The sequence below is a fragment of the Homo sapiens genome, chromosome X (genome assembly GCF_000001405.40).
Source record: "Homo sapiens chromosome X, GRCh38.p14 Primary Assembly".
Lineage (NCBI taxonomy): Eukaryota > Metazoa > Chordata > Mammalia > Primates > Hominidae > Homo > Homo sapiens.
The window spans coordinates 55,468,728-55,540,816 of record NC_000023.11 but is presented as its reverse complement, the minus strand read 5'-3'; the positions used below and the strand labels follow the sequence as shown (position 1 = coordinate 55,540,816).

The 72,089-nt window shown below is 41.9% G+C and overlaps 1 protein-coding gene, 1 long non-coding RNA gene and 1 pseudogene across 5 annotated transcripts, besides 5 other annotated features; 2 read left to right on the top strand and 1 right to left on the bottom strand.

Moving 5' to 3' along the window:
- Positions 16,932-32,132, top strand: LOC644893 (MAGE family member E1 pseudogene; annotated as a pseudogene).
- Positions 49,304-51,876, bottom strand: LOC101928692 (uncharacterized). The gene is made up of 2 exons (XR_244468.5): positions 51,771-51,876; positions 49,304-50,952 (listed from the first exon to the last, which is right to left on the bottom strand). It is a non-coding gene; the product is annotated as an uncharacterized LOC101928692 (long non-coding RNA).
- Positions 50,777-50,886: a silencer, noted in NCBI's record as "silent region_20867". NCBI's record gives its function as "represses an Ori minimal core promoter by ATAC-STARR-seq in GM12878 lymphoblastoid cells {active_cell/tissue: GM12878}" and the evidence as "EXISTENCE:reporter gene assay evidence [ECO:0000049][PMID:35858748]".
- Positions 50,969-56,201, top strand: USP51 (ubiquitin specific peptidase 51). 4 transcript variants are annotated; one of them, XM_017029300.2, is made up of 3 exons: positions 50,969-51,041; positions 51,569-51,648; positions 51,829-56,201. In XM_017029300.2, the coding sequence occupies exon 3, from the start codon at positions 51,878-51,880 to the stop codon at positions 54,011-54,013; it is 2,136 nt and encodes a 711-aa protein (XP_016884789.1). In that variant the 5' UTR covers positions 50,969-51,041; positions 51,569-51,648; positions 51,829-51,877; the 3' UTR covers positions 54,014-56,201. The 4 variants fall into 4 exon arrangements, with proteins under 4 accessions (XP_016884789.1, NP_958443.1, XP_016884790.1 ...); NM_201286.4 differs by having other exon boundaries at positions 51,452-51,648; XM_017029301.2 differs by lacking the exon at positions 51,569-51,648.
- Positions 51,277-51,376: an enhancer, noted in NCBI's record as "active region_29680". NCBI's record gives its function as "activates an Ori minimal core promoter by ATAC-STARR-seq in GM12878 lymphoblastoid cells {active_cell/tissue: GM12878}" and the evidence as "EXISTENCE:reporter gene assay evidence [ECO:0000049][PMID:35858748]".
- Positions 51,554-52,413: an enhancer, noted in NCBI's record as "H3K27ac hESC enhancer chrX:55514837-55515696 (GRCh37/hg19 assembly coordinates)". NCBI's record gives its function as "activates a minimal SCP1, AML or CMV promoter by ChIP-STARR-seq in primed H9 embryonic stem cells {active_cell/tissue: H9 hESC(primed)}" and the evidence as "EXISTENCE:reporter gene assay evidence [ECO:0000049][PMID:30033119]".
- Positions 51,597-52,036: an enhancer, noted in NCBI's record as "active region_29679". NCBI's record gives its function as "activates an Ori minimal core promoter by ATAC-STARR-seq in GM12878 lymphoblastoid cells {active_cell/tissue: GM12878}" and the evidence as "EXISTENCE:reporter gene assay evidence [ECO:0000049][PMID:35858748]".
- Positions 52,207-52,286: a silencer, noted in NCBI's record as "silent region_20866". NCBI's record gives its function as "represses an Ori minimal core promoter by ATAC-STARR-seq in GM12878 lymphoblastoid cells {active_cell/tissue: GM12878}" and the evidence as "EXISTENCE:reporter gene assay evidence [ECO:0000049][PMID:35858748]".

The following is a 72,089-nucleotide window of genomic DNA, read 5'->3' as shown; positions in this document are numbered from 1 at the left end:
GCCACCTGCCCCCCACTACCGCTTTCTGGGCAGTAGTGGCATCTGTTGAAATATATAATCATGCACATCCCATTCTTCCCTTAGGAAAAGGACTGCAGATAAGACATGCAGCTGAGAGAATTTAAGAGCCCTGAAACAGCAGGTTACAAAGCAAGGTTTTACTCAGGAAAACAGAGTGAAAAATACATGTGCATGTACAGGGGAGAATGCATACTTAGAAAGTACCTGAGTGATACCTAGGATTCCAACTTCCAGTGGATCTGTGGACTCCACACTAGTAGAAGTTGAAAGGTAAAACAAAATCCCAAGCAGCTTGGTTTAGCATAGAAGGAATACCCCAGTACAGAGCTAAGCTTCAAAGATTGGGAGAGTACTATTTTTTTTTAACCATGTGGCTCCAAATGTTTAAAAGTTTCTGTTGGATCATTGATTGACCATTGAGATAATGGAACAGAGACGTTAGTGACCACACATGACAAAAAATACAATCTTTGCAAAAGTAGTTTTAAAAATTCACTAAACAAGTGGATGACTGAAGCCATCAAAAATCAACAAAAGCAAAGCCAGAGAGTAAGGAGGAGAATCTAATTTCTAAAATTACCACACAATAATATTCAAAATGTCCACAATTCGACAAAAAATACAGGGTACACAAAGAATTAGGAAAGTATAGTTCATTCACAGGAAAAATACGAATTAACAGAAATAATTCCTGAGGAATTCTAGATATTGAATTTAGTAAAGGTGTTAAATCAACTGTCTTTAAAATTCTCAAAGAGCTAAGAGAAAATATGAACAAATAACTAAGGGAAATTAGGAAAATAATGTGTCAACAAATAGATAATATCAAAAAGAGACAGAAATTATAAAAGGAATCAAATAGAAATACTGTTGCTGAAAAGCACGTTAACTGAAATTTTAAAAAAATTTACTAGAGCAACTCAACAGCAGATTTGAACAGGCAGAAGAAAGAATCAGCAAACTTGAAAATAAGAAAATAGAAATTACCCAGTCTGTGATGCAGAAAGAAAAAGAATAAAAGGAAATAAACATTGCCTAAAATACCTATGGGACAATGTCAAGCATAACATACACATTACAGGTGTTTCAGAAGGAAAGAGAGAAAGAAATAGGCAGAAAAAATATTTTAAAAATAATACTCAAAAACAAAATTTGATGAAAAACATAAATGTACATATACAAGAATCTCAATTAACTCAAAATAGGGAAAATTCAAAAAGATTCATACTGAGACACAATATAATCATATTGTTAAAAGCAAAACAATGGAAAAATACTGAAAGCAACAAGATGGAAGCAACTCATCACATACAAGGGATTGTTGAGAGTATTTTAAGAGCTGACTTTCTATCAGAAACCATGGAAAACATAATGGAAGGGGGTGGGTGCTTTTTTGACAAGTTAGGAAAAAAGCTTCTCAATCAAAAATTTTATGTGTGGAAAAATTTTTCTTTAAAAATGAAAGATAAGTTCAAACATTCCTCAGATAAATAAAAACTAAAGGAGTTTGATGTTAGTATATTTGTCTTACAAGAAATGCTAAAAAGAGTACTTCATGCTGAAAAGGAACAACATTAGAGAGTAACTTGAAGAAATAGAGGACATCAGTAAAATTAACTATATAGGTGAATACAAAGACAGTATTACTGTATTTTTGGTTCGTAACTCCACTTTCCATTTCCTACAATATTTAAAAGACAAATGCATAAAAATTATGTCTACAACAATATGCACACAAAGTATAAAGATGTAAGTTGTCACAACAGTAGCGAAAAGGATAGTAATGTATGATAAGAGAGATTTTTTACATTATTTTAACAAAGTTGGTATCAATTCAAATGAAGTTATTATACATTTAAGATGTTAATTGAAATCCTCATGGTAACTACTAAGAAAATATCTAAATAATATCCACATAGGAAATGAAAAGGTAACCAAAGTGGTACCCTGCAAAAACACAGTTAAACACAAAAAAAGACAATTTATGGAGAAAATAAGGAATAAAAAAACTATAAAACACTCAGGAAACAAACAATAACATGGCAGAAGTAAGTAATTCCTTATAAGTAATTACTTTAAATGTAAATGATGTAACTTCCCAATCGAAAGGCAGAGGTTGGCAGAATGGAATTTTTAAAAATTTAATTACGCATTATCTACAAGAAACTCAGGTTAGATCCAAAAAACAAATGAGGTGAAATTTAAAGGATGGAAAAATATATTTAATGTAAAAATAGTATATAAAGAGTTCTGGGTCACTATGCTAACATCAGACAAAACAGAATATTAGTAAAATAAATTTTACAAGAGACAAAGAAGGATGTGTCTGTGTGTGTGTACATCATATCATACTTCATAAATATATATCATTATTATTTTTCAACTAAAAACAAATATGGAGAAGATGCTTCAAAGAGAAGCCAATACACTTCAGCCAAAGACAAAGTTGTTGAAGTTTTATAAATAAATGCTTTCTGTTAAAATTGTCCTTAAATGCAAAATGAGAAAGAATACTTATAGAATTGAAAAACTGAAGGGTTTTTTACATAAAACTTTTTATTGTTTTGTACCTTTAATTGCAAAAGGCAACTGTTCCTGTACAATGATGCCCAAATATAAGAATGTAAAAGACTGCACAAACAAAACACAAATTGTGTTCACATTAGCTCAAACAAGAAAATAAAATAGTGTTTGCTTGACCACTCTGCTGATGAAGATATGAGAACTTTGAAAAGCAATATAATTTTTTCCAAAGGCATCACTTTCATGTCCTGTAATCTTTTAACATTCAGAAGGATTTCATATATTAATAAAATGATTAATTAACGGAGAATATATAACAATCACAAGCATTTGTACACTGAACCAAAGAGTCCCCAAAATTTGAAGTGATAACTATCGGAATTTAAGGGAGAAGTGGACAGTAATACAATAAGAGTTTAGAACGTCAATATCCCATACCCAGTAATGGATATAACATCTAGACAGAAGATCAATAAAGAAATAGAAGACTTGAACAAAACTATAAACCAATTACATCTAACAGATATGTAGAGAACCCTCCTGACAGACACATAAAGAACACTCAATCCAACAACAGCTGAATACATATTCTTCTCCAGGGCACATGGAACATTATCCAAAACAGGTCATATGTTAGGCCACAAGATAAGATTCAATAAATTAAAAAAATATTAAAATTACACATCATATAATCTTCAACCACAATAGAATGAAGCTAGAGTTTAATAACAGTAGGAAAACTGAAAAAAATCACAAATATGTAGAAATTAAACAACACACTCTTATATTACCAGTGGATGAAAGAAAAAAATCACAAAAGAAATTAGAAAACACAGATAAATAAAAATGAAAACACAACATACAAAAATTTATGGAATGTAACAAAAGCAGTGCTGAGGGAAATTTATAGCAGTTTGCACCAATATTAGAAAAGAAGAAAGTTCCTCAAATCAGTAGCCTAACATGACACTTCAAGAAACTATAAGGAGAAGAGCAAATTAAAGCCAGCAGAAGAAAGGAAATAATAAACATTAGATGGGAGACAAATAAAATAAAGAATAGACAAACAAGAGAATTAATAAAATGAAAACATGGTTCTTTGAAAATAATCAAGAAAATAGACAAACTTAGCTAGACTGACAAAGAAAAAAGAAGATTCAAAATACTAAAATCAGAAATGAAAGAGTGGACATTACTACCAACCTTACAGAAATAAAAATGGTCAAAAGAAAATGCTGGCGAGTCAAGATGGCAAACTAATTGAAGCCAGAAAGAGCTTCTCCCACTGAGATCAAGTAGACTAGCTCACTCCAAACAGACCCCCAGAAACAAGACATTGAGAGTGGACAGGCCAGACACGGTGGCTCACATCTGTACTCCCAGCACTTTGGGAGGCTGAGGCAGGCGGATCATTTAAGGTCAAAAGTTCCAAGAGTTCAAGACCATCTTGGCTAATGTGATGAAACTCCCTCTCTACCAAAAATACAAAATTTAGCCAGGCATGGTGGCGAGTGCCTGTAATCCCAGCTACTTGGGAAGCTGAGGCAGGAGAATCACTTGAACCCAGGAGAGGGAGGTTGCAGTGAGCCGAGATGATGCTGCTGAACTCCAGCCTGGCGGACAGAGTGCGACTCCCTCTCAAAAAAGAAAAAAAAAAAAGAGTGGACAGAGTGAGGATGCAGACACCAGACTGAAAGGAGAGGAAGCTGAGAACCCTGCACAGGTTTGCCAAGCACCAGGACTCATTCCTGGCCCCAAGTGGTCCCCAGGGAAGAGGTGAGTGAAGAAGGCATGGAGTGGCCCATTCTCACCATGGACCTCTGGGATCCTAGCTGTGGGAGATCCCGCAGCCCTCAGAGAAATCTGAGCTGGCAGGGAGAACTGCCCAGAGAGTTTGAAGAAACAGAACTCCAGCCTGCACAGAGCCCCAAGCATTTGGCATGGGAATGGCTTTCAGTGGAGCATAGCCATGTGTGCCTAGCCCCCAAGGCTCACCATCCTCCTCTAGGTGGCTGTAGCCCTTGTGAGCTTGGCTGCCAGATCTAAAGAGAGCAGGGCTGCCTTGCCCATGGGACAAGACCAGTGTGATGTGAGTGCCCCCCCAATCTGTTGGCCTCTCCCAGGGACCTTACCTGATGGCACCTGCTTGCAGCACAGCCTCAGCTTGCCAGCATACATTGCAATAGCTGTTTCACCTGCAGAACCCACCTAACCATTGGAGTACTTTTGCAGACAGACTGCCACCAGTGCACACCTGTCAGCAGCATTCCCTCACTGATGCACACCTGCCCACAGCCTTCCCCCAGTAGCATGAACCCACCCACCCTCAGCATTTACCCACCAGTGCACACTTGCCCATAGCCTCCCTCCGCTGCCTTCCCAGCACACACACATGCAGGGACCCACTGCCACCACCCACCACCAGCACGCAAGAGCATGGAGACCCCTACAGACTCACCAGTGCATGTGTGGGCACAGACCTGCCGTTACCTTGCTGGAGCGCTTTTGCCAGAGGCCTCCATTGGAGTGTTATTGCTAGTAGACTGGGAACATCTTGGCTCCTTCAGTCCAGCAGATGCTTACTTCCAAATGACTGCATGAGTTCCACAGTACTTGTTCTTAACTTGACTGAAATGGCTGAAATGACAGACATAAAATTAAGAATCTGGATGGCAAGGAAGCTCATTGAGATAAAGGAGAAGGTTGAAATACAATCCAAGAAACACAAGAAAATGGTCCAAGAGTTGAAAGACAACACAGCCAGATTAAGAAAGAAAAAAAAAACCAACTCAAGATGGATTAAACACTTAAATGTAAAACCTAAAACTATAAAACCCTGGAAGATAAATGGTGGGGAGGTGGTATGACCATGCAATGATAGCATAAGAAAATATTTGGTAGTGATACATCTGTCCCATACTCTAATTGTGGTAGTAGTAACATAAATCTATATACGCATTAAAATTTATAGAATTTTACTGTAAAATAAATCAGTTTTACTCTATGAAAATTTAAAAAGGAAAAAGTCTGTGCAATGCCACTAAAACAATACTTAGGGGAAATTTTATAGCATTACATATACATCAATATCAGAAGTAAAGAGTGGTCTCAACATTATGATTTCAGCATCCACCTTAAGAAAATGGAAAAAGAAGAGCAAATTAAACCTAAAGTAGGTAGAAAAAAAAATCACAACAAAAATCAGTGAAATAGAAAGCAGAAAATAGAGAAAAATCAATGAATCGAAAAGTTGGTTTCTTTGAGAAGTCAACAAAATTGATGAATCTCTACGCAGGTGATCAGGAAAGTAAGACAGAAGACAAATTATCAATGTTAAGAAAGAGAGAGATGGCATTATTATAGACTCTAGAGATTTTAATAAGAGAAGGGAATGTTATGAAGACCTTCATGCCAATAAATTACACAACTTACATTAAATGGAAAAAATCCTTGATAGGTACAAACTAACAAAGCTAACTCAAGATGAAATAGATAGCTTAAATAATTCCACATCTAATGAAGAAATTAAATTTATAGTTTAAAACTGTCTCACAAAGGAAACTACAGGCCCAGATGGCTTCACTGTTGAATTCTACCAAATATTTAAGCAAGAAATAATGTCATTCCTAAAAATTCTCCCAAAAGCTTGAAGGAAAATAACTGCTTCCCAACTCATGCTAATCCTAGGTTCAAAAATATTCTAGAACAGGACGAGGATGCCCACTTTCACCACTCTTATTCAATAGCAATCAGGCAAGAGAGAGAAAAAAAGGGCAACCAAATTGAAAAAGAAAAAGCCAGTTATCCCTGTTTGCTGATTATATCTAGAAAACCCTAAAGTCTCCACCAAAACACTCTTAGACTTGATAAATGAATTCAGTAAAGCTTCAGGATATAAAATCCACATACAAAAATCAGTAGCATTTCTATACACAAATAACAGTCAAGCCAAGAACCAAATCAAGAAGACAATTCCATTTACAATAGCCACAAAAAAATACCTAGTGATATATTTAACCATGGAGATGAAAGATCTCTACAAGGAAAACTACAAAACACTAATGAAAGAAATTGTAGATGACACAAACAAAAGGCAAAACATCCTATCCTCATGAATCTGAAGAATTAATATCATTAAAATGGCAAAACTGCCTCAAGCAATTGCTTTAGATTGCTACAGATTAAATGCAATCCCTTTCAAAATATCAATGTCATTTTTCGTAGAACTAAAAAAAAATCCTAAAATTTGCACGGAACCAAAAAAGAGCCCCAATAGCCAGAGTGAGCTTAAGAAAAAAGAACAAAGCTGGAGGCATCACATTACCTGACTCCAAATTATACTACAAGGCTACAGTAAATGAAAAAGCATGATAGTGGTATAAAAATAAACATGTAAATCAATGGAACAGAATAAAGAACCCAGAAATAAAGGCACATATTTAAAGCTAACAGATTTTTTACAAAGCCACAAGAACATATACTGGAGAAAGCACACTGGGTTCAATAAATGGTGCCGGGATAACTGGATTGCCATATGCAGAAGAATGAAACTGGACCCCTATCTGTCACCATATTAAAAAAAATCAACTCAATAATGATTAAAGACTTAAATGTAAAACCCAAAACTATAAAAATACTAGAAGAAGGCCTAGGGAAAACTCTCCTGGACTTTGATATAGGCAAAGAATTTATGCCTAATATCTCAAAAGCATAGGCAACAAAACCAAAAACAGACAAATGGGATTTAGTTACACTGAAAAGCTTCTGCACAGTAAAAGAAGTAATCAACAGGGTGAACAGAGACAACCTGTAGAATGAGAGAAAATATTAGCAAACTATGCATCTGACAGGAGTCTAATATTCAGAATTTACAAGGAACTACAATAACTAAAAATAAATAAATAAATAAATAATAATTCTATTAAAAAAGTGGGCTGGCCGGGCACATACGCCAGTAATCCCAGCACTTTGGGAGGCCGAGGCAGGAGGATTCCCTGAGGTCAGGAGTTCAAGACCAGCCTGGCTAACATGGCAAAACTCCATCTCTACTAAAAGTACAAAAATTAGCCAGGCGCGGTGGCAGGTGCCTGTAATTTCAGCTACTCAGGAGGCTGAGGCAGGAGAATCACTTGAACTCGGGAGGCAGAGGTTGTAGTGAGCGGAGATCATACCACTGCACTCCAGCCTGGGTGACAAGAGCAAGACTCTGTCAAAAAATAAAAAATAAAAAAAAAGGCTAAGGACATGATGAATAGTTATTTTTTAGTAGAAGACAGAAATGGCCAACAAGCATAGGAAAAATGGTCAACATCACTAATAATCAGAGAAATTAGAATTAAAACTGCTGTGAGATATCATCTTACACCAATCAGAATCGCTATTGTTAGAAAGACAAAAAATAACAGATGTTGGAGAGGATGTGGAGAAAAGGAAATGCTTATACGTTGTTGGTGAGAATGTAGAACCTCTATGGAAAACAATATGGATATTTCTCAAAGAAGCAAAAGTAAAACAACCAATCTCAGTACTGGGTATCTACCCAAAGAAAAAGGAACCATTCACAATAACAAAGATATGGAACCCAACCTAAGTGTTTATCAACAGATTACTGGATAAAGAAAATGTGGCACACACACATACACACAAAATAGAATACTATTCAGCCATAAAAAGAATGAAATCATGTCTTTTGCAGCAACATGGATGGAACTGAGGCCATTTTCTTAACTGAAACAACTCAGACACAGAAAGACTAATACTGCATGTTCTCACTTACAAGTGGAAGCTAAATAATGTATACACATGGACATAGAGAGTGGAATGATAGACAATGGATACTTGGAAGAGTTGGTGGATGGGAGAGGGTTGTATGATCAGAAATTACTCAACGGGTACAAGGGATTTTTTTCCGGTAATGGATACACTAAAAGCCCTGACTTCACCACTATGTAATATATCCATGAAACAAAATTACACTTGTACCCCACACATTTACACAAGTAAGAAATAATGTCTTGTTTATGTCATCAAAGGCATAATTCATAAAAGAAAAAAGGATGGTAAATTGGATTTCATCAAAATTAAGAACTTCTTCTTTTTAAAAGACATTGTTAAAAGAATGAAAAGGCAAACCATAGTCTGGAAGATAATATTAGCAAATCTGATAAAGCTCTTTTATCCAGAATTTGTATTCCACAAAACACTAAAAACTTAATAATAAGCAAAGAAGTTACCCAATGAACAAATGGGCCAAAGATTTGAACACATATTTCACCAAAGAAGGTATTTGGATGGCAGATAAGCACATGAAAAGGTGCTTAACATCATTCATCATTAGGAAATACAAATAAAAACTACAATGAGATAACACTTCACACACTAAGATGGCTATAATAAGATAGAAAATAATAAATGTTGGCAAGGATTTGAAGGAACTGGTATTTTTGTACATTTCTGGTAGGAATGTGAAATTTGACAATAGCTTTGGGAAATATTTTGGAAATTTATTTAAAAGTTAAACGTACACCTGCTATACTATCCAGCCATTCCACACTTATTTACCCAAGATAAATGAAAGCATATGTTCATACGACTTGCACACAAATGTTTATAGTAGCTTTATTTGTAATAGTCAAAAGCTGTAAGCAACCCAAATGTCCATCAACAGGTAAATGGATAAGCAAATTGTGATACATCCATACAATGAGATAACAGAAAAAAAGAATGTTTGATACACACAGCAGCATGAATGAATCTCACAATAATTAAGCTGGGTGAAAGGTGCTAGATTGAAAAACAAGAGTACCTATAGTATGATTCTATTTGTATGAACTACAGGAAATACAATATAATCTATTTTGATAGAAAGCAAATTGGTGTTTCTCTGGGATGAGGGAAGGGAAGTGATATAAAGAGGAAGATTACAAAGGGGCATGAAGAAACTTGATGATGAAGGATATGATAATATCTTGATTATGGTGACAGTTTCACAGGTATATATATATATATATATATAGGCATATGATAAGCTACATATATTTAAGGTGTACAGTTTCATAAGTTTTGATGTCAAAACTTATATATGTAGTTTAAAGATATGTGGTTTATTGTATGCCAATTACACATCAAAAAACTGTTAAAAGCAACATTAGGGAGATATGGTGTTTCATTTATCTGATTACCAATTTGTAACATGCTTGACAATGCTTAAGGCAAGTACAGATGTGGTCATATAGTCACTATCAGTTCACTACTGGTGATACCATGAAATGACACAAACATTCAAGAGAGTCAAGCTGGATACATGCATCACAGTTTAAATGTGCACAGCCATCTGAATCAGAAATTCCATGACTGGAAATATATTATAACTAAATAATGGACAAGTGTAAAAATGTGTACAGGATGAGGGCAATAGCATTGCTTCTAAAAGCAAGTAAATACATATTCAGCAGTAGGGTTATGGTGGAATAAATTATGCACAGCCACACAATGTATATAGTATTATGGACTAAAAATTATGCGTGCCTCCAGATACTCGGGTCACACAGGAAATAAAACTTGACTCTTAGAGAGAAAAGTTTACAATCACCAAAACTCTTATAAGTGCCTGAGTTCATTTTGGCTTCCAGGTCCTCAAACATACTGTTCCATTTGTATGCAACACTTTCCCTCACTCTTCTCCTAGCTAACTCCTACCAAACTTTGCGTCTCAATCTAGACCACTTACTTACTCATACATACCTTCCCTGACCACTAAAAATTAGGCTGATTCCCCTGATTCATGCTTGTATGCATCATTCAAGATTTTCCTAATCAAAGGCAGCACCTGTTATACCCACCTTTCTAAATTCCCTGTTTGCTCTAATAGACTGAGACCTCATCCTTAAAATCCCAATGAGTGGACCAGTGCCTAGCATATAATAAATGTTCAGTAAATTTGATTCTTAAATGAGTAAAGTATCTGGCACATAGTAGATGTTCAATTAGTGGTAGCTAGCCATTGTTATTGCTACAACTAGAGCTGGCAACCCGAGTGAAGAAGAATATTTGGAAAGGAGTCTGAGCTTGGAGCCAAAAGTTAGGTCCTAGAAACTGTCCCTGGAGGAACAAAGAGCTGAGAGTTTTCCCTTTCCTTCCCCCACAGGTTTTGTAATAATTTGGGAGTTTTGTTGTTTTCTTTTTTCCCTTCTGCTATACAATATGAACTATGTGATCACAGTTGACAATGCTGACAAATAAAAAAGAAAATCAAAGGCATTCAAAATTTCAATGCCAGCTTCCATTTCTTTAATAGCTCATATTTTGGCTGTAGAACCCTCATTCACTTAGAAGCACTTCTCTCAGTCTCCAGTACTGTGAGAAAATAAATTCCTGTTGCTTAAGCCTCCTAGTCTGTGATATTTTGTTGTGGCATCTCAAGCGGACTAAGACAATGTAGGAAAAGTGCCTGAAATGGGAAATCATGATTTAGAAGCATCTGATATCCATGGGACTGAATTAGGAAATTTTTCACTACTAGAAACAAAACTAAAGAGCTTTACTCACTTGAGTACAGTGTAACCTAAAATATTGCCTTACTAAAATAGAAAAGTCACCTGTTTTTCAGAGTTTTAAAAGTCAACTTCTAAATGATTTTCTGCATAGCATCTTACCAGGAGATTGCTACTTGAATACTGAAAGAAAATTGACTCTCTTTTAAATATGAAATGACTTTTAAATATATTTTACTATTTAACTATTTTAATCTTAAAATGCTTTCTAAACACTGTGCATTCTCATTTTCTTCTTAAGCCTTAAATGTTAGACTTGCTTATGTCTATGCATTCTCTCTAGGTAAGCTCATCCTCCTTCTTTCATTTGCCATCTGTGTGTTGGTGATTCCTTAATCTCTAAATGTACCCTGGATGTCTTGAGAAATCCCACACTCCTTTATTTAGCAGCCTGCCTAATGGGCTTCTCCAGTCAGATGTCCCAGGGTACCTCAAATGAAACCCAAACTGAACTCATAGTCATTTCCTCTCTAAAACCTGCTCCTCCTGTTTTATGTCTCAGGAAATGGTACTATCATCAAATTATCAATGGTCCAGAGGAAAAACAAATGCCCTTTGAACTCATCATGAACTACTCTCTTCCTTTTCTTTGTCATAGCAAGTTGATCACCAAGTCTAGTCTATTCCACCACATGAATATCTCTACCATCTGTCCACTTCTCTGCATCTCTGCTGCCATTAGTATACTCAGCTATAAAAGGATATTAAAAGGGGATATTAAAAGGGGATATTAACAAATTCACCATGAATTTGTTACCTGAGGTCCAGACATCTGTGTGCTAAAGAGAGCCATCAACAATCATAGACTAACATTACATTGCAGGGCACACTAAGCGCTGATGCTAACCAATGGTAAAAGTTTCTCAAGCCACAGTGTCCCTTCTAGGAAGGATAGTGGCTCATTTAGTCGTTGATTGCTGACAAGAAAAGGAATGTTGTAATAATGAAGTTGATTCCCTTTTGTAGCTTCCAGGTTATAAAGATTTTTATTAATCTTGAAGTGTTGACTTCTGACAGTTATGGAGGAGGTGGAGATGGCCTGTAGATGAGCTCCGGCCTCAGAGCCATTCAAGACTCTCAGTCCTCTGGAGGGGGAAGGGAGGTTTATGTCAGCTGGGATATCCGCCATTGCCTTGTCACACATCCCCACCCTTCACATACACCAGTCCCTACTCCTTCAGTCTACTCCCATACCCGACACTCGGCTTTGTCATAAGGGTATGGGATATGATATCAAACAAACCTGGGCTTGAACCCAGGTACAAAACTTAACACTGATGTTGAACAAGTATTTGTTTCTGTTATGTCCCAGATGCCTCATCTTTAGAATTACAGGAATAATAGTAACTATATTATAAATGGAATATGCAAAATGCCTGGCACAGACAAGCTGCTCAAGAAATGGTCGACATTTTTATTGATGTTCTGCCCCCATTCCTCTCCTGTGTCCATACTTCTTTTTTTTTTTTTTTTTTTTTTTTTTTTGAGACGGAGTCTCGCTCTGTCGCCCAGGCTGGAGTGCAGTGGCGGGATCTCGGCTCGCTGCAAGCTCCGCCTCCCGGGTTCACGCCATTCTCCTGCCTCAGCCTCCCGAGTAGCTGGGACTACAGGCGCCCGCCACTACGCCCGGCTAATTTTTTGTATTTTTAGTAGAGACGGGGTTTCACCGTTTTAGCCGGGATGGTCTCGATCTCCTGACCTCGTGATCCGCCCGCCTCGGCCTCCCAAAGTGCTGGGATTACAGGCGTGAGCCACCGCGCCCGGCCCATACTTCTAAGTAAGTAAGAAATCTCCATGCCAGGCTTCCACCTGCAAAAGAGAATGAGAATGCCCACTCTTCAGTAATGTTGTGAAGGTTCGATAAGATAAAGTATGCCAAATTTTGAACAGACAAGTGCTGAGTAGATGGTCTATCTCAGAGGGACTAGCGTCAGAACCTTCACACGGAACCAGAAGCAAGGATACAGGTGAGCAAGCAAATTCTGGTGCCCTAGGGGGCTCTCCTGCCTCAGCTTATGTGCACACAGCCATGCAAATGCACAGAGGGCTGAGTCTAAGGGTCTCCCCCGCTTGATCAGTATGGGCTCAAGAACTGGGAAAACCTCAGGCTGAAGGCCAAACACACTAATGGCTCCAACTGAGAGATGTTAAGGAAGGAAGATACAGTGCCTCATTTATTCATTTGTTCGTTCATTCATTTGATCCATCATGTCTTAATTTTGAGGATTTTCTATGGGCCAAACCCCATTGAGCTAGCAAGGCACACAACCCAGCACCTAAGGAATATAGACTAGTGATGGGAAACAAGTAAGAGCCTCCTCAGGAGGATCATCTTGTGACCAAGAGGCCCTTGGATGAGGAGAGGCTGGAGGTGAGGTAAAGAAGAAGAAGGTGCCTGCTGCATAAATCTACACAGACAACCCTGTAAGACAGGGAGGGTGGTGGTACTGGGAATAGCATTATTAATGACCCACAGAGAGAATGAACAATGTCTGCACCATCAGGGGAAGTGTATCAAAACTCCTGACTCCATCACCTGTCAGGGATTTGATACCAGGTCTGTTATTGTGCCAGTCACAGCCTCAGATGCCTCATATCTACATTGGGCATCCAAATGACAGTGACCACCTAGAGATAATGCACATGAAGAATGGCAGAACAAGTTATCTATTCTTGATATTATGAATATTAATAATATGGATTTCAGATATATGTTGAAGTAGGAAATGCAACCACTGTTCATTGCCTAAGAGTAAGTGATGCAGCGGGTAACACCTGGGGAAACTTTAATGTAATTGAGTACTTTAAAAACTTTTTTTGAGGATGCAGTTATCCCATGTCTGCCTCCAGATTCATTCCCATTCCTAAAGAGAAAGAATGAAGAACTGGTGGTGTTCCCATTAGGAAAATGTATGGGCATGTCCAAGAGGAGCAAAAAAAAGCTACTCTAAAGGCACCAGTGTTAGGCACTGAAGTCGCAGAAGAGCATGCAGCCTTATTTAATGCGTTGAATCATTTGGCACCTTTTGTTCAGATTACCTCTGATGTCACTTGGGGCATGTCGGCATCCTGAGATGCCAGAGGACCCCAGGATGCATTTCGAGAAGCATCATCATACCTGTGATGATGGGCTCAATTTGGGGTTCTAAGGACAATTGTCATTCTGAGAAGAGTCCATGGGAAACCGAGTATGGGTTTACTCATGCTTAAAGAGAGAATATTCTCCAAGACACAAATGTCATAGGCAATGTCTACTCTCCCACAATTCTGCAGGCAGGCTGCACCTTGCTTTGCTCTGTGACTGTGTGTTGTGGGAGGCCGAGCATTAGTATGGCTTAAGCAGTCATTTAAAATCCAATGATACTTCAGTAGGACAAGGCACCCAAGAGAAGCACAAGGCAGCTGACCTGCTTCTCCTCCTGTATTCTGAATCTCATCTCCTACCCAAGCCAGAACCTGGATGCCCCACTTAACCTGTTTTCTCTCCCTCACTGCCAAGATCCAAGAAATCCACAAGGCTTATTGTTGCTGTCTTCTAAATGTCTCTCATATTCATTTCCTTCTCTCCATCCTCACTCTATTTCAGGTCACCACTATCTGTAGCCTGGATGAGGGTCTTCCACTCTCCCTTTTCCCCTCCCACATAGTCTGTTTTTCTCCATACTGCAGCCAAAGAGATTTTGCTAAACCACAGATCTGATCTCCTCAGTTCCTTGCTGGAAAACATTCAGTGATGCCCCTTCCAGTGCCTTTGGGGTAATGTTCAACAAACCTTATACACTGCAGAATTACGTTGTCAGACAAGCCTCTGCTCTCTATTAAAGATTCAGGAAAAAGCCATAAATTATCTCTATTCTGACTGAAGTAAGAAGGAAGAATTTTAAATCATTCATTAAACATCCTGAAGATAAACTTGGGTCTCATACTCAGTTGGAAATATTACCCATTTGAGAAAATTCTAGTAAACTAACAACAGAACTTTTATTTCAGCATTGTTTTTAGAAGGTTAAATAAGTTGGAAATACAGTACGCCCTGCCAACAGGCAGATGCTTGAAGATATTATGGGAAATCAATTGCAAGGAATATCATTCAGCCATTAGAATGAAAGAATTAGAGGTATAAATTGAGGGGATTTCATTATTTATTAGGAAAAAGGTTAACCTGGAAATTCAATATGGAATGGTCTGATTTTTATAAATCAAACAAAGTAGAAAGTCGTGTGCTCTATCTAAACATATACATGCCAAAACATCAGTAACCCTACTCATTGATGCTGATCCTAGAGCAATGCATGCACATATTCACAGGGGACATGCACACAAATATTAATAAGAGTATTATTTTGTTTTGGAAAAATGGGAACTGCATAAGTGTGGGTCATTAGGAACAAGATAAACTGAAAATGATGAAATGTTAAAAACTAAAATAAATGAACTAGAGGTCCATGTATCTACATGGGTAAACATAAAAAATATAAACTTGAGCTGGAAAATCAAAGTGCTGAACAATGTATACAGTATAGTGTGCTTTAAATAAAGGAAGAGATCCCATGTTGTGTATCGGCATATAAGTAGGTGGCAAATATATACAAGTCTCCATGGGTATAATGATTGCTGACTTCATCATAGTGGAGCACAGTGGGGAAGGAGAGAGCAGAATGGGTCAGGGAAGACATAAAAGGAGTGTTTTACCATATCCAATATATAAAAGATAGACAGTAAGTAGGGCCTAATATTTAAATTTTACACAACTAGCCATTGGTGTTTATAATATTAATCTCTCTTCTTGTCCCCATGTTTGAGATTAATTCACAGCAAAAATATTTCATGCTAAAAACAAGCAAATAAGCTGCAAAAGTACTCCCACCACTTTTGCTTCATGAGGGTAGGAGTGTACATGCTATGGACTTCCATGCAAGATCCAAATTCCTGGAAACTGTAAAATACACCCATACTTGCACTGAAAAACATTTCAGAGCAATTATCAGTGGACTAGAAACTGTAAGAAGACTCAGAATGTGGGACAGCAGATGGAGCCAGACTACTGGTTGGAGTAAGCCGTGACCCAGAACGAGTGCAAAGGTAATCCCAAATGGAGGGCTGGCTCAAGAGTGCACTATGTCCTGGAGAGGTGCTTTCTTTCCTGAACCAAATTGGTCTATTGCTAGACTTACCCAATAGGAGGACTCGGTAGGCTCTAATTATAAAGAAAATTGCAGCCAGACAGGCATAAAGTATTCATTTGTTTCTTAAGAGTTCAGTAAGGAACACCTATAAAATATTTTCCATCATGCATTCCTTCAGCACGCATTTATTAAATGCCACACTCACACACCGCTTGGAAAACCTTGAGAGGCAAAGTCTGTGCTTACCATGTAATAAATGCTTTTCAGTTATTATCTCATTTAATTCTCACAACCTATGAGGCCAGTACTATAATTAACCCCACTTTACAGATGGGAAACAGCTTAAACTATTACCTTGAATGACATAAGAAAGATACAGAGTGCTAGCTATAGGGCTTTCCTCAATGGAGTAAAAAAGGACTCATTACCCTTTTGGACAGATCAAGACAAGCTTCAGGGAGAAACAAGTCTGTGAGCAGCCAGATGGAATTTAGCTAGTTGGAAAAGGCTGAGAAGGCAGGTCAGGCAGAGCAAACAGTGAGCAAAAGCAAGCAGTGGATAAAGTTCAGAGTATGCTCTGAAAGAAGCAAAATAAATCAGGTGTCCAGGAAGACTGGAGCCTAGAAACCTTAAAGCCAACCTGCACTCCGTCACCCCCTCCCCTACTTATATGGACATATAAGTAGGTAGCAAATATATACAAGTCTCCATGGGTATAATGATTGCTGACTTCATCATAGTGGAGCACAGTGGGGAAGGAGAGAGCAGAGTGGGTCAGGGAAGATGTAAAAGGAGTGTTTTACCATATCCAATATGTAAAAGATAGACAGTAAGTAGGACCTAATATTTAAATTTTATACAACTAGCCATTGGTGTTTATAATATTAATCTCTCTTCTTGTCCCCATGTTTGAGATTAATTCACTTCATCCATTCTGTCTGCAAAGCCCTTCAATGGTCACCTTTAAAATGCCTTTCTGCCTCTCCATCCCCATGGCAACAGCCTTAAGGCATACTTTAGTTCCCAGTGCTTTTTATTCTAATTGCTTCCTATGTGGTCTGCCAGGAGATAGTCCGCTCTTCTGAGAGACTGCACAAACACAATTCTTCTGATCCTGTCAGTGCCCTGCATTTTTATATACATATATATACATACATATATATGTGTACACACACATATGTGTATATATATACATATATATACATATATATGTGTGTACACACACACATATACACATATACATATACATATATGGCATGCATATATCTATCACATTTTAAAGACTCTGCACCTCTTTCACCCTGCTTGTTTCCGCAGTCCCATCTCCTCACATCACCCAGCATACCTGCCATAGCAATATTATTCAGTTCCTACACGGGACCACGAATTGATTAGTATACACATAAATGCCTTCGGAAACAGGGCGAGTGAATGAATGCTCTGTGTAAGCCAAGACAGGAAAAGAAGGCTGGGACAGCTGATTCCTTCCAAGAATACACCGTCCTGCCACGCCTGGCCTCCCAACCCCCCAACCACACACACAGCCCGCCTTCAGTGTGAACGGAGTAGATTCTCACTACTTCCTTAGACCTGAGAGCTATTATAGAATGCAAGGACTGGTTGCCATCCTCTTCTCAACTCCTTTCCCTGCACCCTCCTCCCTTGGCTGCCAGCCTCCCATTCTCAACTGCAGACCACCCACCTCCTCTGCAGGAGTCAGAGGTGGGAAGTACTGGAAGTGGGGCGGACAAAGTCATATGAGGGGAGCCCTGTGACGGGAGGCTGCTGGGAAGGAAGTCTGGAGGGCTGTAGGTAGGCGTGGTTAGTCAGGAAGCTGCAGCACGGAAACCAGCTACACAATGGGATAATGGTGGCATTTTACTGCCTGCGGTAGGGATCACATTGTCAGTGGCAGTAGAGGCGTTGGCCGTGGCCGGCCGCAGCTGTGGCTGCAGAGCTAGGGAAGGTGGAGGGGCTGAGGCAGGAGGCAGCAGTAGAGAAAGTAGAGACAGTAATGATAGAGGCAGTGGTGGCAGCAGTGGGAGTAATATCAGCTGAAGCGACCAGTTTCTAAGGCTGCACTGTAGTACGTTACTCCCTCCTGCCCTCCAGGCTACTATGGTTTGTATGTACCCATCTCTGACTTACATGCGTGAATCACATCCCCCATTCTCCCCCCACTTCCCCAACACCACTGGACACAAGCTCTGAGGATAGAATAGTGAGTCTCTTCGAAGCTCACAGGGTGTAGGAGAGAATGGAGGTGCCGGCAGTGATATACAGGGCCTGATGGCTTCACAAGGCCCAGGGACTTCCAGGACCTTCAGGGTCTTCTTTGGTCCAAGCACCTTGGGGATGTCAAACAACCTGGAGACTTAGAGTCCCTGTTCACTTTGCCCCAACACCTGGAGGGGCATGGGCTGGGTTCCTAACATATTGTGGAGGCTGAGTTCTTCACAAGGATTGAGTACTTCCTGGATGGGCCCAACAATCTGGAGGGATCCCACAGCTTAGCAGAGACTGTTTGGGGGACTTCAACCTCCTGGCTGGACCCAGCCACCTGGCAGAACCTGAGGACCTGGCAATGTCCAAGTGCCGCTATAAGTCCCAGCATTTGGCAAGGCCTGAGTACCTGGCAGGGCCCTCATCCCTCAGAGATCCAGAGCTGTTGGCTGGGCCCCAGCACCTGGCAGGCCCCTGACAATTGAAGCACCCAAGCACTTGGTAAAGCCCTAGCACCTCCAGAGGCTATGGTAATCCACAGGGCCAGAGGACATCTGAGACTCCTAGCACTATGCGGGTACCAAGCCCATCTTGGATCCCAAGCACCTCCTGGGGCCCCACTCCTTTAACGGGTCATAGCAACTCCCAAGTTTGCAGCAGCTCTCATGGCTGGAATAATTCTTATGACTGCTGCACTTCTCAGGGTCAGAGCACTCCTAGGAGACCCAGTGTCTCTGAGATTCCTAGTACTTCACAAGGCTTGGGTGCATCAGAAACTCCAAACACAAACACTTACTGGGACCTGAGCACTTTGGAGACCCCAAGCCCTTCGCAGGGCCTGAGTAACTGGGAGGCCCCAAGCACTTCCAGTATACCAAATGCATCCATAGCCTCCAGCATATCAAGGAGCCCAAGTACATCCAAGCAAGGTATATCAAGTGACCCCAGCATCTTAGAGGTTACCAGAACTTCTGAGGTCCCAAGAACCTTGAAATCTCAGATCACCTTAAAGTATCCTGGCATCTTGAGGGCTCCAAGAGTTTCTAAGGGCCTCAGGACCTCTGAGGTCCCTAGTGGTTCAAAATCCCTGAGCATTCTTGATATCCTAAGAACCTTAAAGGCTACCAGCATCTTCGAGGCTCCCTGTACCTCAAAGGACCCCAGAATCACTAGGGCTAGAAGCACCTTGAAAGGGCCCAGCACCACTGAGGTCCCAAATACCTTGAAGACCCTGAGCACTTTAAATGTTCCAAGCACCTCAGAGACAGTGAGTACCTCAAAGGCCTTAAACATGTCGAAGGTCTCAAGTATCTCACAGTCCTCCTTAGAAGACTCAAGCACCTCTAAGGCTACCACCACTTTAAAGACCCTCAGCTCCTCAGAGGCTCTAGGCGTGTCAAAAGTCTGGAGGGCCTTAAAGGGTCTAAGCACCTTCAAACCCTACAGAACCTTGAATTGCTTGATCATGTTCGAGGTTCCCAGTACTTCAGAGGCCCCTAAAATCTCAGAGAAACTCAGCACTTGAGGGATCCCTAGATCCTCAGTGGTTTCAGGCATCTCTCAGAATCAAAGAACCTCAAAGGCTTGGGGTACTTCAAGGGCCCAGAAAATGTCAAAGTCCCAAAGCACAATCAAACATGAGAATAATTTCAAAAAAGGTCTCCTAACTGTGATATTAGGCGTCGATTTCATGGTGCTCACTTGAGCTAAGGAAAGCCTCATCTGGGAGGTTCTGCAAAAGTTAGAAGTGAAACTGAAGGAGAAGTACAGAATATTTGGGTACCTGAAAAAGGTAATCACCAAGGAGTTTGTATAGCATGGGTACCTGGAGTATAAACTTGTGAACTATGACAATCCACTGGGGTATGCATTATTTTGGGGTCCCAAAGCCAACCAGAAAAACAGTAAGATGGAAATTTAAAATTTTGTGGCCAAAGTCTTTAACAGGGACCTCTGGGACTGGCCATCACAATACAGTGAAGCTATGAAACAGCTGAAGGCCAGAGACACAGCCAAATACAAAGCACTAACTGATGTCCAGGCCCAAACCCATTCCAGAGTTCCAGCCCCTGCCAGATCCTGTGCAAGTTCCAGTTCCAATTTCAGCTTCCTTCAAATGCTACCATCAGCAACTCCTCATGCAGCTAGTGAAGTATAAGTCACAGCTATCACTTGGTGAGGAGGGGCAACTAGAAGAGCCAGAGTGCCCCAGGACAATGGGTATTACTGATTTGGAAAGAAAGGAAATGAAGAGAAAACAAAATATTTGGTATTAGTGTTTGTGTTTCTGTGGGTAACATTATGATTTAGGTCTTATTTCAATATTGCTGCTTTTCCTCCCTTTAATTACCGGATGTTCACAAGTTATATTCATCATAAGATTTTGGTAAAAGAACACATTCTAAGTATTAATAAGTTTGTGAGGACTTGTTTTCCTGTTGCCTGTACAGGTTCCTCACAAGAGTTTTAACAGTTTTTTAAAACAAAAATCATTTTCATGATATTCTATTATATGAAATATATAGTACATAGGATTTCAATTGAGTGCACTTTAAATATTTGAATGGATTCTTCAGTAAAATAGCCAGGTCATAAAAGGGAAAAACATAAAATAAAACAAGCTCATCTGTATAATCCCCCTGCATTTTTGTGTATGTTATATAAAGACTTACGCGTTCCATGATTGTGCATTGTGACTACAGAACACAGAGAAAAATAAAAGCCTAACAACTAGTACGTCTTGCGCATTTTCTGACCACCTGTTATGTGAGGCACCAGTCTAGATTCTAGGGATACTCCCTAGTACACATCCTCCAGGTCCAAAGAATGTTCTAGATTATGTGGGAAAGAAAAATAGGTAAACTGGCAGTGCAGTAAATGCTGGGATAGAGAATGAGCCTGAAGTGCCATGAAAATGTAAAAAACCTTATGTGACCTGTCTTGGGGAGTGGGCCGGGGAAGGGAGCACCATAGGATGTGTGAAAATTCAAGAGACACTTAAATAAGTTTGGGGGGGACTGAAATATACGATCAGAATATATGATGAAAATATTATGTATTAGATATTTGATTGGATACTCCACCCAGCATAGGGGAGGGAGCACTGGCAAAAAGAAGAGGACATCACAGGGTGCCTGCCACGGAAGTAGAAAATACACAAAAATCATCTTGAGAGGAGGAGGGCAGAGAGAAGGGGTGGTTGCAGGGGAAAAGGTTGTCATGGGGTACTTCAGAAATAAAAAAAGATGAGACCGTCAGAAAATCTTGGTGAGGGGACAATCTGAGGTTTGGAAATAATAGAGAAGAAGGGGAGGGAGTAAAAATGGAGGCACTGAAGGTAGCGTGGACATTTGGAAATAAACTCTTCACCGAACTGTTAAGGTTATATGAAGGGGAAAGTGGAGAACAAGGAATGAGGCAAGGGAAGAAGTGAGCGGGGCAGACCCTCAAAGGGTGGGTGTTGTGGCTGACTTTAAACTAATGACAATAAAAATGGTTAATAATAACAACCCTGAAATAATTCGAGAAAAGGCTATAAAAAAGCAGAACTTCTGAGATACTGGATGAGCCAGAGAAAAGGCTCCACCTGTGGCATCTCCGAAAGGTAACCTTGCACTTCTCTCAGGAACTATGGTTCGTTAGGGTGCACACATTGTTTAAAAGTGTGTGTGTCCAAGGGGGCAAAGGGGCAATGGAGTAAGTCCGGATTGGTACCTGGCACGATGGCCCATGCTATACTAAGTCATGTGGGATCAGGCGCAAATCCTACCACCTTTTCTCCAAGAGCTAAGCACTGCATGAACTAGGTCCCCTGCTGGGGAGCACTAGTGACAAGTGCCCAACCTAGCCCTGTGGGGCTCATGGTAGCAGCTATAACACACAAAAGAGTGGTCAGGCTACCTTCTTCCTTCTTGACATCCAGGCTCACGCTGCTTCCAGCTGTGTGCAAAGTAACGTCACTAGGTGCAGGGTAGGCTAGCAAATGACCTTCTGGAGAAGGCCCAGGGACCCACTCTCCTCAGCTTGCAGGCCAAGGAGGCTTCAAACAAAAGTAGTAACTATGACCCCATCAGCAGCTCCAAATTCATTCAGCAAGCCAGAAAATGGTGAGCGCCTTCTGGGATTCAGACAGTGTGTTAGAAACTGGAGCTGCAGAAAATCAAAAGGCCTGTTCTTTGCCCTGGGAGGAGCTGTATTTATCAATACCACCTCCAGAGGTAAACAAGGTGGGAATCTGAGGTCCAGGTTCCTCGGTGACTTTCTCTTCTAGAGCCACAGAAGTGGCAAGAGAGAGATCCTAGACAAGACCCTATGTCCATTCCCTGCAAACCCACAGTGCTTTCCTCTAGGCCACCCTGCTGCCGGTCTCTGCCTGCTAGTGCACTCTCAAGGTCTCTGTCCTCAAAAGAAACACCACGTGAAGGCAGGGGAAGAGGTGTGAGTAACCCTGGCCGCGGCATCCAATCCTTCTGGGGACCAGGCCGGATTACATTCCTCCCCCGACCCGCCCTTTTACCCAAGGGGGCTTACAGCAGTCAGTCAGCCCCAGGTCAGTCAGCTAGTAAGTGGGAGAGCTGCAGAGTAAAAAGATTTGTTGAGCACCTGCCTGTCCCAGAGGCATGCCACATATTATCTCTGCCAGGCCGGTGTGATTACTGCCCATTTAACAGGATGCTCCTCCGGCTAGCTCAGGGGAAGAGGTAATGTCTTCCCCAACCCTGTCTGAATCCATGCTTTCTTCGGCTCTGGTGGCAAGTTATCATCCAATGGTCTAAAATGGTTCTTTGCAAGTACGGGCCAAGAAGCTTAATTCAGTCAGAGAACCAGCAGTATAAGAGGAGAAAGACTGGGAGAATACCTCCAGCTGCCCTGTCAGAGAGATGACTGCTGGAATCCTGAAGGCCTCAGGCAGGAGGCTCTGCAGGGGATTGGGAAACAAGGGATTGGGTGACAGGTGACCTGCCCTAGCGCAAGAAGGAAGCGATCAATGGGCCAGGCTTATTCTCTTGTGGCCTGGGGGTTCAGTCTCCCTAACACACTACAGGAGTACTGCAAAGAGTTAAACTTCCTTTGATTAGATAAAGGCTGAAGAAGGGCGGGACTTCCGGTGGCTGTGAAATGAAAGACAGGGGTGAGGGAGAGGCAGGGAAAGGGGCTTCTGGAAGGTGGAGAGAAAAAGAAAACATTCACCGTGCCATTTACAAAAATTCTTTGAGCTTTGCGGGGCATCCAGATGAGACATCCAGGTGCAAGCCTCTTGCTGAGTAAATCTGAAACCTAAACTGGCCCCACCCCAGCGGAGGTTCCACAAAGCAAGTGGGAAAGCTGCAGTTTTAGGTGCAAGGATGCCTCTGAAAAGCGATTGAGTTTCTGGGTCCTAGAACACTCCAGTTGTTAGGATAACTCAAGGATAGAGAGCCCCAAGCTGCCCAAAGCCTAGCAAACTTGGCAGCTGGCATTTACCGAGTGCCTAAATTGTTCCAGGCACTTTGATTGCTGTTTTCATGCATTGTCTCTAACTTTGCAGTAGTCCTGCAAGGGAGATGCCACCAGGCCAGGCCGAGTTTACAGAGGAGAAAACCCCAACTCAGATCTCACAAGCAAGTTGCCAGGATCAGCTGGCTGGTCACTGGCAGCCTTGCAGGTGGACCCAGGGCCTGCCAAGTCTGAAGCCCATGCTGCTATGCTACAGGGAAAGACTCCATCTCCAGGACAGCTGGGGCTGGGAAAGTCTTCTGTTTTCAAACTTGGACACATGGCAGGGTAGGAGTGACAGGGAACATGCCGGGGTCAGGTGAGGAGGTGTGGGAAAATAAAATTAATCTGCACTTTCAGGATTAGCTGTGGCAGTCTGTCCCTTTATTTGGAAGGGCTGGGGCCCTATTGCCAGGCATCTTTGAGGGATCATATGTGTGGAGTGAGCATTTCCTTCCAAGACAAGTGGACTTCCCCATCACGACACATTCCCCAGAAACTTAACTACCCAGCACCCTCCATCAGTCCTCAAAATCCTAGGTCCTGGCTTTCCCACGGTGGACCAAGCAAACAACAATGTTTCTGAGCCTGTGACATTGCTCCGATACTGTTGCCAATGCAGAAGATACTGGCAGACCTCTTCCCTTGAGCAGAGCAACCGGGATAAGATGCTGACAGACAGCAAACAGTGGGCATCTGCCCATGAAAAAAAGACAGGTTCCAGGGCATCCTCCTTGGGCCCAGTGTTGCGGCCTTGGCCCCAGCAGGCAAGTGCAGAGCAGACAATGGCCATGACCAAAGGGAGATTTGGATTCGGCCTGGGCTCACGTTGGCTCCTGTGAGGTGGGTAGCGGGCAGGATCCCCCCGACTCTTTTCTTTGGCAGAAAGGTAGAATTCTGGCCTTCTGGAGGAAATTATTTTGGAGTCGTGGTGGAGGTGGAGAAGGGTGATTCTTACGAAGATGTGCTGAGACCTGTACACAGATTCCTCCAGGGCTCGTGAGCCATGGAACAGTTAAATGTCAAAGAGCAGATGGAATTTCTTTGAAAATCCCTGTGAGGGCACTTTGTCAAAGGAGGGGCTCAGCTCAGCCAAGACTACATAGAAGAATAACTGGAGTAATCTGGGGCTCAGAGACTGGAGGAGAAGTGGACTCTAGGCTTGCACTGCTCATCATGCAACAGGCTTGCAAAGCTCACAAGGGTGATTTGGAGGGGAAGGCAGAGTCTATACACAGATAGTGAAAATCAGGCCCAGTTCTTGACTGGTCGACTTCCGCCCCAGTTCCTGTGGCAAATGACACCAGTGTTGCCAATGTTATCTCCACATGTGCAACGCATGAGAAGTGGTTGAGATTCCTCCTGTAACTTGGACCACGGAGGCCTGTGTAGTCTCAATAATAATGTAGCCTATATTATTTTGCATGTTGTGATTATCCAATGATTCATCCATTCACTCTTTCAACGAGTGCTTATTAAGGTCTACTACGTGCCAGTCTAGTCAACTGGGATTCATAGGTGAACAAATCTCAAGCACCCTGGCCCTCGTGAATGGTACATACAAGAGCAAGGAAACAGAAAATAAAATGCAAACCTTTTACATTACTAATTATATAGAAGGGTAGAAGGAGACAATCACTTTGGGTGGGGCAGGTGGTGGTGGTGGTGGTGGTAAGCTAACACACAGCAGGGTAGGGTGCATTCGGGTCGTTGAGAATGGGAGAAGAGAAAGGGAGTAGAGCATTCACTGCCATATGCAAGGGTACACAGGTAGGCTTCATTGGAGGGGTGACATTGGAGGAAAGAAATGAAGAAGGTGAGAGGGTTTGCCTTGCGGATATATAAAGAAAGTACTGTCCGGGCAGAAGGTCCAGCTGGTGCAAACGCTCTAAGGCCAGGGAGTGACTACCACGTTTGAGAAATGGCAGAGAGGCCAGCGTGGTTGCTGTAGAGTGAGCCAAAAGGACGAGAGCAGGAGATGAGGTCAGAGAGATTAACAGAATCCCACATTATGTAGGGCCTGGGAGGCCGTTTTAAGGACCTTAGCTCTTGCTTGGGGTGAAATGTGGGGGGAAGAAGGAGGGAAGCAGTGAGGGGTGGAACAGAGGAGTCATGTGATCTGACACACGTTTGGAAGGGATCACTTTGATTACTTACTATGCCGAGAATAGAGTGAATTCAGGCGAGGGTAGTGGGAGCGTGGAAACCAGGTAGGAAGCTACTGCTGCAAGCCAGGCTAGAGATAATGGTGGTTTGGACCATCCTGGTGTCTGTAGACATGGTGAGAACTGCACAGGTTCTGGAAACATTTTGAGGTAGACCCAACAGAATTCCTGATGGTTTGAATGTGGCATGTCAGCGAGGACCAAGGCTGACTCCAGGGTTTTTTTTTGCCTGAGCAACAAGTAGACTGGGATTGGTATCAATTCCAGTCTACTGGGGAGTGCTGCAGTGAGAATAGGCTTTGTAGGTGGGGAGGGGTTCAAAAATTCAGTTTTGTACACATTGAGTTAAGCTGTCTCTCTGACATCCATGTGAGTCAAGTAGGCAGTTGTATATACAAGTCAGGAATTTGGCTGAAAGATCTATACCTACATATATGTGGATGGCGCTTAAAAGCCACGAGACTACATGAGCTCCGCTAGGGAGGGAGAGCACACAGAGGAGGGCAGAAGGTCACGAACAGAGCCCTGCAGCATAAAGGGATCAGAAAGAAGAGGAGACACCAGCTGAGGAGATGGGGAAATTGGCACCAGTGACGCATGGAGGAAAACCAAGAGTGTCCTGGGAACTATGTGAATAAAAGTGTCTCAAGAGGCATCCAGCGGTCCACTCTGCTCAAACTGCTGATGTCAGGGGAAATAAGAAGAGGAGTGAGAATTAACCATTGCATTTAGCAGTGCGGAGGTTCCTGGTGACCTTAATAAGAGCAGCTTCTTTGGGGGACTGTGTGAAAAAGCCTGCTTGGGACAGCTTTAAGAGAGAATGGGAGGAGAGGAATCAATGAGTATGGACAAGTTTCACAAGGAGTTTTGCAGCAATGGGGAGCAGAGAAATCAGGCGGCATCTGGTGGGGAAAGAGGGAGTCAGGAAAAGGTTTACTTCAGGTGGAAGAAATACCATTGTGCTGAAGGCAAGCACCCGGTGGAGAGACATGAAATCAATAGCACAGGGGTGGCAGAGAGCATCCTTGGAGCAGCAGCTTTGAGTAGGCAGGAGGGCGCCGGGAACTTGTATCAAGGGGAGAGCTGGAGCATGCAGGAGGAGTTGCAAAATAGGGAGCTACTGGAGTGGGTAGATGTCAGCTAGGCATTCTGGCCCTCCTGAACTCTTCTAGCTGAGGTTAGGCACCTGCCTATTTGTTGATTCTGCATGTCTGTTGAGTATCTACTATGCATGAGGCACACTTGTGGGCACTTTACTAACATTTAACACTCCAAACAACCCGTTAGGTGGGTTGTGTCATAATACCATGCTACCTGTGAGAGGTCTGCCGCTCAAGGAGGTCAGCTGGACTGGCCAAGTTCACTTAGCAAACAATTGGAAGAGTAAAGCTTTGAGAGACAGCCTGCCTCTCCAGGTAGGCTTATAAAGCTCACATCTGCTGGCAAGTCAGAGTGTGGGATTACTCTTGCATCCTCTTACACTGGTAACAAGCCTGCCCACTGAACCACAGAAGCTTCTGATGACCACACGGAAGCCACAGTCTCTATGTCTGGGCACCTGCCTCAGTTTCCTGTGTGCCACTGCTACTTCAGTGTGCATGAGCTCGATTCTGAGTCTGAGGCTGAGTGGCAGGGCCTCTCTGTGACCTTGTCTTGCTTAAAACAGACCTCTCCTCTGAAGGCTGGCTCAGCTCCAAGTGGAACAGACACTCCAGAACTACAGAACTGCCCTTCCACTGACTTTTTAAACACCCTTACTACCCGAAGGCCTGCTTTCTCACCAAGTCAGAGAAGTAAGGGCCACTGAGCCCACTGAGCCTTGTGGACGATTATCATCTAGATTGATGGACACACACACACACACACACACACACACACACACACACTCCACATGAATGTGCATGTGATCTGTTCTCATTAGACCTCTCTCTCTCTGTGTGTGTGTGTATGTGTGTGTGTTTGTCTGTGTGTGTGTGTGTGTTTGTGTGTGTGTGTGAGAGAGAGAGAAAGAGAGAGAGAGAGACAGAGAGAGAGAGAGAGGGAGAGAGACCCTACTTCATTCTGTCCTCTTCCTGCTTTTGGCCAAACTTGCTAAGGAATGATCCTATCAAATGAGACCCCCAAAGAAATAAGCTTTATGGTGTGTGGAGCCCCTTCTGCAGGGTAAGCCTGGGTCCAGATATGGCTTTTGCAGGGTTGGGTCTCAGGGTACAGGGTCCAGGCCCATCCTGGGAAAGGAATAAACATTTTGCTGTTCTGAGCCAGTGAGAATGAGGCCAGAGACCACGAGAAGAAAGGAACAGAGAAGAGAATGGCCACTGGGGCCATCCAAGTCTTAAATTGGGAGGGCAGATTATTTTATAAATGAGCTTCTCTAAGGCACACACACCTATCTTCTGCCCACTCCAATAGCCCTGATGACCCAGAAACAGCAATCAAGGACTTTGCGTACCCACCTCCCTCCAGATGGACATTTAGTATCTTTTGACTCTGTTTTCTCTTCATACACTGCTTTAGATAACATGCTTGAATGTGTCTCCCTCTTTTCAGAGACGAGCTCCACCAAGATGCTTCAGAGCCCTGATGCAGTGACTTCCATAAAGGCTGCTGAACTGCTCTGAAGGCATCACTGGCCCACATGATGTGGGGAAGTGAAAAGCCCCACCACGGTTGGATTATCTGCACTTTGGAAATCCTGGTAAGTAGCCATTGATGTAAACTATGCATGTTGTGGGGAAGTATGCTGGTCCTGAAGCCAGAGTGTCTACTTGATCAATAGCTTGGGGACCTGGTCAAAGTTATCTCCCTTGGGCCACCTTCCGTTTACATCTCCAAATACATGAATAATGACTCCTGCTTTATATACATGCTGCAGAAAATACATCAGCTGAACTTCACGAAGCTCCAAACTGTTGCTTCTTGAGCTCTCTGTTATAAAGGAGAAGCATTTAATTTTTTTGTACATCAGTCACTCATGGATCAATACATTCCTGTAACACAAGGAAAGTGAACGAACGACTAGAAAGAAGAAAAATATAGCAAAGACATACAAAATACAAGCCCTGATTATTTCAACATCCAAATGACTCTCACTGCATGCTATAAAACTTCCTAAACATATATTCTTACGCTATAAAACTTCCTAAACTTATACTCTCAAATGCTGTACTTACCGCAGAGAGGTAACAAACTTTTGCGAAGCGGCAAGAGTCCATGGACTGCTTTCGTCAGTGATGCTCTGGCTCAGCAGCACCTGACCCATCACATTCATTGACTCGGTGGTTACTGTTGCAAGGGAGTTATTACAAAATATGGTTCTTATCATGAAGGAGCTTCAACAACAAGAAATTGCAACTAAAGAGTAGAAGAAATGCAAAAGGTTCAACTGCTGCCTGTCATGAGAGCTGTGAGCCCCTGAAGCAGCACAGGAGTTCAAAAAGCATATATCACAGTGTGCATGACTTCCGTTGGGCCTTGACGATCAAGAAAGGATGGAACTTATTTTGTAGTGTTTTGTATTCTGTGATTGCAGGAAAGGAGCTTGATCATTGCACACATTTCTGCAAGCCCTAGAAGAATAAGGTGGCTGGAAAATATTAAGCCTAATCCCAAGAATCAGAGTTTACCTGTGCTAACATTTATATGTACACCTTCAATGCATAGTCAGGAATATTATAATAATGATAATTATTATAATAACTATATATACATATATATACTTCTCTACACACCATATGTTTGCAAATATTTATACCAGTTTTCTGTACGCTGATGCAAACAATTACCTTGACTCAGAGCTCACACTACTGTGAGTTTGACTCAGAGCTCACACTGTTGACATCAACACGACGTTGATGAGATTCCCACAGTAGTTGTGTCTGGGAGTGCCCAAAGGGCGATACAAGTCACTAACAAGGGCAATCTGCACACTACAGGCAGCCCCCTGAGAGAGCCTCACTGTAGCCTCCACCCTTGTGATGTTGACATTACCCCTGATCAGCTCACAAAGCTGCCAGGACCCAGGTGCCCGAGCTGAGCTGCATTCTGCGTGGAGGTACATGGAATGGCCCCGTCCTCACCCCGTATCCAATCATGGACTCTGAAGCCGCTCTGCCAAACCCACACTGTCCCTCTCAGGAAGGCAAGCTCCTCACCACCTTCCTTCCAATCAAGTTCATCTGCAAACAAATCACCGTGTACAACACAGGTTTGCAGGCAGTATGGCTGAAGATTCACACATATTACTTAAATTCACATAGGAAGCATGTCAAATTGGCCCCATTTTACAGGTTACAAAACCAAAGTTCAAGGAGGTTTCTGATAAGAGATGGAATCTCAGTCCACTGACCTGGTAGCTTCCAACATCACGTATATGCACAGTTTAGTTTCTCTCTCTCTCTCTCTCTCTGTTTCCTTCTCTGTGTCTTGTCCCCCACTACACACACAGACTACTGAAAGAATCTTGGAAGGGGGCAACATGGTCCCCAGCCCTGAGGAGCAGTTACAGTGAGTGGGCGGCACCCACAACCTCCCGTGAGTCTTGGGCACAGAAGAACTCAGTCCTTGACCCCAGCCCGAATAGCTCCAAAGTCCAGAGTCATGGCCCCTGCTTCTCAGCTCTTTCTTTTCACTGCTCCCTCTTCCTGCAGTGAGGCCTCCCTGCCCCCTGACATGGCTATCTTAGAATGTAGCTGCAGGAGGAAAGCAGATGTATCTGTTGTTCTGCTCAACCAGTGGTCTCAGGAATCCCAGCTCAAGAGAAGACAAAACGCTCATGTGCAAGGCGGATGAAGGAACACAAACAACCTACATACCATAACAGGGAATAGAAGATTAGCATGCAAGGCAGTGGCCACATATCTGGGAGCAAGGAGAGAAATGAGGAGGGAGGCCAAGGGAATCCTGCCCTGTGATCCAGTGCTGCCCTCACACAAAGTTTTCCTCAGGACTCACAACGAGTCTCCCAGCAACCCCTTCCTCCTTCCAGCTCTGGAAAATAAGACTGCTTGCCCTAGCAAACCTCAGTCCATGGCATGCCAAGCTTTCATATGAGGCTTGGAACCTGTAATTCACAAATACGTAGACTGAAAACTCCTGAAGAATGTCAACACCAGACTCTGGCCATCCACAGGACTCAACCCAGGACTCTGCTGAAGCAGAGGAGAAATGGCCTCTCCCTCTCATCATCATGTGGTTAACAACCCCAAAGCCCTCTGCCCTTTCTCAGTAGACTCCGACAGGGCAGGGTACAGAATTTTGGAGGTTGGGAGGAGGACGCCCACATGGACCTTGTGGTCCAAGGGCCAGGAAAACCATAGTGCCCAGCATTCCCCAGACAGGCTCCTAATCAGAACACTTGTGTCTCTCCAGTCCTGGCAAGCAATGTGTGGATGTGTGATGAGGTTGTGTGAGACTAAGTCTAGGAGGTAGATTTTGAAAAGTGCCTCTGAATGATCAGTGTCAAGAAAATTGTCAGAAGTGGGCATGCCAGGAGAGTGGAAGGTGCTGGGCTTAGAGCAGGACCCAATTAGACCTTTATGCTAGGGTTTCCCTCACAGCAGCCCCACCGTCTGTTCCCATCAGCATTCGTGTTTTCACATGTATGCTGAAAATAGTCCGATGAGTGCAAGTGGCAGCAAAGTGGAGATGGGCAAGCAAGGGGGGAACTAGAGAAATGCACTGTATTTACCCTGCAAAGAACCTGTGGGCAGCAGTAGCCTTCCCCTTCTTCCGTACCCTACTGCGTACTGCACCCTACTGTTGCAGTAAGGAATCACCACCCACAAGCCATGTTCATGGCCTTTGGACACCACCAGTGGGAGCAGTCTCAGGGGCTGCCATGTCCCTGACCTAAATCAGAGAAGCAAGTTTGGACTGGTTGTGGCATGCTGCTTCTCCATATCAGCCCCTTATTCCCACCCCAGCCCTGGCAGACTATAGAGGGTGCTCAACTCGAAATGAGGATAGGGATAGAAAATGAGTATCTTTTCCTTTCCCATGTCATCAAGAGTGTGGACCTTGCTGCCAGGGAGATCTGTGCACAGTGAGCATAAGTAAGCCTTGGGCATATCAGACACTGTGGTGCTTGAGAAGGGAGGACCTGGCCCATTCATCCTGCGAGTGGTGGATTTAACCAGCAGGCCAGCACATAATGGTACTAATCCCCGGGCTGTGGAAGCACCATAGATTGCACTGAGGCAATTGTTCTTCATTCTTTGAAAAACTCTCCTTCTGTGACCAAAACAGGCACAGGACCATGCGGTGTGTGCCCGCGCACACACACACTCTTTTTTCTTCTCTCTCTCTCTCTCTCTCTCTCTCTCTCTCTCTCACCCTGCACACCGTGCTTTATGATCATCCATTTTCTCAGGCCTCATTGGGTTGGAGCTGCCTTTACTAGTTATGCCCTGAGAAACACGGATGGGATTTGGAATCAGAAGATATGGCTTCCTCCCTATCTCTTGGCTGTGTGATGCCTGCCAACAGCATGGCTAGGAAGATTAAATGAGGTACAGTGTGTGCAACTGCTTTGTAAAGCGCAAGGGGTGGCTAAGCAAATATGATACTTATCACTGCCAAATACAACAATAGATAAGCAAGTTCAATGGAGTTGGTCACGTTCCTACCAAGATAGGAAAAGATTGTCTATCCTGTCTGGTTTCTCTGAAAAATACAGCAAAGTCTGTGGCCAGCAAGTCGGTCCATGGTTCTATCCATTCACCATTATTTTGCTACAATGTAAGCTTCACGGGATCAGAATTCTGCCTGTTAGCACACTTTCTTCACTGATGTGCCCCTAAAGCCTAGGACAGTACCTTGTGCATATCAAACAGTCAAAATATGAAGTGTGTGGGTGAATGAATCTTTTTGATCATCTACTGGAAAGGACGTCAAGGGTAATGACTGTAAATATTTTCAAGTGGGCGAGGTACTCACACAAAAATATCAGCTGACAGCAGAATATTACATCACTCATCTTTAAGCGAAGGATACCAAGTTATTTTTAATGACAAAAAGCACTGAAGCTCAGGGATGGTGCGTAAAATGATCCTAAAGCCAGGGCTACATTCTGTGGTAGCACAGCTGGAAAACGCTGTGCTAGGTTGCTCTGGAGGTGATACAGAACCCTCCCCTGATCCTGGGGGCAGATTCCAGAATGGAGCAAGAATGTGAATCTTATCCATAGCTTATATATATATTGAGCACCTATTTTGTCCTGGGTATATAGTCATATCATTCATCTCAGCCTCACCACAACCCTAAGCGACAGGAATCATAGTCCTCCTTTTTCCAGATGAGTAAACTGGGAATCAGAGAAGTTAGGTAGCTTACACATTGCCATGTGAGACTCCTGTTAAGCGGCAGAAGTAGGATCTGAAACTGGTCTCTCCAAGTCCAAAATACACACTTTGCTTTTAAACATTAGATGGCATTGCCTTCCATTATCTGCGGGCTGGTCCAAAATGCTAATATGAGATACGTCCGTTTTTAGGTGAAGTTCTAAACCACTAGAGGGATATGGACACCATAAATTGAAAGGGAGCCACATGGATACAAACTATCTTGCTAACAGGAGCTCAAAATTTAATACAGCATACGGTATAGGTTGTTGTGGAAATACAAAGAAACTTGTTTGCTTTCCATAAATAATCCTACTTTCTGAGTACACAATCCAATGGTTACTACAGGTGAGCAGGGGTGACCAGTTACATTTCTCCAATGAATTAAACATTCTTCAGCCTCTTCCAGTCTGGCTACTCTCTTTCAAGCAATCATTGAGTCAATTCTAAGATCTATGGACACCTCCGTCTCCTTTTATAAAATCATGTCTGGGGATTGGAGGAAGGGGTGTGACATAAGCGATAGTAGAGAGGCTTTGCAGCGGCGGTCGGGGGGAGGTCCCCAGTTTGAGTGCTATGCTCTGGATTCTGCTGATACGTGTATACAACCTGTGTGTTCCTTTCTTAGTGAACCTTTTTTTTCCTCTTTCAAATATTGTGGATCCATATGAGATTTGGTTGCAACTCAGAGTTGAGACTTCAATGTGGGTGCTCAGTGCACATTTGCTGTGGCAATGGTCTCTGATCATTTTTCATCAGACATTGTACTGGATTGAATGATGTCCCCCCCCAAAATACATGTCCACCCTGAACCTCACAAGGTGACCTTATTTGGAGACAGTGTCTTCACAGATGTAATTCGTTAAGAGGAAGGCATACCCGATTGGGGTGGACCCGCAATCCAATATGACTGATGCCCTCATAAAAAAGAGTAGAGAATACACGGAGACACAGACACACGAGGAGGAGAACACCGTGTGAACATGAAGGCAGAGATTGGAGTGAGGTGTCTACAAGCCAAGGAACACGAAGATTGCCATAAGCACCAGAAGCTGGAAGAGACAAGGAAGGATCCTCCCCTGGAGGATTCAGAGGTAGCATGGTCCTGCCAATACCTTGCTTTCAGATTTCTAGCCCCCAGAACTGTGAGAGAATACATTTCTGTTGTATTCAGTAACGGAGTTTGTGGTAATTTGTCACAGCAGCACCGAAAAACAAATACACCAACAGTAATAAAAGATGTTGAGCCCACACCTGCAATATATGTATCTTTGTAAATTTACAAATTATGTACTGGAAACGCTGTATAAATATGGAATTCTCAGTATAAAACACACACACCAAAATTAGACTTTTAAAAGAAAGTAATAAAAATGAATATGCATAGACTTGCTAATGTTTCCTTCCCATGCCTCAATGGCTCTTCTTGCCATCTCTGCATGTGCACACCTCATTTTGTAGAACGAGGCGCTCCAAGATCTCCTCACCCTGATTAGGGTGGCCATGGAGTGCTTGCCAGAAAACATTCAGCTGCCTTCTGGACCCTTCCATCAGGCTGGTGAGACATTCTCAATCTCTTCTAAAGCAAATGGGAGCTGAGGAAAGTTCAGGAGTGCAGACGTGGGTCCAGTCTCTCCAAATCCACTCTGATTGACGTGTCTTCGCACAGACTGCAACAAATCTTTCCTCTTATAACAGTCAGAACGGCCCCAGTGTGGACAGCACATGGCCCCCTCTATATCTGGCTTTCTCATCCATCTAATGCCTCCACCTGTAGGATTTTTCACAAGATTGTTTCAGGTCACATATAGCTAAATAATTTCAATCTCTGTCTCTGTCTCTGTCTCTGCCTCCCTCTCTCTCTCCATGTATTCCACCCTCTTTCTGTCTCACTTCCGGGGAGGGGGGAAGCATTGTGTTTTACCTCTTTTGTCTAATTGCCAGAGACTTAATTCTCCGGTATAATGTTACCCTTTTCCTCAAGGGGATATCCTCTGGGGCCATCAGGGCTGTTGCAAGGCAAAACATTTATGGTAGAAGAATCAATAATACTCACATTTATTATTTCAATATAGCATCCCCGTTATACAGCTTTGCTTCTGGAAAGTACCCAATCCTGAAAGCAGCAGAGGGTGAAATCCTCACCCCCACCACCCCTGACCTCTGTCACCTGTACTGATATAACTTAGATGAGAAGCATCAAGGTGGGACTGCTCCTCTCTTGAATATAAAGCAAAAGGAGAGGCAGGGGGTGGGGGTGATCCTCACAGGTGAAGGTGATAGCTGATACCCTAGGCTCAAAATTCTACTGCTATTCCCTGGGGGACCCAGTAAGATCTGAATGGAGTGTTTCAAAGGGGCCTCTGTTTCAAAGGGGGCCTCACCCCTCTAAAAAGGGGCTGAGGGTTAGGCAGGCCTTTTTCTCCCAGAAGTGGGCAAAGGGACAACCCATCTAAGAACCTTTACCCTTGGGTAGGGGAGAACAACCTTTCCAAGGGATCCTGCCAGATCGACCACTCTCCTGGTGCACTAGTGGTAAGGAGAGAAAGTAACCCACTGCTCGAGTTCCCTAGACCGGTGTGTATGTTTTGGGTTCAAATATTGTTGGGGAGAGATGGCCTCTAATTGCCATGAACAGAATGTGGAGCATGTACCCCTTCCACAGTGACAATTAAAGTCTTTCTTTGTTTCTATTTACTTGCCCGTTTTTTCATTATAAAAATTTTATTCATGAAACATATTAAATTTTGAAAATGGAAAAAAGAAGAAGAGAGTCACCCAAAAGCTGCCCAGGCTCAACCCTGTGGCTCAAGGATCAAGAGAACCATGACTGCCTTTATCTTCCAGCCAGATTTGTAAACCGGGACCCGTTTGTTTCCCCAGTCCTGGCAAGAAGTGAGCAGGTTATATTTTCTTGAAAAAAGAAATGGCCCAGAAACAATGAGGGGAAAGTGGAATCTATCAAAAGACTCTAAGAGACACTGAAAATTACATGCAATGTGTGGAACTTTTCGGATCTTAATGGGGTCACATGAACTGGAAAAAATCTTTCATGAGACAATTGGGAAAATGGAAAAGGTACTGGAGAGTAGATGATGTTCGGTCAGTCTTAGTCTTTTCTAGGGTATGATATTGTATCCTGCTTATGTTAAAACAGGCCCTTACCTATTAAAGTCTATTTCTGGATGAAAAGATTTGATGTCTATACTTGGCTTCTCTGTACTCGGAAAAGAAAAATTAAAAGTATGATGGAGGATAGATGAAACAAGGATTGAAGAAAGTTAATGATTGTTGAAGTTGATGGCTCTTGAAATTAATGGGTACATGGAGTGCATTCTAACATGCTTTCTGCTTTTATGTGTTTGAAGTTTTCATAATAAAAAGTTAAAAATGACTTGCTTGCATTAGTGAGGGTAATGTGGGGGCAAGAGATTAGGAAGAAGAAAGAGTCATGTTCATGGAAACAATAGCAAGAGAAATATGAAAAATACCTGTGAACTACATATTCATAGACCTCATGCCAATTGTAGATTCTGACAGAAATAAGCCACCCTTGAACAAATGGTTCAGCAAATGGCTCTGCAACATGAAACAGTGTTTATTTTCCCAGAGAAAGAACATGGATGGAAGGCGTTGTCTTTTGGATTTCTTAATCAATCATAATTTACTTTTAAAAGGCACCGCTTTGCTGTTGTTGTTGAAGAACGAATGTACAAATTATTTATAAAATAACATGGACCCTTGGTAAGAATGTTGAAGGCGTCCTGCTTGAGATTTTCTTACCTATAAGAAACCAGGTGACAGAAGGTATGAACTGTCTCATATGTGAGCTTGGTAGAGAAAGTATTTGAGATCCAGAGAGACTTAGGAGTCAGAAGCATGGGCTCATGTCTTTACCAAAGTCAGCGCCATTTTCAAGACAATAGCAATATAACAAAGGAATCTTGCACTATTTAGAAACTTCTGTTTAGGGGATCCTCTGTCTCTGGGGATCCATTACACCGGGGCAGGAGGTGGCAATCTTACCAGAGTGCCCCACCAAATATCACACCCCTGTTCACTGCTGCACTAATGGTAAGGTACAGAGTGCTAAGTGAGAAAAGTTCAGAAAAGTGCGTGATTTTGTGTGTGTTTGGGGGGGGGATGCAGTAGTGTTTGTGCAAGTGTGTGTGAGTGTGTGTGTGTGTGTAAAGGCAAATCTTGTGGAGATAGGATGGCCTCTTACTGGAAAGGGGAGATGAGAAGTTGTCCCATTATACATTAACTACATTTTAAAACCAAATGTAGAGGAAAGTGATCTGAAAGAGGTTTTATCCTTATTTTTTTAATTTTTTTTGTCTTTTATAAAACACACCACATTAGCACATTATAATGATTTTTGGAAACAAAGAAACACAAAAGTCACCTATTATCTCACCATCACAAAGTCCCACCGTACGCATTGCAACATATGCAATCCCCCTCTTCTATGTATATTTTAGGTGGCTAAGATAATACCATAAATAGGTTTTATGTCTTGTATATCTTTTTACTTGACTTCATCTTGATTTGTGAACGTAGGCATGTGAGTCCTCATGAAGATATAAAAATTCAATCACATTTGCCCACACATTGAACAAATTGCAGTTTTCATAATGATACAATTAGATGTAATCAGAGCTGGCCCTGAAAATCGAGAGCATTTGATCTCCACAGGCCTGATTGGCTCTAACGGCAGATGGAAGGAGCCTCAAGTCTCTCAATCACTGTCAAACTGTGAGGTGGGGCCTGACAGGAGCAGTGGAGGAAAAGGTGGTTTAAGGTCGTCACCCAACACAGGAGTCATTTGCCCTTTCTACCATGCAGCTCACACAAAGTGGATCAACCACTGCTCCTGGGCACACAAACTGGTTTCTAAAAAAACAGAGCTGCAGTAGGGCAAATCCCAGTGGAGAATCAGGAAAGCAACTGAGAGCTGAAGAGAATCTACCCTGGTGTCCAGAACGCCTTCCACCCCTAAAAGAGGGCCGGCAGAGGAAAGAAACCTGGAGAGCACACACAAATGAGGATGGTATTCACAATAACTTACAAAGGTTATGGTAATATCAATCAGTACATAAATCAGCATATCAATGAAATATTGAAACGGGTTCTTTATATCCCCTCAATAAGTGATTTCTGACAAAACTATGTAACACAGGATTAAATTTGTAGCTTAACAGCTGATTTCTCTTAAAATGCCTATACATTGCTTGATAGAATTTCCAAACTCCGTTTTTTTGTTGTTTTTGTTTGTTTGTTTGTTATTGTTTTTGTTTTTGTTATTTGAGAACGAGTCTCGATCTGTCACCCAGGCTGGAATGCAGTGGCGCAGACCCGGCTCATGGCAACCTCTGCCTCCTGAGTTCAAGCGATTCTCCTGCCTCAGCCTCCCAAGTAGCTGGGATTACAGGCATGTGCCACCACACCCGGCTAATTTTTTGTAGTTTTGTAGTAGAGACAGGGTTTCACCATGTTGGCCAGGCTGGTCTCGAACTCCTGACCTCAGGTGATCCACCTGCTCGGCCTCCCAAAGTGCTAGGATTACAGGCGTGAGTCACCACGCCCGGCCAGAACTTCCAAACTCTTTTGCAGCTGCAGTGATATAAGGAGCTGACTGGGTCCAGGGATTCTTCACACTTTCATTATTTCAATTTCTAGCTTTTCAGAATGTTGCTTCTTTCTGCAGGTTACTTGAAGTAAGATGGTAAACACAGTTTATTGAGAAAAGACTTTCGAATATTTGCTTTATATCCTTTATGGCACCAGCCAGAGATAATTGAACATGATGACTTGTCACCAAAGTAAAACATCTGCAAAATTATCTGAATCGTTGGCTAAAATTTCAGACTTTCTTCCTAGCATTCCATGGTCAACGCCTTTCAAATTCGAATACATGTTCATCTGAGTGTTTTTGCATTAACCTCATTCTCTCAACCCATTCTTATGGCTACACACAGCATGTACGCGTAAGGTTTGGTACATGATTTCAGATGAGATTTCTCCCAAATTTCACATTTTAGATAAATTTCATTAGGCTTTCCACTGAAATAGTTGAAGTTGACTCTCCTGACATGAGCACTGAGATTCCTGTGTCCTGGAAACCTCTCTGAGGGACATGCAAAGACACAGGTTTCATAGATGGGTGTAGAAATTTGGGGTGGGAGGAGGGACAGGCTTCTTACAGGTGGCCCCCAATATAGGGGCTGAAAGTAACCCTGTTTTTAGTGTGAAATGGACACCGCACAGATTATCCACTTTCCATGTTTCCATAGTTGTTGTTGTTGTTGTTGTTGTTTTCTTTTTCTTTTTCTTTTTTTTTTGAGATAGAATCTCGTACCGTCGCCGGAGCTGGAATGCAATGGCCTGATCTCGGCTCACTGCAACCTCCACCTGCCGGATTCACGCGATTCTCCTGCCTCAGCCTCCTGAGTAGCTGGGATTACAGGGCCCCGCCACCACGCCCGGATAATTTTTTGTATTTTTGGTAGAGATGAGGTTTCACTATGTTGGCCAGGCTGGTCTCGAACTCCTGACCTCGTGATTCGCCCGCCTCGGCCTCCCAAAGTGCTGGGATTACAGGTGTGAGCCACCGTGCCCGGCCTCCATGGTTTCTTTTATCCCCTCACTGCTGATATTGGCAACTATGATTTGGGGCCCCCAATAATGGATTATACATGGTGACATTCTGATGTGAATTTAGTGCACAACTTAAGCATGTTGTATTCCTGAGCATTAGCACTCTGTCTGTGGATCGACAGTTGTGACCTGAATTGCGATAGTGCTGGTTTAACTTTTAACGTTGTGAATTCAGTGAATTCACTGTACATTGTGAGTACAGATCTAAGAATTCACATCATGAAAACGAGAATGATGACAATACCACTGCCAGCATGACCAAAAAAAAAAAAAAAAAAAAAAAAGACAGACAAATTATTGTGTTATTTTAGTGACGGATGGAAGAACACATAAGACTGGATTAGGGAGGTAAATGACAAAACCAGAAAACACTACGCAAAATGCAGAAATAACCTGGGGTCAGGTATGGTGGAGAAGGGGATGTGAAAGCAACCAAAAGACTCCCAAAAAAGTCACCAATGTCCCATTGAAAACGGAGCCTGCTGAATTATTGTGGGCATACCACACTGACCCCACACACATTGTGCTTCCATTTCCTTGATTGCTCTATGAAGCTGAGTGAAGTTACATTCAGAGTTTGCAACAAACATGTTCTGTACATGAATAAGAGAAAGTTTGATCACAGATGTGCTGGGACCTTAGAATGCGTGTAGAGCTTATTCTGTCAGATCTTACCAACTATCATGCTTTCTAGAGTGTATCAAGTGATGTGTCCATCCAATGGCAATGACCAAAACATCTCCCCCAAGCTCTTATGTAATTCGATTTGGAAAATGCAGTTGCAAATAGTCTTCTTGATTCCTGTGAAGATTTTAATGAAACCGCAGACACATAGAGCAAAAGATTGCTGATACCTTTCCAAATACAAACTCAGCTTTGCTCATCGATCTGCATAGTGGAAAGACAGAGCAAATGTACAATTTGGCAGAATCCATCCAGCCTACAAACTTCCTATCAAAGAAAATGAAAAGCTCTTACCTGTTAAATGTGCTGCACACCATGTACTCAACACTGATTTGAGAAGAAAAGTGTGATTTGCTTACCTGTGATTTTGAGACCTATATAGTGAAGGTTTGTTGCCACTTTTTAGTTTCCTCAAACATGCAGAAGTAATGAGGTTTGACAGAGACATGAGACTATAAGATGTCTGTCATTGCTGCCAACCATGGAAAAGATGTTAAGATGTCCAGCTGCCCATAAAATCATATTTTCAAAGTGTGAGACACGAAGAATATCTTTCTCTTATTTGGAAATATGCTGAAGATAGGAATAAAGAAAAGGATTACAGTAAAATGGAGACGAGAGATACAGTAAAGCAGAAATGTATATGCCATTTCTCCAAAACTGTGCGAAGGTCCTTGAAGAGGCCATAAAGAGCTTAAGAACCTATCAACTGACTGCCCCTGAATTGTTCCATGTTATGTGCAGGTTGCAATGAAAACTGACATGGCAAAAAAAAAAAAAAAAAAAAAAAAAAAAAAAGACACTTTTTTTTTTTTTTTGGCAAAAAGACTGCTTGAGAAATCAAGAGAAAAAAAGGTCACTAGCAAAAGGCTTCCACATCAAACAGGACTTTCTCAACTTCTTTGCTAATAATTTAACTTATAGGAAATCCAACTTCAACAATGCAAGTTCAAATTACCCTTGATCTTTAAAAACCTTTTTCCCGAGAAAGAGCGATGTAACATACAATGACATCCAGTGTGCTTCAGAGTGTTTAAGAATTATGGACACTTTAGCCATGAACAGTCTATAGGAGGAATCATTGATACAAAGGACCCGATTGACTGACAAAGCAAGCCTTATGTATAGAAAGGAAATGCACATTTCTGGAAACCTGGAAATCAATTTCTACAATCTAAAACCTACTGTAGGTAGAAGTAAAATCCATGCTCAAACGCTTTTGTTGAGAGGATATTTAGTTCAATGTCATTACATTGGACTGATGCCAGGAGGCAATCTAATGTGGCCTTGGGAAGAGGAGAACTGGATATGTCTAAGTAAATTATAAGTCTGGTTGAGTGCTGATTAGCCACTGCACAAAAGAAAAGAAAAAAGGAAGTTCTAACATGGCGGGCAGTTCAGAGAAGAGTTATGACAGAAAAAATAAAAATATCTTACTATGTTGGTGACAGAATGAAACCAGCCAGTGGGTTTTTTTTTTTTTAATGTAGGTAAGTATCTGTGTGGTTATTACTGCTGTTTCTGCATATGCCTTTTAAAAAGTCTTCTGGTTGTGTATGATAAAAAGTAATGATATAGCCAACAAAATTTTAAAATCCAATAAGAATTTTTCTAAAAACAGTTACCATAAATTGCCGTGTCAAAAGACAGAAAGGAACATTATGCTATACCGTTATATTTTTCACATCTATTGTGTAAATAGTCCATTTATTTACTACTATTTGCCACTGTAAACTAGTCCCGTTGTCACCTTGTTTAAACAATGGCATTTATGAAACCAAAGAAAGAAATACGGAATGATATGTAATTGTAAGTGAACTCTTATTTTTCTTATTTTATGTTAAAGGAATAATGCATACATGTACTACTAATTATGACACAATGCTTTCTTGTCTCCAATGGATATATCCAAGGTTGATGTTCCCAAATTTTGGTCACCCCAACCTTCATTTTGTGATTTGTAAGATTTCTAGAAGGTTGCCCTCTCATTTCAGTAGACAGGTATCACAGGCGAGACTGAATTTTAATGGCAAAGACACAGCCATCATTTTATTTCTTTATGAAGTTCCATGAATATTTCATGGCCCAAGTGATTTTTCATTATACAGAAGATATTCCTCAAAATTCTGATATTTTCTGAGCATTTTTTCATTTGCTCTTTGAACACCGGGATAAAGTATTTTTGAATTTTCTGATTTCACATGCATGATGGCATGGGACTGATATATGCTGATCGTTTAATTTCTTCATCATCAATGACAGGACATTTTACTTATTTGAAGCACGAGCATAACAGAACACAATTGTCGGTCTTTGAAATGTCTGTGTTTAGCAATTTCAACTTTTAGATCTGACATTTGAGGGCCATTTGCATCCAACATTGAAATCACTTGCAAACACAGTACACTCTAGTTGGAGAGAGGGATGTTGTGTCTGAGTGTGGAGGTTCAATCCTGACTCTACTATCTATTAGCTGTATGACATTATTTCACCTCATCTGTAAGATGAGGATGGTAATAGTAAGCACCTCTTGCAACTATTTTTTCACTTAGTCGACAGACCATTCTGAAGGTTCGCTATGCTTCTAATAGGAACCAAGGATATTGCAATAAGCAAAAAAGAAAAACTGCCTTCCCTTGGGCCACTTTGATCCTATTGGAGGAGACATCACATGCACATATATTATAAAGTGGGAAATAAAGTCAAATAAAATGAATAAAGGGAAATAAAATGCCCTTTATTCCCTGAGATGGTGGGTTGGGGAAGGCCTCTCTGGGTGATATTTAAGCAGAAACCTGAATGAAGGCAAGGCAAGTCATAGGGAAAGACAGTTCCAGGCAGAGGAATGTGTGAAAAGATCCTGAGAGGAAACTAAGCTAATGCTTTGAGAGGGAGCAAAGAGCTTACATATATTTCGCCTTCACTATGTGTCAGGCTCTGCCCTATGCACTTGCTATTTCTGTAGCTATTGAATTCTGTCCACATCTCTCAAAGATAGGTGGTACTAGTATAATCAGCCTGGTTTTTACCAATGAAGGATTCAAGAAACATTGGGGAAGCTCTGCGGGACATTGGTCTGGGCAAAGTAATAATTCTTGAGTAATAACCCACAAGCGCAGGCAACCAACGCAAAAATGAACAAATGCGATCGCATCTAGTTAAATAGCTTCTGCACAGCAAAGGATACAATCAACAAAGTGAAGCGACAGCCCACAGAATGGGAGAAAACATTTGCAAACTGTCCATCTGACAAAGGATGAATAACCAGAATATCTAAGGAGCTCAAATGACTCAATACAAAAAAGTCTAATAATCTGATTAAAATATGGGCAAAAGATCTGAATAGACATTTCTCAAAAGAAGACGTGCAAATGGCAAACAAGTATGTGAAAAGGTGCTCAACGTCACTGACCATCAGAGAAATGCAGATCAAAACTACAATGAGACATCATCTCATCCCAGTTAAAATGGCTTTTATTCAAAAGGCAGGCAATAAGGAACGCTTGCGAGGGTGTGGAGAAAAGGGAACCCTCGAGCACTGGAGGGTGTGGAGAAAAGGTAACCCTCGAGCACTGTTGGTGGGAATGTGAATTAATACAGCCACCATGGAGAACAGTTTGGAGGTTCCTTGAACAACTAAAATTAGAACTATCATATGATCCAGCAATCCCACTGCTAGGTATATACCCAAAAGAAAGGAAATCACTATATTGAAGAGAGATCTGCACTCCCATCTTTATTGCAGCTCTATTCACAATAGCCAAGATTGGGAAGCAACCTAAGTGTCCATCAACAGACAAATGGATAAAGAAAATGTGGTACATATGCACAGTGGAGTACTATTCTGCCGGAAAAAGAATGAGATCCTCTCACTTGCAACAACATGGATGGAACTGCAGGACATTATGTTAAGTGAAGTAGAATGATGGTAACCAGATGCTGGGAAAGGCGGGGGCTAGGGGAAGTGGACATGGTTAATGAGTACAAAAATATGGTTAGGTAGAAAGAATAAGATCTGGTATTTCGGGCTGACTTATTTATTTATTTTTTTGAGACAGAGTCTCACTCCGTCACCCAGGCTGCAGTGCAGTGTCACGATCTCGCCCCTCACTGCAACTTCCGCCTCCTGCGTTCAAGCGATTCTCATGCCTCAGCCTCCCGAGTAGCTGGAAATTACAGGCCTGCGCCACCACACCAGGCTAATTTTTGTATTTTTAGTAGAGACGGGGTTTCGCCATGATGGCCAGGCTGGTCTCGAGCTCCTGGCCTCAAGTGATCCGTCCGCCTTGGCCTCCCAAAGTGCTGGGCTTACAGGCGTGAGCCACCGCGCCTGGCCCAGATCTGGTATTCGATACCACAACAGGGTGATTACGGTCAACAATAATTAATTGTACATTTAAAAAGAACTAAAAGTATAATTGGAATGTTTGTAACACAAATAAATGATCAACGTTAGAGGTGATGGATACCCCATTTATCCTGATGTGATTATTACACGTCGTATGCCTGTATCAAAATATCTCTTGTACCCCATAAATACATACAGCTACTATGTACCCATAAAAGTTAAAAATAAAAATTTAACATTTCTGTTCTTTAAAAATTATCATAAAGAGAATGAGAAGATGACCAAAGACTGGGAGAAAATATCTGCAAATCATATACCTTATAGAGCACTTTTATCCTTTCATTCCTAGTTTTCTAATATTTTTGTTAAGTTTTAGTTAGGAATGTAGATTAAATTCGGAAAAATACTTTTTTTTCTGAATCTGTTGAGATGATCACTTTGTTCTGTTAATGTCATGAATGAATTAGATTCATTCCTGAATGTTGAACTAGCCTTGTAATTTTTAATGAATATCACTTCATCGTTATATAATATCCTTTTATAGCTTGCTTGATTCAATTTGCTAATATTTTATTGAGAATTTTTGGATCTTGGTTCATGAGGGACATTGGTCTTTTCTGGTAATAAAAGACCAATGTCTTTTATTGGTCTTTTCTGGTAATAAAAGACCAATGTCTTTTATTGGTCTTTTATCTGTGTCAGGTTTGGCTCTTTCTTCTTTGACTCGTGGGTAATTTAGAAATGTGATTTTTTAAGCACCATATAATGGAGACTTTTCTATGTATCTAAATATTATTGATTTCTAATCGGTTGTGAACAGAGGATGTACTCTGTATGATTTTCTTCCTTCGGAATTAGTTAAAACTTGTGTTATGGTCCTAGAATATAGTGTATCTTAGGGTTGGCAAAGTACGCCCTGTGAGCTGGCAGCTTGTTATTGTCAGTTAAGGGTTTTTTTTCTTTTTAATACGGTCACACCCATTTATTTATACATTATTTATGGATGCTTTTATACTAAAACGTCAGAGTTGAGTAGTTTACAAAACCTAAAATATTTACTATTTTTCTAAGAAAAAGTTTCTCAGTTCCTGTATCTTACTGAATACTAAGCACATTTCAAAAGATGTGTACAGTCAGCCCTCCATATCTGCAGGTTACACATTTGTGGATTCAACCGTCAATTGAAAATACTTTAAAACATAAAACAGAAACAAAAATGACAATACAATAATAAAAAGTAATAATACAAATTAAAAAAAATACAGCATAACCATATTCACATAATCGTATTAGGTATTATAAGTTGTCTAGAGATGATTTAAAGTACACGAGCGTATGTGCATAGGTTATATGCAAACACTATATACCATTTTATGTAAGAGACCTGAGCATCCAAGGATCTTGGTATTCACGGGAGTCCTGGAACCAATCCCCTGCAGATACTGAAGGAAGACTGTATTTTATGGTGTACATTAGTGGTGTATTTCATAACTATCGATTACCACAAGTTGGTTCACAGTGTTGTTTAGTCTTCTATATCTTTATTGACTTATGGCCTTTTGTTTTATGAATTATTGAAAGAGCAGTGTTAAAATATCCAACTGTGATTGTGGGTTTTCTATTTTTTTCTTTAATTCTGTCAGTTTTAAGTGTTAACACATTTATGATTTTGAAATAATGCTCTTTGTTTTTGTATCTCTCCTTCTTCATAAATAGGGCATACCAAAGTTTTGTGAGAAAAAAGAAAGAGAAAAGAGCACACGATATGCACTTAATAAATGGTCTGTAATTCTTTGGCCCACTAAGCAGGCAAAGTGCTCAGGGCATCGTAAAGCAAGCCTAGTCAGAGAGAGGTCTGTGCATGTGTGTGGGGAAAAGAGCTGCGCCTTTATTTTCACCCACCTCTAACTTACAGTGATCATGTCCTAAAACTATGAGCCTAGGCATGAAACTCCATTGATAGTAGTACTACATGTGACTGTGTCGCCAACAAAAATTTCGGTATCACATTACACTTCTTTCACATTTCTCAGAGTATCACCTATGCTCAGCACTACTTTGAAACTATGGTAGTTATTATACCCATCTTGTGATAGTTATGTAAGGTTTAATTAAAAAAAAAATTTCCTCACATCACAATATCTTTCTAAAAGTACAAAATGCCATCTCCATACAATGCATTTTTATAATCCCGTGTGTTTAGTTATATATATTTATGTTAAAAATATCATTGTCTTAAGGGATCCACCGGCTGTACCAGGATATCAAAGGGATCCAAGGCACCAAAAGGCTGAGGATCCCTACTGTGATGGTTAATATTAGGTGTCAACTTGATTGGACTGAATTGAAGGACGCCTAGATAGCTGATAAAGTATTGTTTCTGGGTGCATCTGTGAGGGTGTTGTCAGAGGAGACTGACGTTTGAGTCCGTGGACCGGGAGAGGAAGACTCATCCTCAATGTGGATGGGCACCATCCAATTGGCTGCCCGCACGGGTAAGGCAGGGCAGATGGAAGTAGGTGGGACAAGCTGGCTTGCTGAGTCTTCTGGCTTTCATCCTTCTCCCGTGCGGGATGCTTCCTTCTGTTCCTCCTGCCCTCGGACATCAGACTCCAGGTTCTTTAGCCTTTGGGCTCTTGGACTTACACCAGTGGTTTGCAGGCGGGCTCTTGGGCCTCGGGACACAGACTGAAGACTACACTGTTGGCTTCCCTACGTTTGAGGCTTTTGGACTCAGACTGAGTCACTACTGGCTGCTTTCTTCCCCAGCTTGCAGACGGCCTATCATGGGACTTCGCCTTGTGATCATTTGAGCCAATTCTCCCTGATAAACTCCTTTTCATATGTATACATATACGTGTGTGTGTGTGTGTGTGTGTGTGTGTGTGTGTGTGTGTGTGTGTAGGATACATATATCCTATTAGTTCTGTCCCTCTGGAGAACCCCAACTAAAACACCTACTCTAGGGGATGTTTTGAAATGAACATCCAAGGGCAAAGGGAAGGCAATGGACTGACAGGCCGCATGTTTTCACATATGTAATCTCATGTGCACGGACAATACAGAGGCTTCTGTGGTTGAAGTGCTGGAGCCCACAAAAGCAGAAAATGAAGCTGAGGTTGGACCTACTCAGGGGTGGGGGTGGGGGGGAGTTGGAGTAAGTTGGGCAGTTTCCATTTTAACCAAGAGACCACAGGGAGTCACCATGGGTCTGTGGGCAGGAGAGGGCACACTCCAGTGGTGTCTGAGGCTGTTGCTTCAGAAGGTTGGAGGCAGACCAGCTACGAGCTGGAGCACAGGAAGAAAAGGAACAGAAGAGGGGATCCATCCAGTGAGGGGACAGGGGCAGGAGGCTGGGCAGACAAATGTGGGCCCCAAAGGACTGGAACCCAGTCCATGGCACCCTCCCTGCAGCCCTAGTCAGGGGCAGGTAATGGCTCCAAGTCTGCCCTTTGGGATGCTGGCCTCTGAGAAGCGAGGTCATTGAGGGGAAGAGGCCCAGATTGGGAGAAAGAAGGCTGTGTGAGGCTTCAGGGGTCCAGTTTTCAAGGTACTGAGCGAGCCACCAGGAGCACAGAGGCAGGCTTTTTCCCAATCCTGCTCTTTCATACACCACCCCACTCCCAAAGGACCCTGCCACACCTGCCACAGCTAGAATCTGTAAGAGACGCCAACATAACACAGGCCTGGGAAACCAGCTCCATCAGACATGGCTCCTGCTACCAAGGCCAGAGTGCCTTGACCTGGGCTTCTTTACACATTATCCCACAGTAGTGGTTCTCAAAGTACCATCTCCACGCCAGCAGCATCCGCATCAGCTGGTACAGCGTTAGAAACCTAAATTATTGGGCCTCACCCAACCCACTGAACTGGGAACTTTGGGAGTGGGGTCTAGCAGTCTGTTAAGTCCACCAGAAGGTTAGACGCAGCTTCATTTTGGAGGAACCAGTGAACTCCAGAAAGGCCTAAACCATGCAGACCCATTCATTTTCATTTTGACAGTAGTGACCCATCACGCTGTCCTGAGGTTTTCCTACAGGACAATTGTCAATGAAGAAATCGTTTGTTTGGTCACGATAGCGTGTGGGCTGATTTAAAGGCGTGTCTAGCTCAATAACAACTGTTTTCAGAAACTTTTTGAAGCACTGTAACAATCCCACCTCCCAAATATTAAGTTGTTGATTACGAGTGGTTTTTAGGCCTTTATTAACTAACATTAATCTTCACAGCACATTCCTATGCATTTCCCGATGTGGACCTCAGGCAGGGACTCTGGCTTACTTGCTTTTGTGCCCAGTTTTGTTTGGCTGTATATTCATAGTGCCCAGTGCAGCAGTAGGTGCTCTTTACATATCTGCTGAATAAACCAATCTAGGTAGGGCTGGCATTCTCATGATTCTGATTTTGCACAGGAGAAAGCGAAGGCTCAGAAGACAGAAGTATTTATAAATTGTGCCCTGCCTCCCTGCCTGCATAAAGGGTGCAGGGCTGTCTCAGAGCAGCTGGGATCCAAGCCACAGGTGGCACAGCTAGCAAATGACTGACTCAGCATTTCCTTCTAGGGCTGCTAACCCAGAGTGGAGCAACTCTTTGCTTAGCTGTGGCTGAGAAAATGCCCTTCCCTAGGGGAGAAAAAGCACGTTTTCCTGCACAAGCCAGTCTATAATTCCAAAGCACTTTCCCTCCGGGTGCTAGTATGTGACTGAGATATGGTCGAATCTAAACCAAGTCACAAAATCAGTGATATCCATTGTGCGGAGGTATCCACTAGATGCCACTGCCAAGTTAAGAGAGCTGAATCCTAATCGTGAGGTTTTGAGGGGAGGTGTGTGACTTTCTCAGAGAGATTAAATGTAGCATTAAACATCCGCTGTAATAAACCGTAATTTTCTTGGGATTGGACCGGAAGGGCAACAAGCCCTGGAGATAGCTTTCCTCCGGGTTGTCGCCTTGGATGCCGGATCTGTCAAAGAAAAGGAAAAGTCTCCTGGCGTATGGACTTCAGGACACAAACAGTTGTATCTTGTGCTTCTCCCAGCACAATCTAGCGCTATAATGCACCTATGGCATCTTTGTTGAATACATGCTCCTGTATATGGACTGCCTAGGATGGATGATCGGGTGAACTGAGCCATAACTTTGAGAGAGCTTTGAAAGAGAAAGGCATTCTCTTCTCCTCTACTCTGCATCAGGAGTTGTTCTCTATGCTGATTTTCAGGAGCGGACTGAAAAAAGAGGTGTGACAGATAAAGCTCGCCAAAAAGGTCTTTTACTTGATATATACTATGACTCAGTGTTCACATTGGGCTAGGGTTATTATTTCAATTTCTCTTTAAAAATTGACACAACTAAGGCTCAGAGAAGTTAAGTGTTTTATCCGAGGTCACACAGCAAGCATGTGCCTGGGCTCAGGTCTCTCTGAGCCTGAGCCCTTGCTTATGCTTCCTCCCCTGCACATTCTGGGATAATCTCTCTCTCTTTCTCTCTCTCTCTCTCCCTCCCTCCCTCCGTCAACTCCCAGAGACCAGGCTCTGACAGGATCCTGAGGGATTCCTGCCAGAGGGTTGCCATCTCTGGAAGCCCCCACCCCCACGCCGGGTGAATCTTTTTTTCTGTGGAGTGCGGGCCTGGAGCTAGGTGAGGCCTGAGCCTCCATTTCAGGGGCTTTCTGTAGAATCTGTTGCTGCTGTTGCCTCCAGCAGAGTCTGTTTCAGGAAGAGGTTTGCCTGCCTGCGCGGGACAGCGGTGCCATTCATCACTGCAGGAGGGCAGAATCCGGGGTTGGGGGCCGCACGTCGAGAGGGGAGGGGCCAGGGGGCGGCCCCCTTGTGACCAGCCCTGAGGAGAGGTCAGGAGAGAAGGCTGGCTGAGGAGCGCCTGGACAGCAGCAGTTGCTGACGTTCTATATCACGCGCCTGGGGCCCAAGGTAACCCAGACCTTTAAACAAACTGCCGGGCTGGGGGTGTTGCGGGGGCAGGAGAGGGAAAAGGGAGCGGAGACTTCGGGGGTCGCGCGAGGATAGTGGTGGCCATAGAGGTGGCAAATGCGTGAAGGGAGGGAGTAGTAATCCGAATTCTAGGAGAAATCATAGGAATTGAAGTCGCAGAAGCAAGAAAAGGGGTGTGAGAGCACAAGCGCGAAAAAGCGTGAGAGGGCGCAAGAGCTGGGTGGACCGAAAGTGCGCTGAGGGGCAACGGCTTAGAGTGGAACACACCGGGTCACAGAAGTATAGGTTAGGTAGAAACAGAGGGACACTTTCTTCCTGTGAGTTCATTTTCCAAAAGTGCGTCCTTTCAGCCATTTTGGAGAGAAAATGTTGACCCAAGTGTTTTTTAGGATACAGGGAAAGAACGTCAGAGGAAGCTGCACCAAAGCGAGGCTGCGCAGGGCGCAAAAAAGCAGTCAGAGGGTGGCGCCTTTTTTAAAGAAGTTTCCATCCTTTCTGTCCTAAAGCTCAGGCCGTTCCCCACCCCCACCGCTCGCTAGCCTTCTGTTCCCAGTCCCCTGGCATGATCTGATCGCCTTTGAAGCAGGTAACCGCCTCGGTCTCCCCATCAGCTCCAGGGGCCTCTCAGTTGAGTGGGTGGAGCCGACAGAAGCCGCGGGCTGAGCTCAAGGGCCGATGGGAGGGGTCCTGGGGGCGCTAACTGCGCACCGCGGCCATGACGCTGGGCAGATCATTCACAGAAGTCTCTGTCTCCTTTCATCTACAGTCGCAGCTGTTTTCCAGACGCCTTGCTCCTCAGGTCGGGGAGTGATCTGATGGCCCAGGTTCGAGAAACTTCTTTGCCCTCCGGCTCTGGGGTCCGCTGGATCTCCGGAGGTGGGGGAGGAGCCTCTCCTGAGGAGGCGGTTGAGAAGGCGGGGAAAATGGAGGAGGCGGCGGCGGGGGCTACGAAGGCGTCTTCGAGACGTGAAGCCGAGGAGATGAAGCTGGAGCCATTACAAGAGCGTGAGCCCGCGCCGGAGGAGAACTTGACGTGGAGCAGCAGCGGCGGCGACGAGAAGGTGCTCCCTTCAATCCCCCTTCGCTGTCACAGCAGCTCCTCGCCCGTTTGCCCGCGCCGCAAGCCCCGCCCTCGGCCCCAGCCCCGGGCCCGCTCCCGCAGCCAGCCTGGGCTCTCGGCCCCACCCCCGCCTCCAGCCCGGCCCCCGCCCCCGCCGCCACCCCCGCCCCCACCCGCACCGCGGCCCAGGGCCTGGCGTGGATCCCGGCGCAGATCCCGGCCTGGGTCCAGGCCTCAGACACGGAGAAGCTGCTCTGGTGACCTAGACGGGTCGGGGGATCCTGGCGGCTTAGGGGACTGGTTGCTGGAGGTCGAGTTTGGTCAGGGTCCCACAGGCTGCTCTCATGTGGAGAGCTTTAAAGTAGGTAAGAACTGGCAGAAGAACCTGAGGTTGATCTACCAGCGTTTCGTTTGGAGTGGGACCCCAGAGACTAGGAAACGTAAAGCAAAGTCATGCATCTGTCACGTATGTAGTACCCATATGAACAGACTCCACTCTTGTCTCTCCTGTGTCTTTTTTGGCTGCTTCACTGAGAAACATATTCACAAACATGCAGAAACAAAGCAGCACCATTTAGCTGTAGACCTTTATCATGGGGTCATATATTGCTTCATGTGTAAGGATTATGTATATGACAAAGACATAGAACAGATTGCCAAAGAAACAAAAGAAAAAATTTTGAGATTATTAACTTCCACCTCAACAGATGTTTCTCATCAACAGTTTATGACATCAGGGTTTGAAGACAAGCAATCAACCTGTGAGACAAAGGAACAGGAGCCAAAATTGGTGAAACCCAAGAAAAAGAGAAGAAAAAAGTCAGTCTATACTGTAGGCCTGAGAGGGCTAATCAATCTTGGGAACACTTGTTTTATGAATTGTATTGTCCAGGCACTTACCCATATTCCTCTACTGAAAGATTTCTTCCTCTCTGACAAGCACAAATGTATAATGACAAGCCCCAGCTTGTGTCTGGTCTGTGAAATGTCTTCGCTTTTTCATGCTATGTACTCTGGGAGCCGAACTCCTCACATTCCCTATAAGTTACTGCATCTGATATGGATCCATGCAGAACATTTAGCAGGGTACAGGCAGCAGGATGCCCATGAGTTCCTTATTGCAATATTAGACGTGCTACATAGACACAGCAAAGATGATAGTGGTGGGCAGGAGGCCAATAACCCCAACTGCTGTAACTGCATCATAGACCAAATCTTTACAGGTGGCCTGCAATCAGATGTCACATGTCAAGCCTGCCATAGTGTTTCTACCACCATAGACCCATGCTGGGACATCAGTTTGGACTTGCCTGGCTCTTGTGCCACATTCGATTCCCAGAACCCAGAGAGGGCTGACAGCACAGTGAGCAGGGATGACCACATACCAGGAATCCCCTCACTTACAGACTGTCTACAGTGGTTTACAAGGCCAGAGCACCTAGGAAGCAGTGCCAAAATCAAATGCAATAGTTGCCAAAGCTACCAGGAGTCTACTAAACAGCTCACAATGAAAAAATTACCCATTGTGGCTTGTTTTCATCTCAAGCGGTTTGAGCATGTAGGCAAACAGAGGCGAAAGATTAATACCTTTATCTCCTTTCCCTTGGAGCTGGACATGACTCCGTTTTTGGCCTCTACTAAAGAGAGCAGAATGAAAGAAGGCCAGCCACCAACAGATTGTGTGCCCAATGAGAATAAGTATTCCTTGTTTGCAGTGATTAATCACCATGGAACTTTGGAAAGTGGCCACTATACCAGCTTCATCCGGCAACAAAAGGACCAGTGGTTCAGCTGTGATGATGCCATCATCACCAAGGCTACCATTGAGGACTTACTCTACAGTGAAGGGTATTTACTGTTCTATCACAAACAGGGTCTAGAGAAAGACTAGTCTTACCAGACCACTTACTGAAAAAAAAGTAAATGATTAGGCAAGGATTTTGAAGTGACACACAGACCTACTTGGAATGGACAATGACAGTAACACCTATGTGACAGCTAGTATCTTGATATAAAGAACCTATTTTAGCATGGCCCATGGGTCTGTCGGAAGAAAAAAATGAATACTAACCAGTGACCATTCAACCTTAAGAAATGGGGAGAGGGAGAAGAGGTTGAAAATGGTCACATAAAGCATAATGAAATGAAAAGAATGCTTTAGGTGGGGACAACGGGAGTAGAAGTGTTCTGATGCTACTCTATGTCATTTGTTTTTACAGAAATATCTTGTGAAGTCAGGGAGTATTCCTTTATCAGCAAAAACTTCACAATTGGTGTTCCAGCTGTGGCTGACCAGCTAAATAGTTTGAAAGAAAAATAATATTTTAAAATAAAGTTTAAAGAGCTTTAAAAGAAAAACATTTAAAAAGGAAAAAATCATTTTTAAGATTTTAAAAGAAAAAAACTTTTAAATGTTGAAAAAAATTTAAGTTGTTATTTTTAAAAGAAATATTTTAAAAGTTAAAAATAATTTTTTAATTTAAAGAAGTTTCAGAATTTTAAAAATTAAAAGCAAAGAAAATTAAATTCTTAAAGTTTAAAAATGTAAAATAAATTAAGGAACAAGGTTAAAAATGAAAGTTTACCAAAAAAAGGAAGAAAATACTGTTAAAAATTAAAGTTAGAAACAAAGGAACATCTTAAAAGTTTCAAATGAAGGAAAATAATATAAATAGATATTTCAAAATTAAAGCATAAAATATACGTATTTAAAAAGTGTTAACAAAATTACTACTATAATGATTAAGAAATAAATTTTCAAAAATACAGAATGGAATGCAATTCAGATTTTAGAGAAAAGTTTTAAAAGAGGCAAGTTTAGAATAATTCAAGACAAAAAGACAAAATGTGTTTAAAGACAAAAATTGAAAAAATACAGGAAGAAAATAGAGACTTGTAAAATAAAAAGAACCTTAGATAAGTTCAAGAGATTTAAATGAAAACTTTAAATATTTAAATAAAGATTTAAAAATTTAAGCTTTTAAAAAGAAAAACAGTTACATAAAAATTGACCAGTGAAAAAATGTGAAAGATTCAAGTAGAAAAAATTATTAAAATTAAAAGTTTAAGAAGTTCTATTTTTTTATTTAAGCATATTAAAATACAGACGGGTATGAAAGAAATAAATGGAGGAGACAGGAATAACGACAGCGGTGTGTGAGTATATATATATATATATATTTTTTTTTTTGAGCTTTATGTTGATATATCAATATACGTTGGAAAAGGAAATAGACATTTTAATCATTATCTTACCATCCAATTGTGAAATGGCTGCAAGGCCTAAACACTAACTAACCCACCTTCCCCTCTTGAGATTCCATGCCCCATCTCATATCCTGAAGGAAGTCAAATTACTTCCTAGGCAGAATCAATTCATCTGAGAAAAATGAAAACATTAGGGACTTTCCCATTTAGAACTGCATTATTCATACAAATTCTTAGCTTCTGAAAAGGGGCTCTTGATAATTTGGTGGCTTAGAGAAGTTAGATCACAGCTGTGAAGCTCTGGCTTTGGTATTTGAGCCCCATGGCCTGATTGAGGAAGTGGCAGGGACCCATATCTGAGGCCTTCCCACCTTCCTTTTTCCCTCTTCCCCCTCCAAGGAGAAACAAGACCTTTAATTTCCACAGTAGAGCAATGGGTTTGTGCTTGCAGTCCTTCTGCTCATTCTTTATTCCCTCTTTATTTCCTTTTTTTGTCACTCATGCCTAGTTCCCTGAACCCCTTACTTACCTGGCCTTACCTACATCTCTGAGCCCCAGCCTGCAGGGCTCCTTCTTTGACTATTCACCTGGTGGCTTTTACTCCTCCTTCAAGACCCAACTCACAGATGACTTCTCTGGAGTCTTCCCTGAATGCTCTAGGCAGGTATAAATGAGAAAATTGTTCCTCTCTTCCCCTCTTTATTCCTCTCACTGTGCCTCCAAAGTACTTTGTCCATACCTCGGTGATAGTACTTATTCTACTGTGATTTTATTGTAGCTTTGTGATTGTCTGCCCCTCTGCACTGAGCATCTAAGAACAGGGGGCCAAGCCTTATTCATTTCTGTGTTAATAAATATTTGTTAAATGTGAAGATGAGTTCAGTTATTTGCTCTATTCACCTTGTCAGTAATGTTTTCTCACCCCTTCATCCATCAGGCTGCCATTAAATGCCCAGTGCTATACTACAGTGTGATCAGTATTGTATTTTACCCCAAAGCAGGATATGAAAAGCACTCAGCTGCAGGGGCTGGCTTAAGAAAGGTGCTCAGTGAGAAATAGCCAGGTGTGTGGAGGGAGGCCCAGGTACAATGCAGAGAAAAGAGCACAGGCCTGGAAGTTGGCAGTCATGGAAGACTGGGTGGGGATGAGGAGCAGCAGCTGAAGGTGAGGCTGAGCTCTCTGGCATGTGTGTGGCCACACTGCCCCTCATCACAGTGTTCCTCAGCAGCAGTGTCTCACAACTGTGTACCACACCTCTCTAGGGTTTACCACATTAGTTTACCTTCCCCGTGAGACAGTAGTACCTCATCACTGCACAGTGTTCTTCATCACACTGCACATCATCACTCTACTACAAGGGAGTGATGTCTGGTAACAGTGTTTATTGAAGAGCTGTAGTTTATTTTTCTGCTCGGCACCCTCATTTTCCCGCCATTCTTTGTGGACCTATTGGGGCTACTGATCACTTTTCCCTGCCTCTGTCACCCCTCCCCAAGTGGGCACATCACTCAGGCTGGGCCAGATTAGAGTTCTCAATTCCCCTGTCCCTCTACCAGTACCCCTCCCACAGGAGCATTTCTTCTGAGGGTGGGCATAGGGCCCAAGTAGGGCCAATCAGAGTCTGTTGCTAAATTGAAGGTATGTGGACACTGGAAGAAAAAACGTGTCTCCCTCCTGATCCCACCCCCAAGCTGTAGTCACTATGCTATGATAACCTGATTCTGGGACTTTGAGAGGTCAATATCTATAACACAAAGAGAAAACCAGAAAGAACTGGAGATTGGGAGAAAGAGCCCAGGGAACATCGTTTGAACCTTGTGGATCCAGCTGTGCCAGAAGCGCCAAAGTTCCCAGCTATCTGAGCCAATAGAGTCCTTTGTTTTGCTTAAGCTAGTTGTCAGTTGGGATCCTGTCATTTGCAGCCAAGGGTCTTGAACATACTAACCAAGCTATATGATTAGTGGAGCATCAGTTCCTAAGACCACAAAGCATGAGAGAGAAAAGGGAAGGAGGAGTGACCTTGGATGAACTTCATCATATAAAATTAAGAAACTATAGTGGGTCCCTGTACATCTTTAAGAAGCAAGTTTCAGCTCAGCCACTGACCTGTGCTAGACTTCAAACCTTACTCACAGTAATGAAATGCTTATTCCAAATAAAAGGGAAAAAAAGCAATAATGTTATATGAGTACTGATTTAAATCAGGCACTGTGTTAACTGCTTTACCTTTATTATCTCACTTGGTCCTGGGTCCTCATAGTTCTGGGAGACAATCATTACTGAACATATTTCGCAAACTGGGAAAGTGAAAATCAGAATAGAAAAGTGATTTGCTTAAGTTCACTCTACTGTTCTAATCAGTGAAGCCAGTATTCAAATGCAGGTCCCCAAAGCCCATGCATGTCCCATCATAATCCAGTATAGATAATTCAAATATATATATTTTTGCTTTTCCTGATTTTGCTATGGAAGACAGGATAAACCAGCGTGGTACAGAAGGCAGCTTCTGACAAATCTGGATGCAGGTAACCTGCAAGGAGAGAGTAACCTATCTACTACACAAAGTTGCCCATGCTACAGGGGTATTTGTTTCTGTGGAAATGGCTGATTCAGATAGATCAGGCTAAATGACTTTCCTAAGGATAATCATGATGGATGAAGCCAAAATATTACCCCCAATATAAGACATATAGCCTCACTCAATGCTATATGCCAGGCTGAGCCCCAAGACGTGACTGTAAGATCTCATGTTTTTGCGGTCTGTAAAACCATCAGCTCTTTAGCCATACAAGACTTCTTTTCTAACTTCAACACCATAGCCATCACTTTGAGTGTCACTTTTATCACCCCTCTCCCTCAGATCTTCCCAAAATGCCCACAACACCAGCTCCTCCAACGAGCCCGGGGAGGGACTTACCTATTGGGACCTTACCCAAGTGGTCCAATACTGATTTGTAATGTACAGCTTCTGTTGTTTCTGAATTACTTTCATTTCCTTTACCTTGATTCTCTTCCAAACACACAGTAGTGGCTACTCCAGGCTAGGGCCGGACCTATGTGTTTATAAATCCCACAGGCCTACCACAGTTTATGGCAGGTACTTAACATGCTAGCTGAATGAATATATGAATGAATAAATGAAGACATTCCGTTCTACACTCTAAGCCTCAGCTTCAGCAGGTGACTTCATGTCCTATTTTTCTGAAATCAAAAATCTCATAAGAATGCCTGATTTACCCACATCTACACACTTAAGTTTCCATCCATCCTCCATGCCTTCACTGTCATTTCAAAGGAAAAGGAATACTGCTTCTTTTCTGAAGCTTCACCCACTAGCCTCCTTCTTCTCGTCCATTCCTAACAGTCAGAGGGCCTTACTCCTACACACTTCCCTCTATTCTAGTAACAGCCATGTTTTTGCTAGACAGATAAAATCCAGCAACTAGACATCCTAGATTTTCTATGGTAGTTCCTCAAAAATGTTGTCCCATCATCTCTGTAAGAGATAAAAAAAGTATTCCAAATCCCAATACTTCTCCTGAGTGTATATTATCCCCAGAAGAAACCCAAGAGTCTGTTTTAAAATCCAGATTTGGGGATCATGTTTAAAAGAAAAATACATTACCTTTGCTCCCCTTCCTTTTACTGCCAAACTCTTTCACATGTGTTTTTTTCATACATTATTTTCACTTACCTCCTGCTCCATCTTTAGTTCCCTGCATTCTGGTTTCTGCTTGCACCACTCTGTTGAAACTACTTTTGCTTAAGTTAAAATGACTTATTTTTTCAAAATTCCTTATTTTACTACTTTATTCCATTTAGTAAAGAGATATATGATATTTGCAGATAACGGAACAACAATCACAGAATATTTGAAGTTAAAGCTTTCCCAAAAAATCCAGATCATAATGTTGCCATGTTGGCTACCGTTTAGGAGCAGTTTCCCCTTCCCTTATACCAGGAGGGTATGCCAAATCTGAGAAAGGGACTGCAGCTAGAGGTGGAGCAAGTGGAGTTGAGGAAGGGATTGCACAGAAAATCAAATTTTTAAAAACTGTATCATGTTTTAAATGTATCAGAGAAGTTGGTATCTAAGGACAGGTGTAGAAAATCCTTTTTGTATGCAGATGAGGCCTTATCCAGAATCTAACCATGCCCTAAATTGATCTGTTTTTAAAAGAGTCCCCTTAAAGACACACCTGTATTCTATATGCAAACTTACAATTTGAACCCTCTTTCTCACCAACCCTTTAATAGAGAATTAAACTGACTGGCCTATGATTTCTACTTATTTATGATGAGGTACCTGTGGTGAGGCCTAACTAGGAAGAAGATGACTGAGGCACCAGAAAGACTTGAGCTGAAATCACATCCCAGATTTGCCATTTATTAACTGGCAACACTGGGCCAGTAACAGAGTCTTGTGCACAGCCCTCCAAGGATTGTAGAGGAGACTAAAACTAACAGTCTTTGTAAAGCATTTGGTGGATAGCAAAATGCTTGCTATCTACATATGGTTGAAGCTAAAAAGAAAAAATAGTCATATCTCTTGTCCCACGTGTCAGTGTCCAAATACTCTCTTTGACCCACACATGTCCATAGCAGATAAGAAGTGCTAGCTCTCTGGAAGCATATTTTCCAGCACATTACATGGGATTGTTACCTGAGCAAATACTCATCAGGCAGGGCTCTCCCAGTGGGGTGTGTCTTACTGTTGGCTATACTTGATAAAGAATATGAGACTCAGAGAACTTGATTATTTTTTCCAAAATAAATAGTAACTAAGACACAGAGCTGGGTCACAAAGACTGGATGTTAACCACCAGGCTGTGCTGCATCGACAGAAGCTGTCCTGGTCTAGACCAACCTCTAAGGATCTATCCTCCACCCTGGTTTTGTTCTCCTCTACACCCAGGTCAAGTGTTGCCTCCTCCAAGAGGCCTTCTCATATCTCATATCTCCCAAATCAAGAGAGAAGGAGCACTCAGAGCACAGAAGCACTACCAAGGCAGTTTCCACAGATTATAAAAGGGGTCATGTCACTCAGATTAGACTGCAGTTCCAACGCCTGACCCTTCTATCCCTGCCCCTTTGTCAGTAGGGATAGGGCTACATAAAGAGGCCTCCACAAAGAAAACAGGTGTCCGGTAAAAAAGGAGCTAAAAAAACTTCCAAACCTCAGTCACATACTAGCACCCGGAGGGAAAGTGCTTTGGAATTGTAGACTGGCTTGTGCAGGAAAACGTGCTTTTTCTCCCCTAGGGAAGGGCATTTTGTCAGCCACAGCTAAGCAAAGAGTTGCTCCACTCTGGGTTAGCAGACCTAGAAGGAAATGCTGAGTCAGTCAAGAGCCCAAAGGCTAAAGAACCTGGAGTCTGATGTCCGAGGGCAGGAGGAACAGAAGGAAGCATCCCGCACGGGAGAAGGATGAAAGCCAGAAGACTCAGCAAGCCAGCTTGTCCCACCTACTTCCATCTGCCCTGCCTTACCCGTGCGGGCAGCCAATTGGATGGTGCCCATCCACATTGAGGATGAGTCTTCCTCTCCCGGTCCACGGACTCAAACGTCAGTCTCCTCTGACAACACCCTCACAGATGCACCCAGAAACAATACTTTATCAGCTATCTAGGCGTCCTTCAATTCAGTCCAATCAAGTTGACACCTAATATTAACCATCACAGTAGGGATCCTCAGCCTTTTGGTGCCTTGGATCCCTTTGATATCCTGGTACAGCCGGTGGATCCCTTAAGACAATGATATTTTTAACATAAATATATATAACTAAACACACGGGATTATAAAAATGCATTGTATGGAGATGGCATTTTGTACTTTTAGAAAGATATTGTGATGTGAGGAAATTTTTTTTTTAATTAAACCTTACATAACTATCACAAGATGGGTATAATAACTACCATAGTTTCAAAGTAGTGCTGAGCATAGGTGATACTCTGAGAAATGTGAAAGAAGTGTAATGTGATACCGAAATTTTTGTTGGCGACACAGTCACATGTAGTACTACTATCAATGGAGTTTCATGCCTAGGCTCATAGTTTTAGGACATGATCACTGTAAGTTAGAGGTGGGTGAAAATAAAGGTGCAGCTCTTTTCCCCACACACATGCACAGACCTCTCTCTGACTAGGCTTGCTTTACGATGCCCTGAGCACTTTGCCTGCTTAGTGGGCCAAAGAATTACAGACCATTTATTAAGTGCATATCGTGTGCTCTTTTCTCTTTCTTTTTTCTCACAAAACTTTGGTATGCCCTATTTATGAAGAAGGAGAGATACAAAAACAAAGAGCATTATTTCAAAATCATAAATGTGTTAACACTTAAAACTGACAGAATTAAAGAAAAAAATAGAAAACCCACAATCACAGTTGGATATTTTAACACTGCTCTTTCAATAATTCATAAAACAAAAGGCCATAAGTCAATAAAGATATAGAAGACTAAACAACACTGTGAACCAACTTGTGGTAATCGATAGTTATGAAATACACCACTAATGTACACCATAAAATACAGTCTTCCTTCAGTATCTGCAGGGGATTGGTTCCAGGACTCCCGTGAATACCAAGATCCTTGGATGCTCAGGTCTCTTACATAAAATGGTATATAGTGTTTGCATATAACCTATGCACATACGCTCGTGTACTTTAAATCATCTCTAGACAACTTATAATACCTAATACGATTATGTGAATATGGTTATGCTGTATTTTTTTTAATTTGTATTATTACTTTTTATTATTGTATTGTCATTTTTGTTTCTGTTTTATGTTTTAAAGTATTTTCAATTGACGGTTGAATCCACAAATGTGTAACCTGCAGATATGGAGGGCTGACTGTACACATCTTTTGAAATGTGCTTAGTATTCAGTAAGATACAGGAACTGAGAAACTTTTTCTTAGAAAAATAGTAAATATTTTAGGTTTTGTAAACTACTCAACTCTGACGTTTTAGTATAAAAGCATCCATAAATAATGTATAAATAAATGGGTGTGACCGTATTAAAAAGAAAAAAAACCCTTAACTGACAATAACAAGCTGCCAGCTCACAGGGCGTACTTTGCCAACCCTAAGATACACTATATTCTAGGACCATAACACAAGTTTTAACTAATTCCGAAGGAAGAAAATCATACAGAGTACATCCTCTGTTCACAACCGATTAGAAATCAATAATATTTAGATACATAGAAAAGTCTCCATTATATGGTGCTTAAAAAATCACATTTCTAAATTACCCACGAGTCAAAGAAGAAAGAGCCAAACCTGACACAGATAAAAGACCAATAAAAGACATTGGTCTTTTATTACCAGAAAAGACCAATAAAAGACATTGGTCTTTTATTACCAGAAAAGACCAATGTCCCTCATGAACCAAGATCCAAAAATTCTCAATAAAATATTAGCAAATTGAATCAAGCAAGCTATAAAAGGATATTATATAACGATGAAGTGATATTCATTAAAAATTACAAGGCTAGTTCAACATTCAGGAATGAATCTAATTCATTCATGACATTAACAGAACAAAGTGATCATCTCAACAGATTCAGAAAAAAAAGTATTTTTCCGAATTTAATCTACATTCCTAACTAAAACTTAACAAAAATATTAGAAAACTAGGAATGAAAGGATAAAAGTGCTCTATAAGGTATATGATTTGCAGATATTTTCTCCCAGTCTTTGGTCATCTTCTCATTCTCTTTATGATAATTTTTAAAGAACAGAAATGTTAAATTTTTATTTTTAACTTTTATGGGTACATAGTAGCTGTATGTATTTATGGGGTACAAGAGATATTTTGATACAGGCATACGACGTGTAATAATCACATCAGGATAAATGGGGTATCCATCACCTCTAACGTTGATCATTTATTTGTGTTACAAACATTCCAATTATACTTTTAGTTCTTTTTAAATGTACAATTAATTATTGTTGACCGTAATCACCCTGTTGTGGTATCGAATACCAGATCTGGGCCAGGCGCGGTGGCTCACGCCTGTAAGCCCAGCACTTTGGGAGGCCAAGGCGGACGGATCACTTGAGGCCAGGAGCTCGAGACCAGCCTGGCCATCATGGCGAAACCCCGTCTCTACTAAAAATACAAAAATTAGCCTGGTGTGGTGGCGCAGGCCTGTAATTTCCAGCTACTCGGGAGGCTGAGGCATGAGAATCGCTTGAACGCAGGAGGCGGAAGTTGCAGTGAGGGGCGAGATCGTGACACTGCACTGCAGCCTGGGTGACGGAGTGAGACTCTGTCTCAAAAAAATAAATAAATAAGTCAGCCCGAAATACCAGATCTTATTCTTTCTACCTAACCATATTTTTGTACTCATTAACCATGTCCACTTCCCCTAGCCCCCGCCTTTCCCAGCATCTGGTTACCATCATTCTACTTCACTTAACATAATGTCCTGCAGTTCCATCCATGTTGTTGCAAGTGAGAGGATCTCATTCTTTTTCCGGCAGAATAGTACTCCACTGTGCATATGTACCACATTTTCTTTATCCATTTGTCTGTTGATGGACACTTAGGTTGCTTCCCAATCTTGGCTATTGTGAATAGAGCTGCAATAAAGATGGGAGTGCAGATCTCTCTTCAATATAGTGATTTCCTTTCTTTTGGGTATATACCTAGCAGTGGGATTGCTGGATCATATGATAGTTCTAATTTTAGTTGTTCAAGGAACCTCCAAACTGTTCTCCATGGTGGCTGTATTAATTCACATTCCCACCAACAGTGCTCGAGGGTTACCTTTTCTCCACACCCTCCAGTGCTCGAGGGTTCCCTTTTCTCCACACCCTCGCAAGCGTTCCTTATTGCCTGCCTTTTGAATAAAAGCCATTTTAACTGGGATGAGATGATGTCTCATTGTAGTTTTGATCTGCATTTCTCTGATGGTCAGTGACGTTGAGCACCTTTTCACATACTTGTTTGCCATTTGCACGTCTTCTTTTGAGAAATGTCTATTCAGATCTTTTGCCCATATTTTAATCAGATTATTAGACTTTTTTGTATTGAGTCATTTGAGCTCCTTAGATATTCTGGTTATTCATCCTTTGTCAGATGGACAGTTTGCAAATGTTTTCTCCCATTCTGTGGGCTGTCGCTTCACTTTGTTGATTGTATCCTTTGCTGTGCAGAAGCTATTTAACTAGATGCGATCGCATTTGTTCATTTTTGCGTTGGTTGCCTGCGCTTGTGGGTTATTACTCAAGAATTATTACTTTGCCCAGACCAATGTCCCGCAGAGCTTCCCCAATGTTTCTTGAATCCTTCATTGGTAAAAACCAGGCTGATTATACTAGTACCACCTATCTTTGAGAGATGTGGACAGAATTCAATAGCTACAGAAATAGCAAGTGCATAGGGCAGAGCCTGACACATAGTGAAGGCGAAATATATGTAAGCTCTTTGCTCCCTCTCAAAGCATTAGCTTAGTTTCCTCTCAGGATCTTTTCACACATTCCTCTGCCTGGAACTGTCTTTCCCTATGACTTGCCTTGCCTTCATTCAGGTTTCTGCTTAAATATCACCCAGAGAGGCCTTCCCCAACCCACCATCTCAGGGAATAAAGGGCATTTTATTTCCCTTTATTCATTTTATTTGACTTTATTTCCCACTTTATAATATATGTGCATGTGATGTCTCCTCCAATAGGATCAAAGTGGCCCAAGGGAAGGCAGTTTTTCTTTTTTGCTTATTGCAATATCCTTGGTTCCTATTAGAAGCATAGCGAACCTTCAGAATGGTCTGTCGACTAAGTGAAAAAATAGTTGCAAGAGGTGCTTACTATTACCATCCTCATCTTACAGATGAGGTGAAATAATGTCATACAGCTAATAGATAGTAGAGTCAGGATTGAACCTCCACACTCAGACACAACATCCCTCTCTCCAACTAGAGTGTACTGTGTTTGCAAGTGATTTCAATGTTGGATGCAAATGGCCCTCAAATGTCAGATCTAAAAGTTGAAATTGCTAAACACAGACATTTCAAAGACCGACAATTGTGTTCTGTTATGCTCGTGCTTCAAATAAGTAAAATGTCCTGTCATTGATGATGAAGAAATTAAACGATCAGCATATATCAGTCCCATGCCATCATGCATGTGAAATCAGAAAATTCAAAAATACTTTATCCCGGTGTTCAAAGAGCAAATGAAAAAATGCTCAGAAAATATCAGAATTTTGAGGAATATCTTCTGTATAATGAAAAATCACTTGGGCCATGAAATATTCATGGAACTTCATAAAGAAATAAAATGATGGCTGTGTCTTTGCCATTAAAATTCAGTCTCGCCTGTGATACCTGTCTACTGAAATGAGAGGGCAACCTTCTAGAAATCTTACAAATCACAAAATGAAGGTTGGGGTGACCAAAATTTGGGAACATCAACCTTGGATATATCCATTGGAGACAAGAAAGCATTGTGTCATAATTAGTAGTACATGTATGCATTATTCCTTTAACATAAAATAAGAAAAATAAGAGTTCACTTACAATTACATATCATTCCGTATTTCTTTCTTTGGTTTCATAAATGCCATTGTTTAAACAAGGTGACAACGGGACTAGTTTACAGTGGCAAATAGTAGTAAATAAATGGACTATTTACACAATAGATGTGAAAAATATAACGGTATAGCATAATGTTCCTTTCTGTCTTTTGACACGGCAATTTATGGTAACTGTTTTTAGAAAAATTCTTATTGGATTTTAAAATTTTGTTGGCTATATCATTACTTTTTATCATACACAACCAGAAGACTTTTTAAAAGGCATATGCAGAAACAGCAGTAATAACCACACAGATACTTACCTACATTAAAAAAAAAAAAACCCACTGGCTGGTTTCATTCTGTCACCAACATAGTAAGATATTTTTATTTTTTCTGTCATAACTCTTCTCTGAACTGCCCGCCATGTTAGAACTTCCTTTTTTCTTTTCTTTTGTGCAGTGGCTAATCAGCACTCAACCAGACTTATAATTTACTTAGACATATCCAGTTCTCCTCTTCCCAAGGCCACATTAGATTGCCTCCTGGCATCAGTCCAATGTAATGACATTGAACTAAATATCCTCTCAACAAAAGCGTTTGAGCATGGATTTTACTTCTACCTACAGTAGGTTTTAGATTGTAGAAATTGATTTCCAGGTTTCCAGAAATGTGCATTTCCTTTCTATACATAAGGCTTGCTTTGTCAGTCAATCGGGTCCTTTGTATCAATGATTCCTCCTATAGACTGTTCATGGCTAAAGTGTCCATAATTCTTAAACACTCTGAAGCACACTGGATGTCATTGTATGTTACATCGCTCTTTCTCGGGAAAAAGGTTTTTAAAGATCAAGGGTAATTTGAACTTGCATTGTTGAAGTTGGATTTCCTATAAGTTAAATTATTAGCAAAGAAGTTGAGAAAGTCCTGTTTGATGTGGAAGCCTTTTGCTAGTGACCTTTTTTTCTCTTGATTTCTCAAGCAGTCTTTTTGCCAAAAAAAAAAAAAAAGTGTCTTTTTTTTTTTTTTTTTTTTTTTTTTTTTTTGCCATGTCAGTTTTCATTGCAACCTGCACATAACATGGAACAATTCAGGGGCAGTCAGTTGATAGGTTCTTAAGCTCTTTATGGCCTCTTCAAGGACCTTCGCACAGTTTTGGAGAAATGGCATATACATTTCTGCTTTACTGTATCTCTCGTCTCCATTTTACTGTAATCCTTTTCTTTATTCCTATCTTCAGCATATTTCCAAATAAGAGAAAGATATTCTTCGTGTCTCACACTTTGAAAATATGATTTTATGGGCAGCTGGACATCTTAACATCTTTTCCATGGTTGGCAGCAATGACAGACATCTTATAGTCTCATGTCTCTGTCAAACCTCATTACTTCTGCATGTTTGAGGAAACTAAAAAGTGGCAACAAACCTTCACTATATAGGTCTCAAAATCACAGGTAAGCAAATCACACTTTTCTTCTCAAATCAGTGTTGAGTACATGGTGTGCAGCACATTTAACAGGTAAGAGCTTTTCATTTTCTTTGATAGGAAGTTTGTAGGCTGGATGGATTCTGCCAAATTGTACATTTGCTCTGTCTTTCCACTATGCAGATCGATGAGCAAAGCTGAGTTTGTATTTGGAAAGGTATCAGCAATCTTTTGCTCTATGTGTCTGCGGTTTCATTAAAATCTTCACAGGAATCAAGAAGACTATTTGCAACTGCATTTTCCAAATCGAATTACATAAGAGCTTGGGGGAGATGTTTTGGTCATTGCCATTGGATGGACACATCACTTGATACACTCTAGAAAGCATGATAGTTGGTAAGATCTGACAGAATAAGCTCTACACGCATTCTAAGGTCCCAGCACATCTGTGATCAAACTTTCTCTTATTCATGTACAGAACATGTTTGTTGCAAACTCTGAATGTAACTTCACTCAGCTTCATAGAGCAATCAAGGAAATGGAAGCACAATGTGTGTGGGGTCAGTGTGGTATGCCCACAATAATTCAGCAGGCTCCGTTTTCAATGGGACATTGGTGACTTTTTTGGGAGTCTTTTGGTTGCTTTCACATCCCCTTCTCCACCATACCTGACCCCAGGTTATTTCTGCATTTTGCGTAGTGTTTTCTGGTTTTGTCATTTACCTCCCTAATCCAGTCTTATGTGTTCTTCCATCCGTCACTAAAATAACACAATAATTTGTCTGTCTTTTTTTTTTTTTTTTTTTTTTTTGGTCATGCTGGCAGTGGTATTGTCATCATTCTCGTTTTCATGATGTGAATTCTTAGATCTGTACTCACAATGTACAGTGAATTCACTGAATTCACAACGTTAAAAGTTAAACCAGCACTATCGCAATTCAGGTCACAACTGTCGATCCACAGACAGAGTGCTAATGCTCAGGAATACAACATGCTTAAGTTGTGCACTAAATTCACATCAGAATGTCACCATGTATAATCCATTATTGGGGGCCCCAAATCATAGTTGCCAATATCAGCAGTGAGGGGATAAAAGAAACCATGGAGGCCGGGCACGGTGGCTCACACCTGTAATCCCAGCACTTTGGGAGGCCGAGGCGGGCGAATCACGAGGTCAGGAGTTCGAGACCAGCCTGGCCAACATAGTGAAACCTCATCTCTACCAAAAATACAAAAAATTATCCGGGCGTGGTGGCGGGGCCCTGTAATCCCAGCTACTCAGGAGGCTGAGGCAGGAGAATCGCGTGAATCCGGCAGGTGGAGGTTGCAGTGAGCCGAGATCAGGCCATTGCATTCCAGCTCCGGCGACGGTACGAGATTCTATCTCAAAAAAAAAAGAAAAAGAAAAAGAAAACAACAACAACAACAACAACAACTATGGAAACATGGAAAGTGGATAATCTGTGCGGTGTCCATTTCACACTAAAAACAGGGTTACTTTCAGCCCCTATATTGGGGGCCACCTGTAAGAAGCCTGTCCCTCCTCCCACCCCAAATTTCTACACCCATCTATGAAACCTGTGTCTTTGCATGTCCCTCAGAGAGGTTTCCAGGACACAGGAATCTCAGTGCTCATGTCAGGAGAGTCAACTTCAACTATTTCAGTGGAAAGCCTAATGAAATTTATCTAAAATGTGAAATTTGGGAGAAATCTCATCTGAAATCATGTACCAAACCTTACGCGTACATGCTGTGTGTAGCCATAAGAATGGGTTGAGAGAATGAGGTTAATGCAAAAACACTCAGATGAACATGTATTCGAATTTGAAAGGCGTTGACCATGGAATGCTAGGAAGAAAGTCTGAAATTTTAGCCAACGATTCAGATAATTTTGCAGATGTTTTACTTTGGTGACAAGTCATCATGTTCAATTATCTCTGGCTGGTGCCATAAAGGATATAAAGCAAATATTCGAAAGTCTTTTCTCAATAAACTGTGTTTACCATCTTACTTCAAGTAACCTGCAGAAAGAAGCAACATTCTGAAAAGCTAGAAATTGAAATAATGAAAGTGTGAAGAATCCCTGGACCCAGTCAGCTCCTTATATCACTGCAGCTGCAAAAGAGTTTGGAAGTTCTGGCCGGGCGTGGTGACTCACGCCTGTAATCCTAGCACTTTGGGAGGCCGAGCAGGTGGATCACCTGAGGTCAGGAGTTCGAGACCAGCCTGGCCAACATGGTGAAACCCTGTCTCTACTACAAAACTACAAAAAATTAGCCGGGTGTGGTGGCACATGCCTGTAATCCCAGCTACTTGGGAGGCTGAGGCAGGAGAATCGCTTGAACTCAGGAGGCAGAGGTTGCCATGAGCCGGGTCTGCGCCACTGCATTCCAGCCTGGGTGACAGATCGAGACTCGTTCTCAAATAACAAAAACAAAAACAATAACAAACAAACAAACAAAAACAACAAAAAAACGGAGTTTGGAAATTCTATCAAGCAATGTATAGGCATTTTAAGAGAAATCAGCTGTTAAGCTACAAATTTAATCCTGTGTTACATAGTTTTGTCAGAAATCACTTATTGAGGGGATATAAAGAACCCGTTTCAATATTTCATTGATATGCTGATTTATGTACTGATTGATATTACCATAACCTTTGTAAGTTATTGTGAATACCATCCTCATTTGTGTGTGCTCTCCAGGTTTCTTTCCTCTGCCGGCCCTCTTTTAGGGGTGGAAGGCGTTCTGGACACCAGGGTAGATTCTCTTCAGCTCTCAGTTGCTTTCCTGATTCTCCACTGGGATTTGCCCTACTGCAGCTCTGTTTTTTTAGAAACCAGTTTGTGTGCCCAGGAGCAGTGGTTGATCCACTTTGTGTGAGCTGCATGGTAGAAAGGGCAAATGACTCCTGTGTTGGGTGACGACCTTAAACCACCTTTTCCTCCACTGCTCCTGTCAGGCCCCACCTCACAGTTTGACAGTGATTGAGAGACTTGAGGCTCCTTCCATCTGCCGTTAGAGCCAATCAGGCCTGTGGAGATCAAATGCTCTCGATTTTCAGGGCCAGCTCTGATTACATCTAATTGTATCATTATGAAAACTGCAATTTGTTCAATGTGTGGGCAAATGTGATTGAATTTTTATATCTTCATGAGGACTCACATGCCTACGTTCACAAATCAAGATGAAGTCAAGTAAAAAGATATACAAGACATAAAACCTATTTATGGTATTATCTTAGCCACCTAAAATATACATAGAAGAGGGGGATTGCATATGTTGCAATGCGTATGGTGGGAATTTGTGATGGTGAGATAATAGGTGACTTTTGTGTTTCTTTGTTTCCAAAAATCATTATAATGTGCTAATGTGGTGTGTTTTATAAAAGACAAAAAAAATTAAAAAAATAAGGATAAAACCTCTTTCAGATCACTTTCCTCTACATTTGGTTTTAAAATGTAGTTAATGTATAATGGGACAACTTCTCATCTCCCCTTTCCAGTAAGAGGCCATCCTATCTCCACAAGATTTGCCTTTACACACACACACACACTCACACACACTTGCACAAACACTACTGCATCCCCCCCCCAAACACACACAAAATCACGCACTTTTCTGAACTTTTCTCACTTAGCACTCTGTACCTTACCATTAGTGCAGCAGTGAACAGGGGTGTGATATTTGGTGGGGCACTCTGGTAAGATTGCCACCTCCTGCCCCGGTGTAATGGATCCCCAGAGACAGAGGATCCCCTAAACAGAAGTTTCTAAATAGTGCAAGATTCCTTTGTTATATTGCTATTGTCTTGAAAATGGCGCTGACTTTGGTAAAGACATGAGCCCATGCTTCTGACTCCTAAGTCTCTCTGGATCTCAAATACTTTCTCTACCAAGCTCACATATGAGACAGTTCATACCTTCTGTCACCTGGTTTCTTATAGGTAAGAAAATCTCAAGCAGGACGCCTTCAACATTCTTACCAAGGGTCCATGTTATTTTATAAATAATTTGTACATTCGTTCTTCAACAACAACAGCAAAGCGGTGCCTTTTAAAAGTAAATTATGATTGATTAAGAAATCCAAAAGACAACGCCTTCCATCCATGTTCTTTCTCTGGGAAAATAAACACTGTTTCATGTTGCAGAGCCATTTGCTGAACCATTTGTTCAAGGGTGGCTTATTTCTGTCAGAATCTACAATTGGCATGAGGTCTATGAATATGTAGTTCACAGGTATTTTTCATATTTCTCTTGCTATTGTTTCCATGAACATGACTCTTTCTTCTTCCTAATCTCTTGCCCCCACATTACCCTCACTAATGCAAGCAAGTCATTTTTAACTTTTTATTATGAAAACTTCAAACACATAAAAGCAGAAAGCATGTTAGAATGCACTCCATGTACCCATTAATTTCAAGAGCCATCAACTTCAACAATCATTAACTTTCTTCAATCCTTGTTTCATCTATCCTCCATCATACTTTTAATTTTTCTTTTCCGAGTACAGAGAAGCCAAGTATAGACATCAAATCTTTTCATCCAGAAATAGACTTTAATAGGTAAGGGCCTGTTTTAACATAAGCAGGATACAATATCATACCCTAGAAAAGACTAAGACTGACCGAACATCATCTACTCTCCAGTACCTTTTCCATTTTCCCAATTGTCTCATGAAAGATTTTTTCCAGTTCATGTGACCCCATTAAGATCCGAAAAGTTCCACACATTGCATGTAATTTTCAGTGTCTCTTAGAGTCTTTTGATAGATTCCACTTTCCCCTCATTGTTTCTGGGCCATTTCTTTTTTCAA

Coding starts and splice junctions, on each gene's coding strand:
- USP51 (XM_017029301.2), top strand. CDS start 51,878: ATGGCCCAGGTTCGAGAAACTTCTTTGCCCTCCGGCTCTGGGGTCCGC.